This window comes from Sus scrofa, chromosome 12 (assembly GCF_000003025.6).
Source record: "Sus scrofa isolate TJ Tabasco breed Duroc chromosome 12, Sscrofa11.1, whole genome shotgun sequence".
Taxonomy (NCBI): Eukaryota; Metazoa; Chordata; class Mammalia; order Artiodactyla; family Suidae; genus Sus; species Sus scrofa.
Window position 1 is genome coordinate 51,145,268 of NC_010454.4, and position 70,588 is coordinate 51,215,855.

General features: G+C 52.8%; 1 protein-coding gene across 6 annotated transcripts; it reads right to left on the reverse strand.

Moving 5' to 3' along the window:
• On the reverse strand, positions 7,301-53,035 carry WSCD1 (WSC domain containing 1). 6 transcript variants are annotated; one of them, XR_001299984.2, is made up of 11 exons: positions 51,599-51,874; positions 51,095-51,303; positions 41,786-42,469; positions 37,440-37,554; positions 36,925-37,109; positions 32,130-32,251; positions 19,048-19,207; positions 18,035-18,199; positions 14,893-15,093; positions 12,403-13,597; positions 7,301-9,675 (listed from the first exon to the last, which is right to left on the reverse strand). XR_001299984.2 is itself a non-coding variant. In XM_005669147.3 (10 exons), exons 3-10 carry the CDS (start codon positions 42,210-42,212, stop codon positions 13,245-13,247), a joined length of 1,728 nt encoding a protein of 575 aa, XP_005669204.1. In that variant the 5' UTR covers positions 42,213-42,469; positions 51,095-51,303; positions 51,599-51,874; the 3' UTR covers positions 7,448-13,244. The 6 variants fall into 6 exon arrangements, 4 of the variants coding, with proteins under 4 accessions (XP_005669204.1, XP_005669205.1, XP_003483136.1 ...); XR_002337332.1 differs by having other exon boundaries at positions 7,301-9,678; XM_005669147.3 differs by having other exon boundaries at positions 7,448-13,597.

Consider the following 70,588-nt stretch of genomic DNA (forward strand, 5'->3'; position numbering starts at 1 on the left):
AGCTTACATTCCCACCAACAGTGCAGGAGGGTTCCCTTTTCTCCACACCCCCTCCAGCATTTGTTATTTGTGGGCTTATTAATGATGGCCATTCTGATTGGTGTGAGGTAGTACCTCATGGTAGTTTAGATTTGATTTCTCTCATAATCAGGGTATTGAGCATTTTTTCATGTGCTTGTTGGCTATCCATATATCTTCCTTGGAGAAATGTCTATTCAGGTCTTTTGCCCGTTTTTTTTTTTCAGTTGGGTTGTTGGCTTTTTTGCTGTTGAGTTGTATAAATTGCTTGTGTATTTCAGAGATTAAGTCCTTGTCAGTTGCATCATTTGACACTATTTTCTCCTATTCTGTACATTGTCTTTTTAGTTTCCTTTGCTGTGCAAGAGCTTGTGCGTTTGATTGGGTCCCACGGGTTTACTTTTGCTTTTATGTCTGTTGCTTTGGGAGACTGGCCTGAGAAAGCATTTGGAAGGTTGGGGTCAGAGAATGCTTTGCCTATGTTCTCTTCCAGGAGTTTGATGGTGTCTTGTCTAATGTTTCAGTCTTTAAGCCATTCTGAGTTTCTTTTTGCGCATGGCATGGTGTGAGGGTGTGTTCTAGTTTCATGGGTTTGCGTGCAGCTGTGCAGGTTTCCCAGCAATACTTGCTGAAAAGACTGTCTTTTCCCCATTTGATGTTCTTGCCTCCTTTGTCAAAGATTACTTGACCATTGGTGTCTGGGTTCATTTCTGGGCTCTCTATTCTGTTCCATTGGTCCGTATGTCTGTTTTGGTACCAGTAGTACCACACTGTCTTGATGAGTGTGGCTGTGAAATATTGCCCGAAGTCTGGGAGAGCTATGCCTCCTGCTTGGTTTTTGTTCCTCAGAATTGCTTTGGCAATTCTGCGTCTTTTGTGGTCGCATAAGAGTGTTTGGCTGGATTGTTCTAGTTCTGTGAAAAATGTTGTGGGTAATTTGATAGGGATTGCATTGAATCTGTAGATTGCTTTGGGTAGTATGGCCATGTTTACAATATTGATTTTTCCAACCATGAGCATGGGATGTCTTTCCATTTCTTTGTACCTTCTTTGATTTCCTTGAATAATATTTTATAGTTCTCAGCATGTAAGTCTTTTACCTCCTGGGTCAGGTGTATTCCCAGGTATTTGATTTTTCAGGGTGCAATTTTAAAGGGTATTGTATGTTTGTATTCCTTCTCTAATATTTCGTTGTTAGTATACAGAAGTGTGATTGATTTCTGAATGTTAATGTTATATCCTGCTACTTTGCCGAATTTGTTGATCAGTTCAAGTAGTTTTTGGGTTGAGTCCTCAGGGTTTTCTAAATGTAGGATCATGTTGTCTGCGTACAGTGACGGTTTTACCTCTTCTCTTCCTAGTTGGATGGCTTTTATTTCTTTTGTTTGTCTGATTGCTGTGGCTAGGACTTCCAGTACTATGTTGAATAAGAGTGGTGAGAGTGGGCATCCTTGTCTTGTTCCAGATTTTAGTGAGACGGCTTTCAGCTTGTCTCTATTGAGTATTATATTTGCTGTGGGTTTGTCATAAATGGCTTTGATTCTGTTGAGGTATGTTCCCTCTCTAGCGACTTTGGTAAGAGTTGTGATCATGAATGGATGTTGGACTTTGTCAAATGCTTTTTCTGCATCTATTGAGACGATCGTGTGTGTTTATAGACTTTTCTTTTGTGAATGTGGTGTATGAGGTTGATTGATTTGCATGTGTTGACCCATCCTTGTGCACCTGGGATGAATCCCACCTGGTCGTGGTGTATGATCTGTTTTATATGTTGTTGGATTTGGTTGGCTAAAATTTGGTTGAGAATTTTTGTGTCTATATTCATCAGAGATATTGGCCGATGGTTTTCTTTTTTGGTGGTATGTTTGGCTGGTGTTGGAATTAGGGTGATGGTGGCGACACAGAATGTCTTTGGAAGTGTTCCTTCTTCTTCAACCTTTTGAAAAAGGTTAAGGAGGATGGGTATAAGTTCCTCTTTGTAGGTGTGGTAGGATTTGTATGTGAAGCCATCTGGTCCTGGACTTTAATTTGTAGGGATTATTTTTGTGACATATTCAATTGTATTTCTAGTGATCGGTCTGTTCAGTTGACCTATTTCTTCTTGGTTCGGTTTTGGCAGGGTGTAAGTCTCTAGAAAGTTGTCCATTTCTTCTAGGTGGTCAAATTTGTTAGCACACAATTGTTCATGGTATTCTCTCATGGGTTTTTGTATTTCTGTAGTATCTGTGTGACTTTTCCTTTTTCATTTCTTACTTTGTTTATTTGGGTATTTTCTCTCCTCTTCTTGGTGAGTCTGGCTAGAGGTTTGTCAATTTTGTTTACCTTTTAAGGGAACCAGCTCTATGAATTTGGTTTTATTGATTTCTTCCCTTGTTTCTTTAATCTCTATTTTATTGATTTCCTCTTTGATCTTTATGATTTCCTTCCTTCCTTCTGCTGCCTTTAGGTTGTGTTTGTTCTTCTTTTTCTCATTCATTTAGGTGATGGGTTAAGTTGTCAATTTGAGATTTTTCTTTCTTTTTTTTTTTTTTTGTCTTTTTGCTATTTCTTGGGCCGCTCCCGCGGCATATGGAGGTTCCCAGGCTAGGGGTCAAATCGGAGCTGTAGCCACTGGCCTGCACCAGAGCCACAGCAACGCGGGATCCGAGCCGCGTCTGCAACCTACACCACAGCTCACAGCAACGCCGGATCGTTAACCCACTGAGCAAGGGCAGGGACTGAACCCGCAACCTCATGGTTCCTAGTCGGATTTGTTAACCACTGCGCCACGACGGGAACTCCAGATTTTTCTTCTTTTTTGAGGAAGGCCTGTCTGGCTATGAATTTCCCTCTGAGCCCTGCTTTTGTGGCGTCCCATAGATTTTGGAGTGGTTGTGTCTTCATTATCATTTGTGTTGAGGTATTTTTTTCAAATTCCTTCTTGATTTCCTCCTTGACCCATGGGTTTTTGAGTAGCACGTTGTTTAGTCTCCATGTAGTAAGTTTTTTTCTCATTTCTTTTCCTGTGGTTGATTTCTAGTTTCATGCCATTGTGGTCAGAGAAGATACTTGAAATGATTTCTCTACTCTGAAATTTGTTGAGGTTTGCTTTGTGCCCCGGGATGTGATCAGTTCCTGAGAATGTTCCATGTGCATTTGAGAAGAATGTATATTCTGACTTTTTGTGTGTAGTGTCCTGAAAATGTCACTTAAGTCTACCTTTTCTATTGTGTCCTTTAGGATCTCTGTTGCCGTATTGATTTTCTGTCGAGAGGATCTGTCCATCGATGTGAGTGGGGTGTTGAAGTCTCCTCCTGTGATTGTATTCCCATCCATTTCTCCTTTTATGTCTGTTAGGATTTGTTGTAGGTATCTGGGTGCTATTAATTAGGGGCATATATATTGACGACTGGAATATCCTCTTCATGAATGGATCCTTTAACCATTAAATCGTGTCCTTCTTTGTCATTCTTTATGGCCTTCATTTTAAAGTCTATTTCGTCTGATATGAGGATTGCAGCTCCTGCTTTCCTGTCTTGTCCATTGGCATGAAATATCTTTTCCCACCCCCTCACTTTCAGTCTATATGTGTCCTTTGCCCTAAGGCGAGTCTCTTGTGGACAGCAGGGGTTGAAGGTTTTTGCTTTTTTATCCAATCTTGCACTCTGTGTCTGTTGATTGGAGCATTCAGTCCATTTGACATTTAAGATGACTACTGGTAGATACGTATTTATTGCCATTTTAAACCTTGTTTTCCAGTGGATTCTGTGTTTCTCTTCCTTTCTTTTTTTGGTTGGATGGTTTCCATTTACTTTATGCTTGAGTGCTTTTCTTTTCAGTTTTTGTGAATGTGATGTCAGGTTTTGATTGGTGGTTGCCTTGTTTTTTAAGTACGTTAACCCTTTCCTATATCTGCTTGCTTTAGCCTGATGGTCACATAGGCTCAAACGTGTCATTAAAATAAAAAAAGAATCTATTATCTTTTCTTACTTTCCCTCCCCACAAAATTGTATGATTTTGATGTCTTTTTTTTCTTTCTTCTTCTTTTTTTTTTTTTTTTTTGTGTGAACATCTTCATGTTTAGACCTGTGTGCTGGCTTATTTAAGTGATCACTTTCCAGCTGTGGTTTCCTCCATCCTAATTCTTCTTTTTTTCTTTTCTCTCTCTCTCTCTTTTTTTTTTTTTTAATTTAGAGAAGCCCTTTCAGTATTTGTTTCAGAATGGGTTTAGTATTGCTGTACTCTTTAGCTTTTGTTTGTTGGAGAAATTCTTTATTTCCCCCTTCTATTTTAAATGATATTCTTTCTAGTTAGAGTAGTCTAGGTTGCAAATTTTTTCCTTTGAGCACCTTAAATATATCTCGCCACTCCCTTCTGGCCTGTAGTGTTTCTGTAGTGAAATTAGCTGACAGCCTTATGGGGGTTCCCTTATATTTAATGCTTTGCTTTTCTCTTGCTGCCTTTAGAATCCTCTCTTTAACTTTTGCCATTTTTATTATGTCTTGGTGTGGGCCTGTTTGGGTTCAACCTGTTTGGGGCCTTCTGTGCTTCCTGCATCTGGATATCAGTATCCTTCAGATTTGGAACGTTTTCAGACGTGATTTCTTCAAATATATTTTCCATCCCTTTTTCTTTTCCTTCTCCTTTTGGAATTCCTATTCTGCGTAGTTTGGCCCACTTTATATGATCCCATAGGTGTCTTATATTGCTTTCATGTTTATTCATTTGGGTTTCTGTCTGCTGTCCTGATTGGGTGATTTCGTTATTCTGTCTTCCACGTCACTAATTCGTTCCTCTGCATTATTCATTCTGGTCTTTATTGCCTTTAGCTCAGTTTGCATCTCTGCAAATGAGTTTTCTAGGTTTCCTTGACTCCTCCTTACATTTTCTAGTTCCTTTCTAAGGGAGTCTGCATTCCTGTTTGTGTCTTCTCTTAATTCCTTGATATTCAGCCTTAATTCCTTCAGGATTTTCACTGTCTCCCTTTTAAACTCAGTGTCTGTCAGACTGCAGAGGTCTCTTTCATTGTTGATGGCTTTAGGTGACTCCTTCTGTTCCTTTAGCTGGGAATGGTTTCTGAGCTTCTTCATCTTGCTTATGCTTTTCTTTTTCTGTGAGTTTGGGGAAGCCAAACTGTGGTCTTGTAAGGCTACTTCTAAGCAAGAGCATCCCTGTATATTTGGGGGGAGGGGTGTTACTCTTTATTTTTGGCATAGGAGTTTGATTATTTGCTGTCTCTTTCTTTGGAGTGGGCAGCATTTCCCAGAATACTCAGTGTGTTTTCAGGGAGAAGGAGGCAGTGGGTAGGGCCAGTGGTTTGTGCCTGGTTGCTGGGCTCTCACCAGCAGCAAGGACCTGCAGGAAGGTGGCACAGGCCACTGCTAGTTGCAGGGCCCTGGGAAGTGGCGATGAGCTCTAGGCAGATCTACAAGGTGGCCAGAGCATTCGGCAGTGGCAGCAGCAGGGTGCGTGAGTTCCCAGGGGAGCGGGAGCAACAGCAGCTTGTGTTTGATTGCAATGCCCTCCTCTGAGGTGACGGGAACCGCAGGTGGTGCCTGTTCAGGGACCCCTAGTGGGAGCGGGCCATGACCATCTCTGGAGTCAGTGATAACTGTGGTGGTTTGCCCCTGCCACCTGTAGATGGTGCATGAAGCAACCCGTCTCACTTAGCCCACATAGGAGGTGCTGTACAGGCTGCTCCTAGTTATAGGATCCTGGGAAGTGACAGAGATCAGGCGTGTGGGGACTGCCCGTGGCATTCAGCAGTGGCAGCAGGAGGGCGGGTGTGTTCCCAGGGAGTGAGAGCACCAGCAGGTGGTGCTCGGTCACATTGCCCTCCTCCGTGGTGCCCTCGAGGTGAATGGGCTGCAGGTGGTATGTGTTCATGGACCCCAGTGGTGGCGAGCCACTCCCACCTCTGGAACCAACCTGGGGTGGTTTGCCCCCGCCTCCTGTAGACCGTGCCAGAAGCACCTCGTCCTGTTTAGCTCCCAGAGGAGGTGCTGCATAAGCTGCTCCTAGTTGCAGGTTCCTGGGAAGGGACAGTGATGAAGCATCCGGGCACTGCCCAGAGTGTTTGGCAGTGGCAGCAGCAGGGCGAGTGTGCTCCCAGGGGAGTGAGAGCACCAGCGTATGGTGATTGGTTGCAGTGCCCTCTTCTTTTCTTTTGTGTCAACCCCTGAGGCGACTGGGGTCACAGGTGGGGCCCACTCACAGGCCCCCAATGGTGGCAAGCCATACCTCCCTATGGCCTCTGAGAGGACCGGTGCGGTCTGTCCCTATCATCTGTAGATTGTGCAAGAGGCACCATGTGGCACTTAGCCCCCCGATGGCCTTGGCCCAATCGAGATGTGCCTACCACCAGTAGCCTGCACCAGAAGTGCCCAGTCTCCCTAAACACGCAAGAGGCTTCTCACTGCCCATAGCCTGTGTTAGAGCTGCTCTGCCCTCTGCGAGCCCGCAGTGTAGGGCGTTTCCTCTGGCGTCCGCCCCTCCTCCTCTCCTCTTCCCAACTCTGGTGCCTCGCCCCTCCTGCAGGTCCAGACCTTCTCCCCGGTTCCCTCTGCCGTGGTGTTCCCCTCCTCAGCCCATGGCGTACCACTCCCCCCGCCCGTGGCGCCCTGCTCCTCAGCCCCTCAGGCTGTCCCCAGTCCTCTCCCCGGGACTGACCTCGGAGCCTGGGTCTCTGCGCCCAGCCCCCGCCCGAGCAGTTCAGGCTGTGGTGTCCAGGCTTGTGGTTCAGATGATCTGTGCGGCTCTCACTGTACTTTGCTGGTTTCAGTCCCGCTGCTGCCTTTTTCTCGGCGACTTTGAGGTCCCTTCAGCTCGGCTGATCTTTCCGTCAGTTAGGTGGCTTCCCAAAAGGGGGGTTCCTTTTCTCCTTCACAGCTCCCTCTCGGGAATGCTAGTCCCATCCTGATTGCATTTCTCTCTCTGTTTTTCTGTTGTTCCACCCAGTTATGTCAAGAGTTTCTTGCCCTTTTTGGAGGTTTAAGTTCTTCTGCCAGCATCCAGTTGATGTTCTGTGTGAGTCGTTTCACATGTAGATGTGTTTTTTGGATGTGTTTGTGGGAGAGGGTGAGCCCAACCTCTTATTCCTCCACTGTCTTGCTCCGCCTCCCACTGTCCATTTTAGAGGAGGCCTGACAAAGATTGGCTTCTCAAGTGACCAGGCTCTCATCACCTGTAGTGGTTGGGATGGCTGGCATGTGATTCAAAGGGGCAGCTGTCAGCAGCTGGAATCCATACCTGCGTGCGCGCACACACACACACACACAAACAAACACATACATACACTGCTGGGTGCGGGTCCAATAAAGATGCTTATCTATTAATATCTTGGAAGAGAAGAACCCTTCTTTTTCCTGGGATGCTTGTGACTTAGGATGAAAACTCTGGGCTCCTATTCTCTGACAATTATGGTCCTTCTTTCTAATCTCAGTCCTTTATAGAGTTGTATTCCCTCTGAGCAGGTCATCAAGTACTAAGGATGCTTGACAAATGGCCCTTAACCTTGAACTTGGGTGCTCACTTTTTGGTATTCTGGCAAAGAATTAGCCATGAAATGAATGAGGTCTTTTGCAAATGAGCTGAATGTGCACATTTGCCTTATTTCCAGCAACTTCTTGAAGATTTATAGGAATGCAGTACAGGGGCAATCAGGTGGTTTCAGGGAATAAGCCTGTGTTCTGGCCCCAGCTCCCCTACTCATCCTCAGAGCCTGACCTCAGAGGAAACCCGCCCCCATTCCCAGGCTTTTTTTCTCCTCTGTAAAATAAAGGATTTGAACTTGGAGAAGCTCAGTCTCAGAAACTCAGTTTTCTTTCCCCCTAAATGGAAATAAGATCCACCTCACTGAGGCACATGAGGGTGATGGCTGTGGAACTTTGTGACCTGTGAGAACACTATTTACTGTTATTGGTCATCACTGGCTATTGCATTACACCATAGACCTGCCTCTGCAGATGTCTCCATGTGAAAAGAACATCTCAAGTCCTGATGACACCTTGGAAAGTTAAATCATTCAACTCATGTGTATGCTTCCAGCATCAGCTGGAATTGTTGTATTTGTTTGGTATCAAGAGTCCTTATTTTATATAAGCAATTATGCTTGTTATTTGGGCTCACAGGTCCCATGGAAGGAACCAAGATTTCTGCAATGTTTTTGCATCGTACAAGTTCTCAGGAGTGGCCCAAATCCATCTTCAGTCACAATAAGGAGCACTGGTGACAGATAGACTCACATTGATTTCCTGAGACTCTTGGCTTTCTCTACATATTGTATAGACCTCTGGATTATAGTTAGACTTTCCAAGGAGAGTTTAAAGTTAGGGGCCACATATAACTCCCTTTGTCCCTCCAGTTTTTAGCAAGCAGTAGGGTTAAAGAGGTTAAGAAAGAGAAGAGGAATTCTCAGGGGCATCACCCCACTTCTCCGCCAATGGTAGCAATTCTGCTCTGCCCCAAGCTTGCATGTCTCTCTCAGCAAAACCAAAGTGGTAGGGTTAACCCTACTCACCCTCCTTCAAAGGCAGTTTACTGCCCATCAGCTGTCATTTGAACATGTCCCTTGAAGGAGGTCTCACTCCCAATCCAAGTACCTTATCAAGGCATCCTTCCACATGACATTATTTTCTCCAGGAAGGGAGTTACAGGAAATAGAACAGAACCATGGTAAACAGAACCCGACATAGCGTCTGTGAGGATGTGAGTTCAATTCCTGGCCTCCCTTGGTGGGTTTAGCATCTGGCATTGCCTCAAGCTGTGATGTAGGTTGCACATGTGGCTCAGATCTGGCATTGCTGTGGCTGTGGTGCAGGCCCGCAGCTGCAGCTCTGATTCAACCCCTAGCCTGAGAACTTCCATATTCTGCAGGTGCAATTGTGAAAAGAAAAAAAAAAATAACATAGTGCTGATTAAGGATTAAATGAGACAACTTATGTTCTGGGCTGGGTAATTGAAAGGAGTGATTTTCTAAGGATATTCAGTGACTTCATGTACTGACTTAAAAATGCTACTTGTCCTGGTTGACAGAACACAGCTTCCTACTAGCATTTCACACCCACCCCCATTCCTGCACAAAGAACTTCCTCATCCTATAGCTCATTCTTTTCTGAGTCTCCATCTTTACCTACTTCATAGAGACAGAGAATGTGAGAACTCAAAACCCTTTGTACACTGCTCTGGGCTGTAATTAAGAGAAGCCAAACTTAACCCAACCCAAACAACAAAGAGAATTTACTGGCTGATGTAACACAACCATCCAGAAGTAGGGCCGATCACAGGCAGAGCTTGATCCTGTCCTTGACAGTGTCACCAAGGGCCTGGTCTCCTTCCACCTCCTGACTCTCCTTTCAGTTGTCAGCTTTGTGTTGGGAGTGGTTCCCCGCCATGGTCCCCAGATGGCCACCATCAAGACCCAGAATTACCTAGTTCTTTGTTCACATCCAGTAGGGTGGGTCAAAGGTATCTTTACCCAATAGTCCCAGAAAAGTTTTGAAATTCCGCTGGCTCCATTGCCTTAGTTCACATGACTGTACCTGGAAACTCACTGTAGCCAGACAGATGGGATGTGGTGTGGGCTTCGTCCAGGCCATGGGTCCCAACGTGGAATAATGATAGAGACAATTCCAGCAGATCATACGTCCCAAGCCCCTGTCCCCAAACAGACATCAGGAGCTGCTGGGAAAGGAAATGGGGGAATGAATGTTGGGGATGGGACCAGCAACCTCCAGCTCATCTCTCATTTTATAGATGGGAAACTGAGACCAGAGAGGGAAAAGGTTTTGTCTAAGATCACAGCAGAGCAGAGCTGAGACCACGACCCACCCCTTCCATCTGCAGACCCTATACTATTTCCTCTCCACTCGACTTCGACCTTGTTGAGGCCAACTTGCCCAGTATCGAGTAGTCCTCAGAGTGGGTTCAGACCAATCGACTTCCCCTGAAACCTTAATGAGCTGCTTCAGAGGCATCACATTTCAAACACATCCGACAAATTTCCAACCAAAAGAAAACAAACCTTAGCCCCAGTACCTTGGCTGAGTTCTTGCAGCCACAATCAACCCCAGTAATTCCATCTCCCCTCTTGGGGGCCCCTAAGAACCCAGTAGCTCCTGCTACTTTTAAGGGGAAAAATGCATTCTGGTGTGCAAACGTTATCGCATATTCATGCACTCGAAATCTAATTTTAGCTGCAAGAGACTTCATTATAAGATGCTCACATAATTAAGCAGTTTTCTTCCCAGGGTTTAGAAGCCTGTCTATTCTTCTCTCTCATTTACACATCACTGGGACTATCAGAATGAGTTTTAGTTTTTTGAAATTATATATTTTGGTTTTTCCAAATTGATCCACAATGGAAGTTGAAATCCATAAAAATTACATGTTTTAACATAGGTTTGTGTAACTCCCCAGCCTTGCTATTAAAGTTGGAATCTGTAGACAAGCAGGGTTTCCCTGTTCTAGCCTGACTGTTCCTGATGTATCTGTCACACCCAGAGCCTCTTGTAGTCCTTGGCTGGTTGGGACAGTATCCTCTTTACGGGGAAACTGGGAGTTAGAGATGAGACTCAACTTGCAGAGATAAGTGGATTTTCCCAAAAGGACAAAGAAATTGTCCTCCTGTGCATCCCAGGAACAGGGTAACAGCTGCTGAGAACCATCAGCTCACAGGGCCTTAGCATCTCCTCACTCACCCAAAGCTGGTCTGGGAGCAGTGCCAAATGCTGGGTGCCTTGCCATGTGGACTGACTCATCTTGGATGATCCCATCATCCCACTCGTCTGCATGCCTGGCTAAGGTGCACCATAAACTACAAGGCCATCGGAGCAGGTGGCACTGCAGCTGGAAGGAGAGGAGGTATCTAGGCAGCGGGGAACATAGCCATCTATCTACCAGGAGGATGGGGCTAGTGTTGCTGTTCTCCTGACCCTGGGGGTGGGGCAGGGGGGAAACCCAGGGGGGCCATGCCCTGTTTGTGGTCCCTGTCAGTCCTCCAGCCTCTCCTCTTCTCTCCACAGCCTCCTTGGCATCTGAGTCTGCCCCGGAGATGGTCTGGGTAGCCAGGAGAGTGAGGACCAGAGGCTGGGAGCTCATCTCCGGAGGAGGCCAGCTTCCTTCTTCTCCATCACTCAGTGCTGCTGTCTCCTTTGAGACGCTTGTGCTCTGGGACACAGGTAACCTCTGCCCCCAATTCCAAGGCAACGTAGAAACTCCCTGTGGGTGAGGTCAGACATTCCCACCCCCGGCTTTCCTAAACCCCTCACCCTGATTTCTCCTCCTGACGTGTTTGGCTCAGGCTGAGGGAAGGTCAAACCAGTGGACCCCAGCTGAGGTCACCCTGGGCCTGGAGAAACTGCAGAGGGGCGCAGGGGCTGCCCAAGTTCAAGTCCACCCACCTTCCTCCCTTGCAGGGGTCAGTGTACAGCTTAGCTCTCCACAGCCCTCCCAAGACACGAAGCAAAGGGTGACCCAGAAGGCAGTTAGCATCAGCACCTCTGCCCCTCCAGGCTGCGCACTCAGTGGCTATAAGAGAGTCCCCTTCTGTGTTCCTCCCGTCCTCACCTGCCCACTCCCATCTTCCTGCTGCACCGACTCAGACACGTGCCCCACATCCATTCACCTACTTTGTTATCCTTCCCCTCTGCTTTGCTGCAAGAATTTCTGCAGATTCCTCTAGACCACTTCATAGCCTGTGATGCATTTTCTAAAGACCCCATGCACACAGGCTGACCCCCTGAGCCCGCACAGCACACACACTCCTCTGTTACCGGGTTTCTCTCTCATTTGTGACAACCCCTCCCCCACCCCTCTAGACCATAGCGGGAGGGGGCCTCAGGTGTCCCATCTCCTCAGGAGGCCTGTAGGCTTGGACACAGCAGGCTTCACCACCTGCAAGTGCCCCACCCCTTTTAAGTCACATCCATGGCCTGTGGAAGATCTTGGGCCAGGAATCGAACTTGAGCCTCAGCAGTGACAACAATGGATCATTAACTTCTAGACAACCAGGGAACTCCAACCTTTCCCTTTCTGGATGAACAAGGGGGAAAGAGGTCAACGCCACAGAAAGAGAGACAGGGTATGACAAAGAGGCCCAGTGACAGGGAGTAGGGGGTGGGTAAGAGAGGACTGAGAGGGCTGGGTCAGGAGGTCAGGCAGAAGGTGCCGCCACTGCCTCTCTCCCCAGGCTTGTTGATGGCCACGCCACCTCCTTCCTCACCACCCCAAGGACGGACCGCAAGTAGAGCAGGGACCTGTCAAGATGTGTGGAACAATCAGCCCATGACCCTCAGACTCACCCTTCCTGGGTCTGCCCCTGTACACCCAGCCCCCCTCCTACCAGTAGGCCCCTAGGATCCAACGACACCCCCCTATCTGCCCCCCCGAGGCCCAGCCTCTCCTCACCCTCTGCTTCTGTGGTACGGCGCAAATACCCAGCTTTACGGGGACAGTCAGAGAAAGAAGCCAGCCAATGAGCTGCTACTCCCAAGAGCGCTGATATTAGGGTGGTGAGGGGTGCACAGAGCTTGCAGCTGGTCCTGAGGTCGGAGTGTGTGTGTTGGGGGGGGGGGGCGGTTCCACTCTGCCCGTGGGGCCACCAGCTCATCCGCAGAGAAGGGAGAGGCTGGGCTGCAGAACTGGCGGTGCCTGGCGTCACACCACACACACTGGGATGCAGAGGCGCGGGCAGGAGTGCCTAGCCCGGCAGCCACCGTCTGCAAGCCCATCTCCAGGCCGGGCCCTTGCTGCTCAGAGCCCAGCATGCCACAGCCAAGTGCCCTGACCAGCAAGTCTGCACCGGGCTGGAAACAGGAAACCTGCAGCCTCCCAGAGCCTGGGCTGCATGTGTCTGTGTGTCAGACAGGCAGCCCCTAGGAACACATAACCCGGCGTCTGCGTGCCTGCATCGACATTGGCGTCTCCGAGTCTGGGAGCGCCTGGCACACCCAGGGTGGTGGTTTAGGCGCGTTGATAGGGCACTGTGAGCGGGTGAGTGGCAGGTCTAGGCGGGTCTGGCCAGGAGTGTGTGTTCTTTTGCGTCTGTCCTGTGACTTCGGGTCCTCCTGACTGGGGCTTGGGTCCAGATCTCCTTGCACGGGAGGGAGGCAGCCCCAGTGCGGGCCTCGCCACACCAGACAAAGAAGCTTCCATCCAAGGATCCCCGAGAGGCCCCGCCTAGCATCTGAGCGTGCGCAGCCCCGTGGGGGCGTGGCTCCCAGCGGGGAGGGCACAGAGGGCGGGGCCTATCATCTGGGCACATACTCCCGGGGCAGCCCCGCCCAGTTGTGGTCACGCAGAGCCTGGTCCACGGTCCGGATGTAGCCGTTGATCAAGTCCTTCATCTCCGGGGTGAAGGGCTCCGGGTCCTGCGGGCGCCGGCCGCGCCGCCGGAAGCTGCCCTCCTTGTTGTTCTCCACGCAGAGCAGGCGCTCCTCACTCACAGACACATTGAGGAAGGCCACCATCTCCCGCAGCGTGGGCACCAGGCTGCGCCGCAGCTCCTCATAGTGCACCACCAGCAGCCGCTTGCCGTACTTGAGCCAGTCCAGAACGTGCGAGGACCACCACGACGCGTAGCTGTTGACAAAGTCTGGCCACTCTGGGCGGGGAGAGAGGGGGAACGGTGTCAGAGCTGGGTCCCGGCGGCGCTGCTGGCCTCCTGCGGCCAGGATGCTCCAGAGCCCACTGCCCAGGGCCAGCCCGCCCTGGTCCCCACAGAGGAAGACCGTCTTGGTGACCTCATGGGGGGGAGGGTTATTTTATCAGCCCTAAGGCATCCTGGGAGATGTGACCTCAGGTCCAACATCCCTCAGAAGTGTCCTTGGAAACATACCAAGTTAAGAGAGAGAGGGACTCTGTGTTCCAAGAACTGGTTCTCTCAGAGGGGCTATGGATTCCCTGATCTCTGGACCATCCCCAGCTAGAGGGAGCCCAGGTCTCAGGCCTACAGGGCACAGCAGAGTTAAAGACAACCAAGGCAGGGCATCTCTGTTGAGATGACCCTCCTTCACCTTGATGCTGCCCTGGCAACTCTGCACATCCAGCCTGGGTAAGGGGGCCTAGCGCTGCATGGGGACAGCTGCTGGGCCTCCTGGTGAGACAGATGCTGTGCGGGCTGAATGTCTTGCCCTGGGTCCTGCTACACGGCCACATGACTGGGATGCCTAATTGATGCTTATCATCCGGGTGTGATGGCTGGTTTAACCTGTGACATACAGTGAGGCCACAGATGGGGGCAGCTGCAAACTGTGCAGATGAATCTACTGTGTTTCTTTTCTAGCAAATTAAGAAGTTACGTGGGTTTTTCTTTGGGGGGGGGAGGGTGAAAATTTCAAAAATCACCCCAACAAAACCAATTTCCATTACTGGGCTATTAAGACACCTCCAATGCTGTGGGAAGCATCTGCTTTCTCTAATCTTCACAATGACCCTATGAGATGGGGACCAACTTTGTTTTTAAGGTGAGAAAACAGAGGCTCACATCTAGCCTGCCTGCCTCATCAAGGAGTCTGCAGGCGGGGCAGGGATGGCTGGGGGGGGGTAGTCCAGGAGGAGGGTGATGAGAAAGGGGAGGACACCAACCAGCCTTCGCTGACCTGGGGTCACACAGCACCAGGAGCACAAGCCAGCCTGGCCTCAGGCCCCTTGTCCCATCATGTCACCCACTCTGCTGGACATAGCTGCATTCCTGTCGGCTTAATTTTATATCACTCTCTGCCCTGACTTGTGTCTCTTTAGGTCATTGCCCCAAGGCTAGAATGTGCATGCCTTGAGGGCAGAGACCATGACCCCTTGAGCCTGGGTCCTCATGCCTTTCCCAGTGCCTGACATGCAGGAGGACTTCAGTAAGTATGTGTCAGCAGCCCCACGCCCTGCTGGCCCCTTTCTGCTCACCTTTGCTTTTCCAGTTCCGGTCAGCAGCGTAGCCCAGGTGCCCGGCACACTTCCTATTGAATTCAGCCACCAGAGACCTGTATGGGTTCCGGATCAGCAGGATGGCCGAGTCGAACATCTCAATCTCTCTCCTGCCACTCTCGTGGGTCTTCACGCAGATGGTGCGCCGGCTCCGCCAGTGGTCCTTCTCGCCCTTGAACCCTGCTCAGGAGAAAGGAGGGGGCCCTTGGAGGAAGGCATCGTGGGATCCCCACTGCCATGGCAGCAGACGAGTCTGAGTCCTAACCCACACCCCTGAGGGAGAGCTGACCTTGAGGGCCCAGCAGAGGGCACTGGGACAGCCTCTGGCTGGCTGGCCCCACCCAAGAAACAGAGCAGGAGATGGTACGTGGGGAAAGATGGGGTCTGCAAGAGAAAGAAGACAAGGCACTTCCCGTAGACCCCAGAGGCCAGGAGGCAGAGGCCTGACCTTGCCCTCTCTCTAGACACGGGAGATATGTGCATCTGGGCATCTTCATGGCTCTTTCACGTGAGCATTGCCAACAACCCTATGAATTGACCACAGCTGCAGGCATAGTCAGATGAAGAGACTGAGGCTCAGAGTGGGTCGGTGACTTGCTCAAGATCACAGAGCACCACAGCAACAGAGCCAGGGCTCTCTCCACATGGCTTTGTGTGTTCCTGTGAGGCCCTTGGAGTCTACCTGCCGCCTCTCCACAGAGAGGGCAGGATCCCCATCATCAGGTTCAAGGGCTGTCAGGAGCTGAAGCCCTATCCCTGACCTTATGCCATGGTCCTCTAACAGGGCCCCGATCTCACATCTATAAAAATCTACCCACCCCTGCAGAGTCACACATTTGTCCACAAAGTTGATAGTGTGCCTGTTCTGTGTTGGACTTTATATCAGGGACAGGGAAGACTTGAACCCTGACTTAGAGCGTACAGTCCAGTAGGAGGATAGCCCAATACAGAGCATAGGGGCTTCTGGGAACAAAAAGTAAGAGGGACTTGGGGAATGTCTTGGGATGTCATAGAAAGCTTCCTGGAAAGATGTCCCCTGAACCTAGTCTCCTGGCCACATCCCAACATAGCCCATGCCATCCAGCTCTGGGAACACACTCCATAAATGTGCATGAGCTTGTCCTGGGCTCTTGGAAACACCAGCGAGTCCCACCCCACACCCTGCTTCATGAATGGTTGGGAAGCATGTGTGTCTACAGTGAGCAGCGAGGGAGTCTTTGATGCCTGGAAAATGCAAGTCTCTTTGAAGTCTCAGGTCATCTACTGACACTCAACTCATGTTTCAAATTCATCTCTGCCATGGGCCAAACACCAAAAGTCTTTGATTCATTCTGTCAAACAGCTGGGAAGTTCCAGGAAAGAATGAGTCAAACCATGGGCCGAGTAAACATGAGATCTGGTCTTTGATACTCTGAGGCCTGGGTGCCTTTTGTAAAGCCTTGGCCTATTTCAACAGCCATCACTTTTCCTTACAACTGAGACCACGCTCACGCATGACAGGTTTGGCATTTTGGCATTTGAGCTCCCCTGAGAATTTCACATGTGTGAGAGACAGAGATTGTTCTGGGTCAGTGGCTGCATCTAACCAGTCCCGCAAGGCTCAAAGCTGCATTGGTACCTCTAAAGCCATTTGGAGACAGTGTCACTCAAGCCAGCAACCTTGACACCTGGCTCCTGAGCCATTGGGCAACTTAGCCATTTGGAGACCAAGACAGCCAGCTGCTGGGATAAGATAAAGGCCTTGCAGATGAACTGAGTGGGTAGCTGCAGCCTGTATACAATAGATGGTTCCCAGGGGACCAGGCCAGAGGGGCCATACAGCGTGCTTCACCTGGTCACTTCACCTGTAGATGCCATAACACTCAAGATTTCTAAGGATGATGAAACCAGGTTATAAAGACACTCTCGGCTTTTTCCCAACCAGCCCAAGATTGCTGTGGGTGACTGCAGAACCCACTGCCAACCTCAGAAAGTTTTGTTTTCTCTAGGATGTTACTGATAGTATCCTCTTTTCCGAAACCAAACTAAGAATTCCAGGAGTTCCCTTGTGGCACGGCAGGTTAAAGATCTGGCGTTGTCACTACGGTGGCTTGGGTCACTGATGTAGTGTGGGTTTGATCCCTGGCCCGGGAAGTTTTGCAGGCCTTGGGCGCAGCCAAAAAAATAAAAAAGAATCCCAGAGAAATTGTTGTAACACTCAACAGAGGAAATATATTTCATCAAATATAGATCCCACTTGGCTTATCTGAGGTTCTTAGTCTTAAGCAGTGCACAGATTTGAGCCATTTTAAAGTTCATTTACTTGACATAATGAGGCCTCTTATTTCTACAAGAGAAAGATTAGAAATCATTAAACGCTTGAAGATTTTTCAGACCTATTTTAAAAAAATAGTATTTTGATAAGCTACCCTTGCCTCAAAAAAAAAAAAAAAGAGCAAGTGAATCTGTTTCCTATAATTATTGAGGGTTCTGAAAATTCAAGAAATGTTTACAGAGAGGGAACCTAAGCCATAGGCTTTTTCCCTTGGACTCCACAACAGATATTGTGAATTTTTTCTCAAATCGTGGTCTAGGGTTGGCTGCACCAGCCTCACCTGGGAACTTGTTAGAAATGCCAATTCTGGAGTTCCTGTTGTGGCTGAGCAGGTTAAGAACCCGACTAGTATCCATGAGGATGTGTGTTTGATCCCTGGCCTCACCCAGTGGGTTAAGGATCCCAAGTTGCCGTAAATTGCAGCGTAGGTCACAGAGGCAGCTCAGGTACACTGTGGCTGTGGTGTAGGTCGGACATGCAGCTAGGATCCCACATTGCTGTGGCTGTGGTGTAGGCCTGCAGCTACAGCTCCAATTCAGCGCCTAGCCTGGGAACTTCCATATGCTGCAGGTGTAACTGTAAAAAGAAAAAAAAAAAGCCAATTCTTAGGCTTCATCTCAGATCAACTGAATCAGACTCTCTTCGGGGGGCGAGGGGTGCAAACCAAGATGTTAACAAGCCCTGGAGGTGAGGCTTATGCACATTCGTGTTTGAGAAGTGCGGCTCTAGTGCTTGACGAGCTGGGCTGGAGAGGCGGCAGTCGGCGCTGGCAGCTGCCTCCCGCCCTCCCCTGTGGCCCCGGCTTACCTTTGTTGTAGAGAGTTCCGTCAAAGTAGTAGCTCCCTGTGTAGAAGCCGGTGGCGTGCTCGATGAGGTGCCGCGCCCACGTGTTCCCGGCTCCTGGGAAGCTCGACAGAGCCACGAACACTTTGGATTTGGTGGGCAGGAACCTCCGGTCTGTGCACCGGGTGTCTGCAAGGCCGGCAGAGGTCTCAGTACCGCCCTCCACCGTGACTCTCAGACTCACCTTCAGAGCCCCCTAGACAGGAACCGCGGATCCAAGACCCCCACTTAACAGATGGGAAAACTGGGGCCCAAAGAGGGGAAGGGATTTGCCACCTGGACCTTGGCTGCTCCAATCTGTGACTGGCTTTCTCGAGCCCAGGGATGACAAGGCCGCCCAGGGTGAGTCTGGTGGGAATAGCGTTCCATGGGCCCCCAACCCCTACTCTGTCCCCAAAGCGGTCACAGCTGAACCTTCCTGGCATTGCTCAAATATTCCAGATTCCACAGGGGAGGCAGGTGGGTGTGGCAGGCAGAACAATGCCACACGATGAACCAGGGCCGGGCTGATGTCAGGCAAGTCAGCTGTCTGCCTCCCCTTCCTCCCCCAGAGCTGCTGCAGGAGCATGTAAGATCCTCAGGGCCTGTGCTGGGTCACAGTAGGTGTTGATAAAGGTGACAGTAACCCTGGGAGACTCACTGGTCACTGGTCCCGGGTTGGCTTAGGGAGGCCCCCGTGGCCAGTGGGCTGCCCTGCCCATCATTGTCCCTCTGGAGCCTGCCTCTCCACTCCTCCTCAAACCACCTTCATCCCCAGCGAGACTCAGATAAAGGTCAAGTCTCTTTAAACTGTGTCTGGCCTCCAGGGATGGTAGAGGCCTCCCCATTGCCCTTATCCAAGGCGGGACCACCCCCCAAGCTGCCTCCCCACCCCAGGACTGCATATTCAGTGCAAACCACCAGCCCATGTGCCAGAGCCTGCGGCAGCCACGGGAGGAGGGCCCTGCACACCTGCCCACCTCTGGGGTGGAAGTTACCTTGCACGGGGGTCTGGTAGACCTCACAGTACTCTGCGAGCCTCTGTGCCTCGGACTCCTGGCCACACAGCGAGCTGTCCACAGCATCCCGCAGGTTGAACTGGGGGGTGGGGTAAGCACAGTAGCACTCCCAGCCCCTGAGCACGGCCAAGGGGAACTCCTGCCGGGGAAGGAGAGAAAGAGGAGCATCTCAGGTGAAGGCAGGGGCCCTGTCCCCCAGGGCTCAAGCACCAGGCGCATGTGGGGTGTCCTGCCAGCTGTGTGGGATCAGCACGGGTATCCATCCATCCTGCCAGCACTGGGCTCTGGGCCCAAACCCAGGGGAGACAAAGCTCAATGAGACAGGACCTCTGCCCTCCAGCAGCTCACCACTGGCTGGTGACAAATTGGCAAACATAGCACAGAGCAAGCGGTGCCATTGCAGAGGGGTGACTCCAGCAGGTGGACTGGAACAGGTCTAGGGGTCGTCAGGCACTCCAGGTGGGGGGGGGAGCCCGTGAGTGAACCTGTGTGGTCTGAGCGGGACAGAGAAGCCCACCCAGGGCAGCTTGGTGCTCAACAACTTTACCAACTGACTGTAGGATCCCAGCAGCCCTCTCTGGAAAGAGGCTGACCTGCCCCCCGGTTCTGAATCCTGCTATGGGTCAGGGGCAGGGCTGGTGAGACCCTCCAGGGCAGCCCTCCAGGACGGGAGGGTGGAGCGCTCTCCCAGGTACTCAGTCCGAGGGGCGGGGGGGGGGGGGGGCTTCCGGAAATCGGAGGGGCCCCGACCGGGTTAGTCCTTCACAGATGTTTTCCTGTTTCCCTCTGGAGAGGCTGCGCCCACCACACAGTGGCGAGAGCTGGGCCTGAATATGAATGTGGGTTCATAGGCTGGGTCACCCTGAACCTCTGAATTTCACCAAGGGTAATAAAGCCCACTTTGCAGAGTTCCCACTGTGGCTCAGCGGTAATGAGCCTGACTAGCATCTGTCAGGTGGAATCCATAAACTAGAGGGAGAACAAATGGTAGATGTAAAACAACCATGCCATCAAGATCCCACCCAGGCTCCAGACACGATGACAGCTACCAAACCAACAGGATACAGACTCCAGCGGGGATGAAGGCCCAGGACCAAGATAATTTAAGGTGCTGTTAACCCTCAGAATAAACAGAGTCAAAGGAATGTTAAAATTCACACTTAATGACCTAAATCCTCCTTCCCTGTTTCCCAAGCCCCCTTCCCCTTTCTCCTTTTGATTCTGAGACCTATCACAGGTAATCCTAACTATAAAAAAGCCACTGCCCAACAGCCGGGAGCCTGAGTTCTCTCTGCTTAGTGCCTCCGGCCACTCTGTTGGTTGATAAACCTGCTTGCGATCTCACTGCTCCAGCCTCTGTTTCTCTCCACTCTGCCGTCCTAACAGTATCCATGAGGGTGTGGGTTCCATCCCAGGCTTCCCTCAGTGGGTTAAGGATCTGGTGTTGCTGTGGCTGTGGTGTAGGCGGGCAGCTGTAGCTCCGATTCTACCCCTAGCCTGGCAACTTCCATATGCCATGGGTGCGGCCCTAAAAAAAAAAAAAACCGCAAACCAAAAAAAAAAAACCACTTTGCATATTGGTTGTGAAAACTAGATGAGAAAGGTGCAAATGCCCAGAGCTGGGCCTGGCACACAGGAGGCGCTTTCAGAGGAACAGGCCATCCATCAGCCACTGCCACCCACCTCTCCCACACATATTTCTTGAGCACCTACTATGCACAGGGCGGGAGGTAGGACGCTCAGCCCCATTTCAACTCTGCCTCTTGGTGCATCTTGCAGACAGGAGATGCAAGGCTCCCCCAATGCAGACAGGAGCGGAGCCTTTGAGTGTGTGCTCTGGGGAGGGAGGGAGGCAGTGGGCGGAGAAGGCTTCTCCCGGGCGAAGGGAAACGCTGAACAAACCTTTTTATTTTTTGCCCACAGCAAAAACCTCATAAATAAATAAATAAATAAAAGAAAATCAATAGCGTTTTCCAAGCATGGCCTGGCAGAGCGAGGATCTCGGTGCTCAGAAAAGACAATGGATGGTGTCACCCACTGGGGAGGGGGAGGTAGAGGCTGGGGGAGGGGAGGCTGCCCCCAGGGGAGGGCCTTTCTCCTAAGCACAGGCAGGAGGCTCTCCCAGATGCCCTGCAGCCCCCAGGAAAGCTCTCCCTGCCTCCCACCTCCCTCCTCAAGGCTCAGGGGCAGCTTTGCCTCCACCAGGAATTCCACCAGGGTCCCGGCCTGTCCCCTCACATGTGAGGTGCCACGTGAGGACAGGAGAGAAAATGCTTTCACTGTCCTTACATTACCCCCCCAACACACACACATACCCCCTGCTTCCAGAGCTCAGCATTCCCTGGTGCCTCAGAAAAGCCTTTAACTCTTCCATGGGACCCCAGGCAAATCACCTCCCCTTTTGGAGCTTAAGTTTCTCCATCTGTACAATGGACCTCTTCCTTGGGTCGGCCTGCCTGGAAGGGTCGGAGATCTCATTTCTCTCCTCTGGGCACTGTGAGGGCCAGTGAGACCAGGACACCTGTCCCCACCCCTTTCCCGGACGAGGCTGGAGGCGCAGATCTCTCCCAGGTTGGAGGCTGGGGCAGACGGTCACTCTGGGGGTCCACTGGGGAGAAGACACAGCACCAGGCTTATCATCCAACAGACTCAGATGCAATTTGAGTCTCCGTTTAACATGTGTGACCTTGGGCCAGCGGACTCTGTTTAACATGTGTGACCTTGGGCCAGTAACTGCTTTGACTGTCTCATCTGTCATCCAAGAGCAGTAATATTCGCGCCACAGAGCGCTGGGGAGCTGAAAGGAGGTCAATGCGCGAAAAGGGCCCAGCCTAGTGCTCGCATGTGGTAGGTATCCCCATATTCTTTTCTCTCAAGACAACTTTTGACTGCATCTGTGGCATATGGTAGTTCCCGGGCCAGGAGATCAAATTCGAGCTTTAGCTGCAGCAACACTGGATCCTTAACCCACTTTGCTGGGCTAGGGATCAAACCGGAGCCAAGAGACAATGCCGGATCCTTAACCCACTGTGTCAACACTGCAACTCCCTCTCTTCTCAGAAGACTTTAAACGGTACTAGAGGCGGGCTCCAGACCATCTGCCAGACACTCAGAGTACCTGAGAGTTTGGTTCCCAGAATTCCTCACTTTGGCTTCCCCTCCAAGGCCCCAAAAGCTCAGGATCAAGCAAAGGTGGGAAGCCCCCCCACCCCCCCCGTAGCATCTGAGGTCCTTAGTCTTGATCAAACACATAAAGAAAAAAAGCATTGTTTTGAGGACTCAGTGGCCATCACAGGGCCCTAACTTTGGAACCAGGGCCCCCTCAGGCACAGCTGCCATCACTGTCAGAACTGCAGTGATATCCAGCTCTGGCAGCTGGGGCCACTGGGCTTTGCAGGGAGCAGACAAAAGGCTGACAAGCCCCACTAGTATCTCTGGCTAGATTCCACCCACCTGGGCCCGCCACGTCATTTCTCAGCGGAAAGCCAAGTCTGTGTCCTGACCCTCGATCAGAACGCCACTGGCTTTCTCGAAGCAAGTGCTCCTGTTGATGTCAGTTAGTGAAAAGCCACCACAAGAACCTCTCCCCTCGACATCCATCCTCCCCCACAAAGCCCTCACCCCGCTTCGTCCCAGAGCAACACCTCATCACAAGGAGCATCAGAAGCAAGCAGCCCGGGTACTGCTCGGAGAGCACACAGCTCTCCAGGTCTGTGTCCCCCACACTTCTCTGTTATGGCTGAACTGTGGCCCCCAAATTCATAAGCTGATCCCCTAAACCCTAATCTCTCAGAATGGGGCTGCATTTGGAGACAGGGCCTTGAGAGAGGCAATTAAATTAAAACAGGACCATCAGGATGGGCCCCGTCCAATCTGACTGATGTCATGTCAGAAGAGATCCGGGCCCAGACACACAGGCAGAAGCCCGACACAGGGAGGAGGCGGCCATCGGCCGGCCCAAGAGACAGGGCTCCCAAGAGCCCAACCCTGCCAACACCTTGATCTTGGACTTAGAGCCTCCAGCACCGACAGAAAAGACACTTCTGTTGTTAAGCCACTCAGCAGTTGTGGGGCTTTGTTACGGCAGCCAGAGTAGACGAACACCAGTTCTCTTACTGGTCCATGGTCACTGTGGTCTCACTGCCACCTCAGGGCCTTTGCACTTGCTGTGCCCTCTGCCTGGCATGTCCTGCCCCAGCCACCCTCGTGGCTTTCTCCCTCACTCTCTGCAAGTCACCTCTTCCCTGAGGCCTCCCCGGCCACCCCATTTCAGGTGGAAACACCCCTCTGCCGTCACCGGTATACTCAGTCCCTCGCTGTGCTCTGTACTTCAGGCTTCCTGGTCTAACCTACCTTCCTGGAATGCTCGGACCCCGAATGTCCCGTCCAGCCTAGCAGGACACACAGCTTCCTCGGCCCTTCCCAGTCACACCCCGCCCCCCCACCCCAAAGTCCGAGTTTGCTCCGTCTCTTCTAGAATGGCCTATAAATAGAAACACGTGGCGCATATTTTTGTGAGTCTGGTTTCTTTCAGAAGAGTATCTGTGAAGTCCACCCCTGTTGTCTCATGTGTCAGCAGACTGCTCCTTTTTATCACCGAGTATTATTCCGTGTGTGGACATAACAGTCTGTGGATTCATTCCCTTGATGGAGCCCTGGGCTGCTTCCAGTTTTTACCTATTATGAATAATGCTGCTCGGAACATATTTTGACAAGACTTTCAGTGGATACACGTTTTCATTTCCCAGGGGTAAAGACGGAAGGTCCCTGCTTCATTTTTCTCCACGGTTCTCGCCACCATTCAACATTTTTACTCTCTATTTTACCTATTTACCTGGTTCACTATCTGCCTCTTTCCAAGAGCACAGAAGCAGGGGTTTTGTGTGTCGGGTGTGCTTTGCTGCATTCTCGAAGAACAGTGTCCAGAAGGGGGTGGATGCTTACGGAATGTTTGATGGATGAATCAATGAATGAATGAATGAATAAGTGAACGTCCTTTCCAGATCTCAGCTCCCCCTAGAGTTGTTGGCTGTGGACGTGGACGTGAGCCTTCTGTCATTCATTTGTGCCCTGGGCGTGAGGGAAGCAAGCCTGGTCCATCTAAGCAAACCCTTCTCGACAATAGGACCGCAGGGGGCTCTGCTGTCCTGGGATTCCTGTTCAGACAAGATCATTTCACCAATATCACGAAAAAGGAATTGTGCTCAGGGCCGGCTGGCTCTGTCTCCCTCCCCAACGGTAACAGCGCAGCTGATGCTGAGGCCTCACAATCTACATCCCAGGGCTGAGGCCAGGCTGCCCCCACCAGTGACCCCCCCCCAACCTTTTTGGCTTCCTTGAGTGGATTAAAGTGTCAAGTTTCCGGGTGTTTGCAGCGCAACAGGAGAGCCGCAGACAGTAATGCGGTTTTATTTACAACATAACCTCTTCGGCAACATCACTGGCTTCTGAAAACACAGAACAATTTTCAGCCTCTTGGGGATTCCTAAGACATGATTTCCATAAAAATTAAATATTGATGAATCTTATCTCTCTGCCGAGCTCCCTGCTCCCCACACCTCTACCCCAAGCTCCAGTTGAGAGAGAGAGAGAATGAACCAAGAAAGCAAGGCAGAAAAACGGGAACGCGGATGTGGGGCTATTTCAAACAGATGAGGAGCTCAAGAGAGAGCAGCTTGGCCTGTGTCGGAGGGCGGGACAGGGAGCTCATCCTAATTCCCTCTGTTCCCGGCACCTGGGTGTCCTGCACGGGGGCTCAGGCGGGGGCTGGCGCTGCCATCTGAGTAGGCACTCGGTCCGCAGCCAGGGCACCTGAGGGCACCTTTCTCAGGATCTCCAGGATTACCCAGAACGACAAAATCCTCAGGGATCAGAACTCTTCGGGTCTCAGAAGGGGAGACAGAGGCTTGGAGCAGACAGCCCGTGACCTCTGACCGTTAGGGTGACAGGAGAAATCAACCTCTAGACTCCCCGCCCCAGGCCTCGCCACACACCACACTCAGCCCCTGGAAGGCGGACACAGGAAGGCGGTGGATCTGGGAGGACATCCAGCAACCAGCACGGAGGTCAGCTTTGACCCCAGGGCAGCTCCCTTCACTCCAGACGCAGAACAGGGAATACTCCAGACACCAAAAGGAGAGGAGATGCCCCAAAAAGGGAGCTGGGGGAGGGGGAGGGGTTGACTCTCGCTTTTGGGCCAACATCAGGCTGCATGTGCATCCCTCCACTGATGCTGTAACCAGGCACGTGTTTCCCACTGGCCTGATGCCCTGGAGTCTGTCTGCAGGCGGCGGGCTGTGGTTGGGAGGGCCAGCTACGGGAGGTGGACCCAGCTCAAGGCTTGTCATCTGGAATCCCAGGCTTTGAATCCCACTTGTGTGACCGTCAACAAGCTCCTGGGCAGCTGGGAACCTTGGTTTTATCATCTGTGAAAGGGACAGAGTTTTTTTTTTAACAGCTGTACCTGCCCTGGGCTAGGGGTTGAATGAAAGCGGCTGTTGAGGCCTTAGCCACAGCAACCTGGATACGAGCCACATCTGTGACCTACGTACACCACAGCTCACGGAAACGCTGGATCCTTAACCCACTGAGCGAGGCCAGGGACCAAACTGGCATCCTCAGGGACACTATGTTGGGTTCTTAACCCACTGAACCACAGCAGGAACTCCAAGGAGCAGAGCTTACTCATTATGGAGCCAGAAGGTGTGAGTTTAAGTGTTCATGGACTGAGTCTTGATTTCTCCAGATGTAAGGGCAGATCCGAGGATGGAATATGGTTCTCTCTTGGTATCTGCTGGGGATGGTTTCCAGGACCCGCCGCAGATACCAAAATCCACGGATCCTCAGGTCTGCGGTTCTCCACCTGTGGGTTCTGCATCAGCTCCCCCAGTGGGTGATGATCTGTACCGTGGTACAGATTTATTGAAAAAAAAGTGCATGTAAGTGGACAAATGTAGTTCACACCCATGGTTGTCAAATACTACTATTACTACTGGTATTACTATTGCTATTATTCAGGTGCCTTTCAGAGAGCAGGCTCTCAGCAAACTGGTTGGTCCCAGTCTGGGGACAGCTAAATGCATGGGGTGGGGGCAGGGCCGCTGGTCCATCTCTCTGCACCCACTCTTCCCCATGGGAAGAGCTGACTCACTAGCCTTCTTCCAAGGTCTAAGACGCTGCCTCAAGACAGTCTGGGGAAAATGTCAGAGTGCCTCCGGGGCCCCTTGGGCCATGACTCTTTGCAGACTGGAGCCCCAGACAGCAAACAGAGGTACTAGTCATTTACAAAAAACAGACCCTTCCAGACCCAAATGAGACAGGCAATTCCGTGCCCTGTGCATCTATCCAGATCCAAGTGGATGTGACCAGAGCCACCGCCCAGCAGAGAACAAGCAGGCCCTCAGCTGATAGGTGCCTTTCTGTCCCCCAGGCAGCCGGGCTGGTGCCTCTAGGAAATGGACAAAGAAAAAGCCTCAGAAGAAAGGTCGATGGGAAACATCCGAGTGATTCGTATTCTGTATGAAGAACCTGTCCACCCAAAAGAGGCTAAAAAGAGGGCAGGCAGGAAGCATAACACCTCTTTTTCCCTCCGATGCCTTTCTGGGCAGAACCACTAGCAGTTGCCGGAAGAACAAACCTCAGATCACACGGCATAGTTGCTGGTGAAACTTCACACATTAGAAACCTATCCGCAGATGGTGTTAAGATTTCGCTCATCAGCCCCACCCCCGCAAACGGCCTATCTACTCGCATACCAACACGGGGCTTCAAAATTAATTACCCCAGATCCCAAGTGGTAGCAATGCAAACATCTAAGCTCATTCTCACCTCCTGTCCAAATGAGGGAGGTGACAGGATCTGGGGTACCGAGAAAGAGCAGGCTTTCCTCCATCTCCAACACGATCGCAGAAAATTAGAAATGATCGTTTTTACTGTGTCTAAAACACACTCTATTGGTCAAGTCCCTCTCGCTGGCAGAGAGTCAGACCATTAAGATGCTGATATGGCTCACGATGTTCTTTCCCTGTCAAAGCACACGCCAGGAGCTCCCCAGACCCATTTTAACTAAGTAGCACAGACAGTAGAGATTTTTATCAGGAGCCACGAGCAAACCTCAGATGATGCTCAAAACTGGGGCATGGAGCAAGGAATGCTTCCGCTCTTCTCCTGCGTCCAGGCCCCGCCTCTCGCATCTGCTGCTCCTGGGCGCCCCCTGCCCACCCAGCTCTAATAAAGCCTGGAGCTCCCCACCCCTGATTTAGCTCAGCCCCATTTAACATCCTGCTGTGAGCATTTTCCACCATAAAAGTCTTTGAAAACATTTTCAGTGGCTGTATTATAGTCCACTGTATGGCTGCAGCATAATGTAACCAATTCCCCATCCTGGGACATTTGAGCTTGTCTTGCAGCCAAATTAGCATGAGATGAAGCTGCCACTGGGATGTCCTGCCACCTTAGTGCCACCAGCCTTTCTGGAGAGGAAGTGCTTGGCACTTCAGCCAGGATCGTACAGCCAGATGCACCCCCCACCGCCTCTCCCCAAATTCACCTTGTTCACTCACCCTCATCGTCCAGGAGAGGAGAGAGAAAAGCATTCCGGCAAATAGGTCTCCCAACCCAGACTCCCTCCAGGACCAGGCCAGGCTCAGCTGAAATTCCAAGTGATTCTGGATCTCCCAGACCTCAATGCTGGTGCCGGAAGTTGCTGCTTGCTCCTCATTAAGAAGTTGGAGAAGGCAGCTGACGATCCTGATTCAGAGGCGTGGGGACTGTGAACAGGGCCTAGGCATGGCTGAGCCAAAGCAGTCCTGCTGGCCCGCGGGGACAGGACTTCTCAAAAGGTCCCCACAGGGGACCCCTGGCAATGTCTGAAGGTGATCTGGGTTGCCGCAGCCCAGTGGCAAAGTACTGCTGGCGCACAGCGGCGGGTAGAACCTGGGGCTGCTGCTCAATATGCTACAATGTACGGACAGATTCCAAACAATTATTTGACCCGACATGTCAACAGTTGCAAAGATGAGAAACCCTGCCCTAGGCTGAGGTCAGGGCCCCAGCCAAGCTCACCCTGGGAGCCTGAGAGCTGATGGGAACCATCCAGAAGGACTGAGTCTGACTCACACCAACAACCACAGGGCAGGAGGAGGGAGAAGGAACCGAAGGCTCATCTGTTGGAAGCACGACGTCTGGGCAGCAACCTCGCCCTACCTGGACCCCCAATTCCAGGACCAGGACACGGGTCGACTTGGGTTGCCATTTGGCCAAGGCATCTCCAGGGGTGCCCCGAGGACCACCCACCCTGAGGCCTCCCAAGGAATCCACAGAGAACACCCCCTCACCGCAGAGCTGTGAAGCCCCACACCAGTCCCACCCCCACCTCCCTGCCACACCATCTGGAGCTCCCTCTTATCACTGAAAAGCATCTGGACTGTGAGACAGGCACCGCAGGCCCGCTGCAACCTGTCCCGCCCTACCTCTGCCACGGCACCGTGGAGCCCTGCACTCTGGGCAGGCTGGCCACTCTCCCACCACCCCACACGCCCAGCTGCTGCCTAGTTTTATGCTGTGCTCCTCAGGCCTGTCTGCCTCTTGACACCGTCCCACATCCTCCAGCCCTCATCTCATCCTTCTCCCCAAGCCTCCTGCACCTCTACCAGGCTCTGACCTTACTCTGTGGGGCGTCAGAATCCCCTGGCTCCTGTCTTCACCCGCCCAGGGGTGAGCTCTACTGAAGGAAGGGGGGCTGGCATGCTCCGGGTCAACAGATGTGTTGGCTCCTGTCCCACTAAATGTGTCCTGGCAAGACCTGCTTTCAAGTTGAAAGCTGGAAATAGTGACCCTGTTCCTCACAGCTGCAAAACCCTGTGGATCCCTGAACAATGGGACTCAAGGAAACGGCCATGGCTCCAGCCGCATCCGACGACACGGGAGGCCAGGAGGGAAGCCGAGCTGCCAGCACAGATTCTGACGCCTGCAGGCAAAGGCTGTTTCTGAGAACCCTGGACGCCCTCTCTCCTTGTTCTGTCTGACCTGAACAGTTCTCAGCATTGCTGGCCAGAGCTGAGCAGGTCACCTGTCCTTGAAACGCGTCTCAAGGGCAGAGGTACAAAGCCCTAGGACACACGATGGCAGAAGGTCCCAAGAGCCCACAGGTATCTTTAGGTACCTGCTCCGAGGCAAGCCTGCAGCAACCTGGATTTGTGCCGGTCCCTAAGAAAGGCTGGATACAGGAGTTGAAGGGATTCGACTCCTTTTACAACTGTTCTTGTACCCTCCGGAGGCGGACCTGGGCGGAGGCTCAATTTCTCCCGCTCTAGCCCCCTACGCTGTGCGTGAGGGCAGAGTGTCGTTTTATCTCTGTACAGGGCACATTTGATCTGATTCCCTTCGGGCAGGATACTTTATTTGCACGGGGAACGGGTTACATGGAGGTGGGGAGAGGAACGGGTGACACTCCTTCTCCACCAGGCTGATCAAGGTGGGGGAAGGGGCCCTACAATGAGTCATAGCCAGAGGCTTTGGGGTTTAATCTCCTTGAAGGGGACTTGAAGCCTTTAACAAAGCTGTGTGTCTGTAACCACAAGGCGGAATTCTCGGGGGCCTCGGGGGCCGCCCCAGGGGAGGTGTCCCCAGAATGCTGAGGCATCTATGTGGCTTTGAAGCCATCCTCCCCAAAAGAATAGTCACAAGGGTGCCTTGCTCCTGTCTCACACATCACGGGTGGGGGTGTCAAATGAACACAACCTTGACCTTGACCGAGGGCACCCTGGCAAAGTTCACCCGCAAGACAAGGACACGGAGCCTTTGACCCAGCATCTCCTGGGAATTTCACCCAGGGGGTCCACCACCGACACACACCGGCCCACCAACCAGGACAGTCACTGCAGCCTCGGTCGTAAGAGCAAAAGACTGGAAACCATCTAAATGCTTAACAGCAGGGCGCTGGTTAAATAAATTATAGGACATCCGTGTAACGGACTAAAAGGAGGAAAAGCGCTTTCCGTGCCCATGTGGAGCAATCTCTAAGGCTGTCACAGGAAAGGAGTGCGGGGCAGGGTGGTGTGTGTGGCTTGATTCCATTGGTGGGGTTTGCAGAGGCCTCATGACTCTGCAAAGGAACCACCGCTTGAACATGCTCAGAATCGCTCTGAGAGTAGATGCAGAGGTCAGGCCCTGTCAGCTGCATCCGAGGAAGCACCCAGGAGTGAGAGGAAGACTTTGGTGTCTTTGTACTGAGTCACCTCCACACCCTTTGGTGTCTTTGTACTGCGTCCATCCCTGTGAGCAGGTTGGCTATTGAAAATAATTTAAAGCGCCGGAGACGCCCAGCCATGATGCTGCCACTCCCTTTCATTTCTTTTCCTGTCGTCTCCTCCTCGACCACAACCACTCACCCACCTTTCCCCTCCCCCACTGATGTCACACCCAGAGCAGTGGCATAAAACGCACGGGTGGTGGTGTCAAGAGTGGGATGGAAAGCCAGGCGCTCCGGGTGGGGCTGCTCTGCAGCATGCAGGGCTCAGACCACCCACCCTCACTAGCGACCACTGGCGCCCCGCACACAGGAGGATGTGTGTTGCCTGGGGAGGCTGGCCTTCAGCAGAGCTGGACCAGCTGGGTTCCTCTGGTTCCGGTGGGGGGAGGCCTCCAGGGAGCTGCGCTGAACTGCAGGTGGGAAGGAAGCCCAGACGGGCAGCTTGCCCCTGGCTGTTCCAGCTCCACTCCCTCCAGCCCCCAGAGGCCCGGAGAGGGGAGGAAGCCTGCAAAATGACAAATGGTCTTTGGGAGCCCTGATGCCCGACAGTGGGCCCTGACGCCTTGGCCTCGGCTCCGGAAACGCTGGAGACTTAAGAGAGCCACTTCAAAGCCTGAGCTTATGCGAGAGGAAAATGCACACGAAAAAGGCTTTGTCTCCCCCCCATGCACACGCCCCAAGAGAAGCCTCTCAAGAGGGCTGAGAGCAGGGAAGCAGAGGGAGGGCGGCTCCCAGGTGGGTGGGGGCCCCCCGTCGGGGGCTGGCTCCTCTGTGTCCAGCCCCCCCAGCAGGCTACCGAGCTCGGTGGAGGTCCAAGCCTGGCTGCCCCCTTCCTGGCTCCGTGACCTCAGGCCAGATGCCCAAGTTCTCTGTTTCCTCACCTGCAGAAATGCAGGTCACCACATCATCTACCCCACGTGCTTGTCCAGAGGACTAAACAGGTTAACACCTGTCAAGTGGGAAGAGTACCTAGCATGGAATCAATGATCAGTACCTGTGAGCTACTTCGCTAACTAACCATCATCATCACCATTGCCAAGGCCCTCCTCTCTCCTACCCCGTCTGTCACACTGCCAGCCTATCACAGTCCCATCAACCCCAGCACATCAGGGCAGCCCCCAAGCCCCAGCCTCCCCCGACCCCCATCTCTAGGGCTGCAGCATCTGGCCCAGTCTGGAGATCGCAGGACTCTAGCCCTGGGTGGCAAAGCTCTGTGGGTGGCCTGGTGGTCCCCTTCACATCCCACCCAGGTCCTGCCTCTTGCAAGTGCCATCTGGCCTTGACCCACATTTCCCACCCTAGAGCTGACAGGCAATGCAGGGACAGTGGCCCTTGGTGCCCAGCCCGGCCCCTGCACAGGCTCGCACTCCACTCCTCAGCCCAGGCTGAGCCAGGGGTACGTGAGTGACTACAGCTCTCGACATCGGAGTCATGGCCCAAGGCTGTCAGTGCAAATAACAGAAAATCCATCAGCTTTCCCCAAGTCCCAAGCCAGCATCTTCCTGCTTCCAAACCAAGTCAATTTAACATCTGACATGCGTGCCAAGCGCTCACGTTGGGAAAGGCAGGATTCTTTCAGCTTTACAACCTTCACCGACGGTTCCCCGCCCGGCCTCGGATCACGGCGCTAGCAGGATCCCTGCTGGCATCCTCTGTGACGCTGCCAAGTCGCCCGCCACCTCCCTCCTCGGCTCCCACCCAGGCTCTGAGAACAGACATCTGCAGCCCGGCCCGGGCCCCTGCCCCCTCTCCGAGACCACGCGTGCGGGACGGTTAAAGGACAGGGCTGTGAAATCAGAATTGCTCTTACTTTCTGGGAACAGAACCCCGAGCACGTCTCCACTGTCACGTTGGCCTGTACCAGGGAGTCGGCGAAGGCATGTGTGACATTCCCTGGCAGTCGGAAGCAGCCCCGGTACGTGACAGTCCTCCCTGCAGAGAAGGAAATGCAGTTCTGGTGAGAAGTGGTGGCCGCCGTTCGGAGTCACAGGGGGAAACGGTGGCTTTGGGAACAGGTGCACGTATGCTCAGAAGAGGCAGATTTCGATTCAGAGGTGCAAACTGCCCGGACAGGCTACAGTCAAGTCAAGCTCCTGAGAGAAACCTTGGGCCCCAGACCCTTGGTCTCCCAGGGACGCCAATGAGGGACCTCTGGCCTGAAACTGCTGAACTCACATCTTGCTTCTCCCGCCAGCTCTCGGGGGACAGGCCTGTCCTTTCTCCCTCCCTCCCTCCCTTCCCTCCTTCTTTCCACAAATCTGGAGTGTGCATCCATTATCTGCTAGAGGTTGCACTAGGTGACCCATTCTGGAACATTCTGTCCTATCCACACACACACACAAAGCAAAGCAGATGTGGAAATCTGAACTTCTGCCACAGTCTCTTGCTGTGCCATCAAGTCACACCACCCTTTGCTTTCTCTCTGATCTTGAACTCCCACCAAATTCCAGGAAACTCCTCAAGCCCGTGGTGCACACGAAACCCCCTGCCAAGTTGTTCTCCAGACCTTCTGGTGGAAAAGTCCAGCTTCCTAGTTGGCTTCCTTGGTGCGGAACAAACCTTCTGGAATGTTCCAGTACCAACTGCTCTATTTCTTCCAGACTCATCAGAGTTTCTCCAGGAGGCGCCCTGCCTCTCAGCCCATGCTCCTTTGAACACAGCATCTCCTGGGCTCTCAGCATCTCTCCCGGTCCTCTCCGCCTGCCACACCTTGTCAGCCAGCACCATGGTGGGAGGGCTCTCTCTGGGCAAAACTGCAAAGCAGGACCAACATCCAGTTGGCCGTGGCCAACTGTGGATATCAGGGCACAGGTGGAGGACAGCAGACTGCTGCTGGGAAAACAGTCGAGGCCAAGCATCCTCAGGCCTGGGATCAAGTCCTGGCACTGCCAGGGGCTCGGGCAGCAGCCTGGGCATGTCTCGGACTCAGAGACTCCGCTCCCTCACCTCCATAATGCCCGGCAGCCAGAGCTGTTCTGAGGTGCAACGTACCCCCATCTGCCAGCCCCCGGCGCAGCTATGCTGCCCACAGCCTCCTGCCCTAACTTCTGTAAGGGGTGGTGATGGCTCGTGCTGGGCTCCCAGAACTCCGTCCTATCCTGTGGCATGACCAGGCTCCAGAAGAACAAAATACTGACATGGACAGGGCTGTGGTCCTTGGTCAGCTGCGCTGGGGGTGGGACCAGGGAGACAGACTGCGGGGCACGTGGCAAGAGAGGGTGAGCAGGACAGGTGGGCTGGCTGGGGTGCTGGGGTGCTGGGGAGTGTTTCAGTGAGCACCTCCTGTAGCCAGGGCAGGGGGAAGCTGCATCTGGTTCACCTCTGGGATGCCCACACCCAGCCCTGACCCTGACACACAGCAGGTGCCCAATAAGTGCTGACTGAATGAAGGAGCTGGATGCAGTGGGGCAGATGGAGGGTGGGCAGCATGAGCTGTAACAGGTCAGTGCTACCAGACACTGCTGGAGATGGACCATCAGCTGCCTCTAGACTTCAGAGCTGTGACAGTCGGGGAAGAGGCTGTCATCTAGCACAGTCCGTTCCACACCCCCTGCTCCCAGACGAGAGCCCCAGGGCCACTCAGGGCAGAAGGATGCCTCCAGGGTGGAGCTACTGATGACCTGCTCGGCACCTCCCCCAGTCCCAACCCCGGGAGCACATTCATGGGTCTCACTCCTTCTGAGAGCTCCCTGCTAGTGAGAAGCTGATATTTCAGCTACAGGGTCACCTGGTCACCTCTTGACAAAGAGAGGTGAGCGGGCAGGCAAAGGCCAGCCGCATGGGCTCCATGGTCTGCCGGAAGGGGTGGCTTTTAAACTATTTCAACACGAACCATGATATCCGGTCTAGAGGACTCGGGATCTGAGGCTGGCGGGAATGATTGGGCCATCTGACCCTAAACCAGCAGGCACTCTGAAGCCAGATACGGATCACTAAGAGTCAGTGGCTGAGCGGGCAGGAGGAGCTGGCAGAGCAGCCTGGAACCCACACACAGACCTGATCCTCCTGGCGGGCAAGGGTGAGGGTCAAGGCAGGGGGGAAGGAGGTAATATTTTTACAATTCAGGAAAATGAAAGGTCCAAAAAGCCACCTTGAAGCAGTTGGGTCCTCAGAAAGCCCACGTGGATGCCCAGGTGACAGAGTGGGACTTGAGACGTCCATGTACCATGGCAAGACCCTAGCACAGAGCAGGTGTCCATGAGCAAATGGCCTCATTAGTGAATCTGTAAAGAGTGTGTTGTCAGCATCTCCCCCCCGTCCCCATCCCCCCATCTGAGGAGCCCTTATTCCCAGACACATCCTGTCTGAATACAGGAAGCACCTCAGCAGCCTAGCTGGGCGGGTCTGAGCACTGAGCCACTGCCCCCATCACTCTGACCCCACAGACAGTGGCTGGGGTTGGCTCTGAGGTTCACCCATGCTTCTCAGAGCTGGGCTTCTGTACCACCTGGCAAACTCACTCGCCACTAAGAAAGCTCTCCCAGAAACCAGGGCTCTTCTGGAGCCCCAGTCCACGGCCAGAGGTTGGTTGAGTTCATGAGTTGAGGATCCCAGATGCTGGGCTGTGCCTCCACCATCTGAGGTCCCACTCTTGCCAGTAGCGGGGGGCAGGGGTGGGGTTGGGGGGTGGTCTCCCAGCTCTGACTCCTCCCCAGCCTGGCTCCTCCCACTCAGGAAGAGGACGGCCCCTCAAAGGTGCAAATACACACAGCCACATAATTTTACAAAAAAGCATTTTGTAATTATGTTAAGTGGATTCAGGGCTTGTTGTCTTGTAATGAAGACAAACTGAGTTTCGCATGCATCCAGCTGGGCCCCCTTCAGTTGTCACCTCTACTTAAAAAAATTTTTTATGGAAATATAGTTAATTTACAGTGTTTCAGGTATACAGGAAAGTGATTCAGTTATCAGATAGTTTTCCATTGCAGGTTATTACAAGATACTGAATATTGTACCCTATGTGTCATCTCTGTTTTTTGTTTTGTTTGGGGGGGTTGTTTTGTTTTTTTCTGGCTGCGCCTGCAGCATGTCGAAGTGCCCGGGCTAGGGGTCAATTCAGAGCTGCAGCTGCAGGCCTACACCAGAGCCACAGCAATGCTGGTTCTGAGCCACGTCTGCAACCTATGCCACAGCTTGCCGAAATGCTGGATCCTTAACCCACTGAGTGAGGCCAGGGATCAAAGCCATGTCCTCACAGAGACAACATTAGGTTCCCAATCCGGTGAGCCACAATGGGAACGCCTCATCTCTGATAGCACTTTCAGGTGAAATTCTGGGAGACTCAGTCTTGCTGTTTGATCCATTAGCTTACTCTCCCTCGTGGTTGAGTAATTCCTCCTGAGTTCTGTAAGTCTGAATTGTAAACTCATCTTCAGTGAGAATTTACCCACGGGAACTCTTTACACCTGGGTTGGTGGCCCAGCTCCCAAGAGAGATTTTTGCATTTGCCTCTGTGGGTACCCCTGAGGTGGCGCAGAGCCAGTTTTCACGTTAGAGCTTTCAGTACCAAGCAAATAGCATAAATCTGAACCACACCACTCATACAAACACCAACCTGCAATTATAAATGCTTAGGTTATAAATTTTTAGAAAGGAGTTCCCACTGTGGCTCAGCAGTAATGAACCCGATTAGCATCCATGAGGATGTGGGTTTGATCCCTGGCCTCGCTCAGTGGGTTAAGGATCCAGTGTTGCTGTGAGCTGTGGTGCAGGTCGCAGAAGTGGCTTGGATCCCACATTGCTGTGGCTGTGGTGTAGGCCGGCAGCTACAGCTCCAATTCAACCCCTAGCCTGGGAACTTCCATAGGCTGTGGGCAAGGCCCTTAACCCCCAAAAAAAAAAAAAAAAAAAAAAAAAATTCTTAGGAAATCTTTTCAATTGAACCTCAGGTCAAAACAGACAAGTTTTTCTCTCTGAACTGGCAGGTGGTTCTTTTTTTAATCTAAAACTTCAAATCGAATCAAATTCAAAAATCTGACTTTATGCAGCGATTTCAATTCAATTCCCTCCCCTGACAGGCTCAGAGCCTCCTTTTCTGTCCTCCATAGATGCTAACGCCGTGTGGCTGCCAAGACCAGCGGCTTCCCCCTGCAGATTCCCAGGGCTTCACAGCATCCTCTCTGACCCTCACCTCGCCACCGAGATTCCTAGTTCCTGCTTCATTCCTGGAGCCAGGGATTTCCTTATTTTCTTGTTAGTTCAGCCATGCATTTAAAACAACATTTGTTCAATTTCACCCAGCATTTCTAGATGTTTTCTAGCTAGGAAACTTTTAGACCATCTGGTCTGCCCTGTTGCTAGAAATTGAAGTCTGCCTCTGCACTCTACAAAACAGACTGGAACTCAGAGAGGGGAAGCAAGCTGCCTGAGGCCACACAGCACGGGAGACACACGCAGGCCCAGGACCTCCCTCAGGGGACAAGGAAATATGTGCCTGTCATGAACTCAAGCAGCCTTCGGCAGACCCTAACCCCACTCCTCGCCAGGAGCCTTTCAGGAAGGGGAAGCGCGGGTTCTGGGCCATGTAGTTTGGATGAGGGGCTGCGGATGCGGGAGCGGAGGCAGAGCAGGGGACAGACAGAGCTCAGGGAGGTGGGCACACTCACGCTTCCGCGAGCTGGGCTGCAGCTCCTCCACGCGGTACACGGAGAGCCGGCCCACACCCCCGCACACAGAGCTCTTCTCCCCTTTGCACTCGTGGTTACACTCCTCTGGCCCGACGCTCACCACTGGGAGCCGGTTCCCACAGTAGCACTCAGCCCCCGCCTCCAAGCCGGCATAAAGGTAGGACCTGCGGGGAGAGCGGGGCGGGGTGAGTCCCGACCTTGACCCAGAGCTCTGGATCAAAGCTCGGCAGCTGGGTGTGGGGCCAGGATAAGGCGGGGTCCCTGGCACAGCAGGACAAGAACATGGGTCTCCTGACACCCAGCCCAGAGCTCCTTCCATAACCCCTGCCACCTCTTTGCTCCTGACAACTGGGATCTGATGATTTGAGCTCTAAGTACACTATGACAGCCAACTGGCAGCTGAACTATCACCTCAGGGGACACCACTCCCACTTTCTGGCACTCACCCTTAACCCCATTTCCAGCGGACTTGTCGGTCAGGGGCCCACACTTACCGCTCAGCGCACGCATCCTGGCAGTGGGGGACGGTCATCTTTCTCAAGTCGAAAAACACGGCCCCCTTCAGAGTCCTCTCCTGGCCATTGTCACTGAAGCACCCCACGTATGTGCCTGCGGGCGGGGAGGCACAGCAGAGACTGAAGTCCCTGAAAGAGGCAGGGTCCTAGCCCTGGGCCCACCCTGGCTAAGGCGCTTCCCGGAGAAGCCCAGGGATGAGGCTGTGGTCCAATCTGAAGTGCTTCTGGACACTTCCACCTGTTTTCTTCCTGCCCCTTTTCTCAGTTCATGGCCACTGTCCCCCCAAGACACCCTGTCAGGAGCCTGGCATCGGCCAGAATACAACTTTTTTCTGCTGGTCCAGGCACATCCCTGGAAAGGGACACTGGGGGACAAGACTCCACAAAGCCGCGGCAATGTTGACTCAACTGTGCACATGCCAGTGGGAACCTATAACAGCCCTGCCCTGCCACACCAAGAGAGATGCCCAGAGAAGCCTGGAGATGAGTTCCCTGATGGCTCAGTGGGTTAAGGATCTGGAGTTGTCACTGCTCCAGGTTTGATCCCTGGCCCAGGAACTTCCTCATGCCGTAGGCATGGCCCAAAACACGAAACTAATTAAACAAACAAAAACCCTGGAGACCTTGCGTACTAAACAAGTGCATTAGTGTGTAAATGTCACATGCACTTCGGCGTGCTGAAGGAACTGTGCAAACACACTGCCACACGGTCCCAGCTGGAAACATACACCCACGACAGCTGTGCCAAGATCCAGATTGGGCACCTGTGATAAAGATGCCCATCCCCCGGGGAATGGCTGTGCTCAGCTCACCCAAAGCCCCCCCACAGCCTGTCGGCTCCCAGAGGGCTTCTTGGGGAGTGACCATCCCACTTGCCAGAGAGGGGCTCCCTGATCAGCCGAGACTGCCTTTGACTCTTGCCAAGAACCTGGCCCAAAACAGAGGCTCAGGGCCACCTGCTGAGGGACCTGGAGGAGGGGGTCTGTGGCCTCATTTTCTGCAGCCCAGATCCACAGCGGTTTTCCCGGGTGTGAACACCACACTTCAATCTGGACTGAATCATTTCAACATTCTGTGCCTCGGTTTCCTCCGCGCCCAATGGTCAATGACCCCTCTCCACCCAAGCTCATTTCTCCCACCCTCTGTTCCCTCTTGGCTCCTTCCGTGTCACTATGGCCTCTCCTTTCTGTGGACTGTCACACTGAGTGTCTGAAACACTTGCCGTCTCCCAGATCCTCGTCATTAACTGTTGTAGTTAAAAATCAGGTATACCTGTGTGTCCTGTCTCTGTACCACAACTTCAGGTTCGTTGAGGGCAAGGAACACACCCTCTCCTTAGCTGGGGACTCACCAGGGTCAGGCACGATGCCAGTGGTGGGTTAGAGCTGCTAAACCCCACGTGGACATCCGGTGAGGGCGCGAGAGTGGGAGCAGAGAGCCCTAAAGACAAGGAGGGGCAAGGCTGTTGGCTACACAACCTGCCATTCCCAGGCCGAGGTCAAGAAAGGCAAGGCCATGGAAGACGACCGAGATGGCAGGAGTCAGGGCTCCCTGCTGGGCCAGGAATGGTTGAAGACCCGGAGGCCTCAGATTAGAGAACACCGGGGTTGCAGAGAGAGCCATGGGTACCTGCTTCCATGTCTGCCACAGGGTCTTGACCCTTGGTGGCCATGGACCTCTCCAGGCCACCGTCACCAGGGATGCCCATAAGCACACACGTGGCCACACCCAGGATCCGTACGTGGACACAGGCTCCGCCCCTCTACTCGGGATCCCAGATACCCAGGCCCTACAAGCATCTCCCTCTCTCTTTACGAAGGCTCAGGACGACCAAGGCCAGAGAGCTTTCACCCAGATAAGTGAGCATCAATCATTCTCCTCGGCCCACCAACTAAGTAGAAAAAAACTAGTATCTGAGAAATTTCTGATGTGTGTTGCTCAGCAAAGAAGAAATTCTATTACAGCTTTCAAGCAGACATCCAGAACACAGGCTCAGGGGTTGTGAAACATTTATCAGTGTTGATGGGAAATTAACCAGAAAGTTCTAAAAGTGCCTGGGCTCAAGACCCCTGAAGGCTGAGACCGGCACGCAGATGTTTGGGGGGGAAGCTGGCGGCAGGGGCAGGAGGGCACACCTTTGGGAACAGGCTGACTTAGATTCAAATCCAGGCTCCACTACTATCTGGCTGTGTGACCTGGAACGCGTCACCACCTTTTTCTGAGCCTCCACTTTCCCATCTGCTCAATGGGCATGGGGTCCCGTGGAACTCATGGAGTGCTTGTGAGAATTCCACGAGATAGCATGGAAAGCATCTGATGCACAGAGTACAGGTTCAGTGGCGACTGGTTTCATTGGCAATATATCAGTATTAATGGTAAACATTTTTAGACAGCGCTACTTCCCTGAAATGCAGATCCTTCCTCATTAAAACGGTGATGGCACCGCTGACATCATAGGGCTGTTTGGAGATTAAATTAAATGAGATAACAGATGTACATCCAGGCAGAACAATGCTTGGCACATAACAGATGCTCAGATAAGTAATAGCTATTATTATTCTGATCCTACACTCTAACCTGGGGCCAAGGGTGATGATAGCTCCGTAAATATTAGTTGAACACGTTAATAAGAGAGAAAGAAATAGTTTCAAGCAGTCGGGCTGGGGTTCTTCAAAGACAAGAGGTGGCTATCCAGCTACTGGCTGGCCCTTGGGTGGAAATGACCAGCTGGAGGGGACACCCATGGCAGGCTTGCCCTGTCTCAGTTTGGAGCGAGGTCCTGAGATGCAGACACTTCCCCCTCTGTTTGGAGGAGATGAGCCCCTTTTCCTAGAAAAATAATGAATGGTTTTTCTAACTCCCTGACACAGGCGAAAATGTGCAAAAAAAAAAAAAAAAAAAAAAAGAAAGAAAGAAAGGACTTCCCAGGACGCATGGGGACATATTCTGAGGAGGATTTATTACTTTCGGCTGAAATGGAGGCGATGCATTATTGTCTGTGACTCCGCATCTGTTCATTTGCACATCAAAATGGACAGGCCGTGAGGCTATTAACGATGGCTTTGGAGATATTGGAATGTCTTTGGAAATTACTATCAATAAAAAACAAACTGGCTATGGAGAAGTTACTATTTTTCCCCCAGTAAACTTACTGACATTTTATTCCATTATGGATGTTGTCCAAGGTATAATGAAATGCCCAGTGATGGATGGGGCCTCCTGCAGCTTCCGCGGCTGCCGGATCCCCTCGCAGGAGGATGGCGGGCTGCCCGGCCTCAAAGAGACGCCCTCTTTGTCTGCAGCCCCAGCAGCTGTCCCAAGGGCTGGCCAGTGGGCCACTTTCCACCAGCGAGGCCTGCCTGGCTGTACAGGGCCCAAGGAGCCCCCAGAGGGCGAGGGGGCTCCCAGACGGTTCTCGGGCCAGTGCCTGTCTCTCCCCATTTTCTCTGAAGATCTCCAGCCAGGGGACACCACAGCCCCTCAGGGTGCAAATTCTTCCTGCAATCCTGGCAGCTATCCAAATACTGAAAAACCTGTGGAGGGCACCAACCCGTCAGAACTGTCACCATTCAACACCAGAACCTGACCGGTCCTGCTCCACCAGGCACTAACCCTTCACGCCAGGCTTGGTGGTCACTGGGGAGGGTCAGCCAGAGTATAGAGGCCACTTGGGGGCTCAGGGCAGAAACCGCTGGTGTATCTACAATGGGTGACAACCTGTCCTGTTTAATCTCATCACAATCTCTTCAGCTTTCACTGCAGCCCCTTCCATTGCTTCTTTAAGTGAGGACTTAAGTAAGCAGTGCCTGCTGGAGTTTAGGACGTGGTAAGTCCGAGAGAGCCTGAGAATATACCCTTGTGACAAGCTCCCAGGGGGTGCTGAGGCTGCTGGGCTGAGACCCCACTTTGCAAAACGCTGCTCTGTGTTATCACATTCACTCCTTGCTGCAGCCCTGGGGCAGGAAACTCGACCTTGATTTCCGAGGGACCTGGAGAAGTTAGGTGACGTGGTCATGCCACAAGTTTGGGGCTGAGCCAGGATTCAAGCTGAGGTCTGTCTCGGCTCTAAGATGCTCACACATCTCAACCTCCAGCCAAGTGTGAGCCGAGCTGGGGGGTGAGCAAAACTCAAAGGGCTTCCCCTCCCAGGCCCTTCTCCTCTGCAGAGCCGACGGAAGGGACGGTGTGTGAAGGCCAAGGGCCTGCAGTGCCTACTTCTCAGGCTGCTACAAGGGCCAGGGAGAGGGGACACTGATCCTATGACCTGACATGGGGCTCCTGGGAGTAGCTTGCATATGTAAGGGGCCTCAGGGCTGAGCACCTACCTCGGCTGCTGGTGGCTGGCCTGGGGGCTTCTGGGCCCAGGGCAGGCGGCCCCTGCGAGTCTCCCATGAAGCGGTGGAACCAGCGGCGCCGCAGCTGGCGCAGCTCCGAGTTGCGGCTGCGGAGCCAGCGGGGGCCAGGCCGGGGCCTGGCCAGGGGGCCCCGCAGCACGTCCACGCCAAGCAGCAGCTCTGGGCTGACCCGGGGATCGTGCAGGGCTCGGCTGTCCAACAGGCCCACACCCAGCGCCACGGCGGCCACAGGCAAGGCCTGCAGGGGACCGGGCGCCCGGGGGCCAGGCGGGAGGCCCACGCGGGCCCGCTGCAGCAGCAGCAGGCTGCCGGTCATCAGGTAGGCGGCCGTGAGGAAGAAGAGCAGGAACTGCGTCCGACGGAGAAACTTCTGGAGTCGAAAGAAAGGTTTGGCCATGCCCCTGAGCAGCAGGGCTCCAGGCTGGAGCCCGGGGAAGGCTCCTACCACCCAGGCGGGAGGGAGGCTGGGGCCTCCAGAGGCGTCATCCCCGCGTCCCTGCAAGGCCTACGCTCTCCTGGGGTTACTGTCCCTCCTGCCCAGTTTCCAGCGGGTGCTCAAAGGACATCATCATTTATCTCTCGCCTCTGGGCCCCGCAGCTGCAGAACCTTGTCATCCCTGAGCTCTAGTTACTCTCATCTCCTGGCTCAGAAACCTGGAAGAGAAGAGAAAGACAGCTCAGATACAGTAGGAGGGTCCACCTTTCCCACTGCCCCACGGTCAGGAGCCCCACACTCCTGTTCTCTGTTCAGCAAAGGAGCTGGCTGTGCTGCAGGAGTGCTGGACGGACAGCTGGGTTCCCATCCCAGCTCTGCCACTGGATGGCTGTGTGCCATCAGGTGGGTTACTTAACCTCTCTGGGCCTCAGCTTCCTCATCTGTAAAATGGGACTAATACTCAACCCTGGAGCAGGAGGAAGATCCAGTAATGAGAGCAGTAAGGAAGAGGAATGGCAGCAGCGGTGCTGTACTGAATCCTTCCTACACACCAGGCACTGAGCTAAACACTTGATGGATCATCTCACCCACCGAGGGAGATGCTGTATTATCCCCACTTATAGATGAGCAAACAGGGGCCAAAGGGGCAAAGTAACTTCCCCAGAGTCTCTCAGCTGATAGCAGAGGAGCCAAGGTTTGGAACAGTCTGCATTCAGAGGCTATACTTTGAATCCCCATGTAACCCAGCCTGTAATAAGGCTCCACCACCTACCTGTGCACCCAACCCAGGACATGAGTATACAGCTGGCGCTCAATACGGGCGTGCAATCTGCTGACTCCCAGAGTGCACTGGGCTGCACGCTATCTTTGGGAAATGCTTCTGCAGAGGTGGGTTGGTTTTAACATAGGAGAGGGCTTGGGGAGAGAATGGGCTTTCATAGTCTTCCCAGGTAGCCTGAAGCCAGCAGGTCAGAACCAACAGAACAGAAGAGCATCCAGGGCCAGGCACCTGCCGTGGCAAAGGCAGGAGGGCTCTCAGAGCAGCCTTTCTGGGGTGCTCCTCCACTCCCCAGGACTCAGCTCTCAACGCTGGCCTTTGGTTTCCATTGGTGGCGCCTCTGAAGGGCACTGTCAGGGGCTGGCAGAGGGTCCCACAGCTGCCACAAGTCAGGCTGCTGGGTGAGGGCTGCCCCTAACACAAGGACGGGCTTGTCCCCGGTAGAAAGGCTCCTAGGAGCGTGACTAAGCCAGTGCCTGTAACTAACGAGGCCTGGGACCTCCGCCAGGCCCGAGCAACCCCTCAATGGCTGCTCTGTGCCCTGGGGACAGTGGCTGGGTGTGAGAGGAAAGACAACATTTGGGTCCCTGTGGCCTGGCATTCCAGGGTCTGGGGGGGGGTCCGGACCAGCACCACCCTTCCTAATTAAATGCTGAGTGCTGCTGGGCTCTGAGGCTTCCAAGAATAGGGGGATCCAGCGGCGGGGGCAGGGTGGGGGTCCTTTGGGTTGGGGGAGGGGCAGCAGGCCTGGGAATCCTCCAGTGAGGGTGGAATTAAACTCTGAGTCCGGGGCCATTTCAGACGGGTCTCCAGAGCTTTTCTTTTCTCTTGAAGCCAGTGCGCGCCAGGCCCACCCCGGCCAGCCTCGTCAGATTTGTAAAAACCGCAGAGAAAATCCCAAGAAATCCTGACTGATCTCCCTGCCTCCAGCTTTGGCCCCTCCAATCCCTCCTCCACCAGGCTGCCAGGGTGATCCTCCTAAGACGCAAATCTGATCATGGCGCTCCCCTGCTTAAAACCCCTTTCAATAGCTCCCTGTGGCTTTGGGGATAAACTCCAAGCTCCTTAGCATGACATACAAGGCCCCTTCCTGATCCAGCCCAGCCAGCTCCTCTCTTGCCAGGGCCTCTCCTTCTGCTTTCCCATGACACATGCATGTACACACACACACACACACACACACACGGCGCGGTCCAGCAGAGCGACCACAGCATACCTCCCCTGGTACCTTTGAGTACACTGCACTGTCTTTTTCTCCCTCCTTGCCTTGCACATACCTCCCTGTGTATCCTCCAAGGTTCACTTCCTCTGAGAAGTTCTCCCTGACTGCCACCACTGGTGTAGATTTCTCTGCCTTCCCACAGCCTGGGCCAACCCCCATCCCAGCATTCACCAGCCTGGGATAATCATTGTTCTTGTTTGGCTTTTTAGGGCCACAGCCACAGAATACAGAAGTTCCCAGGCTAGGGTTCAAACTGGAACTGCAGCTGCCGGCCTCCGCCACAGCCACAGCCACGCCAGATCCAAGCCACGTCTGCGACCTTCACCACAGCCCATGCTGCCACCGGCTGCTTAACACACTGAGCAGGGACAGGGATCAAACCCAAGTCCTCATGGATACTAGTTGGGTTTTAACTGACTAAGCCACAAGGGGAACTCCATCCTAGGATCATTTTAATTGTTCCTGTATTTGTCAGTCATCCTTGCAAGACTGTGACTGAATCCAGGCTAGAAGCCACATCCTTTGCATCTTGGTAATTCCAGCCCCCAGCAGCATAAATGCTCAGCCATCTATTTCTGATACTTTTTTTTTAAATGAATGAAAAGATACATTGATAGGCAGATCCTGATATCAGAAACATATTCCTGTGAGGAGTCTTAGGACAATGAAGTTTCCAACTCCACTTATCCAGAGCTGTGGGAGCCTCGCCAGAAATGTAGCAGATGCGGAGCAATGCGTGACACAAAGGACACAGCTTCCCCAGTTTGGGTCTTATGGATGCACAGAGGTTAACAAGGGTGCCTGAGCTTTACATGTTATCCTGCTCGTATTGCAATTCTGTGAAGAGGGGTTTGCAGATCTGTTGGCAAAAAGCTTCTGGTTACAAGGCTGGGATTCTCTCAGCGAAAAAAAAAAAAAATCCTATAAAACTGAAATAAAAGGGGAGAGAGGCCTCCTGCTGTGGGAAGAAAGGTTCTGATGAGATGGAGCCAAAAGGTGGGCAATGGATCAACAGTTCAGAATTTTGAAGCCGAGAATGTGGCCTGAATTCCATACACATTGTGTAGACAGGACTTGGGAAATGCTATGAAGAAGGGTAGACTGCAGTGGGATGCAGTGTTGTCAGGGCTGAACACCTGGGATTTGACCATACCCGGGTTCCCCAAGCACCCCCCCCTTCACTAAGTCCTCTCTGGAGCCACCCCCTTCCTAGAGGGGCCACCCCTGGTCTGGGGAGGTGGGGACAGCTCCTTTTAGACCAGAGTTCAATGAAGCCAGCCTCCTCTAAGGCAGGCTGCCACTCCGATTCCCAGCCCAGAACACCTGCCTTGAGCAGGACAGGGGACCCACACACCCAAAGAATTAGCAACCTGTCCCCATCCCACTCCCTGTCCCTGCCCAGACTTCTTCCCCACTTCCCACTGATATTACATTCGCCAGCCATCTGTCCCACACTCTCTGCCATGCTCTCCTCTCCCCCAGGGCACAGATCACCCCCAATTTATCTCCGCATCCACACATCCCAGCACCCAGCCAGCAGGGCAGTGCCCATAAATGTTTGTTGAGTGACTGAAGGTGAAAAGGGCCTGGGGTGGGCTGGGCCATGAGCAGCATCTGTATAAAGGTTCACAGCCAAGCCATGAGGCAGCTGGATACCAGAAGCAGCCAACACCTGGGGGGTATCTAACCATGGCCCCAGAGCTGCACTGGCTGCACCCCAAAGCCAGGAGGCCCTCCATTATAACAAATCCACTTTGAACAGGTCACTGCATAGGACGGAGCCTCAAGCTCCTCATCTGCTAAATGGGAGTGAATCAGGGAGTTGTGGGATCGAATCAAAGAGTAAGCTGTTAGTTACCCATAGCCCGTGACTTACGGGTGCAAACAATGAAACTTGGACAAGAGGCCTAGAGCAGCTGAGCCCTGGGTGAAATGAGCTGCCCTCAATCCTCTTAGCCCCCAGCTCCCTGGGGTGGGCCCAGAACCCCATCCATATTTGAAGCTGCCCCCAGGCTAAGACAGCTGTGAGCAACCGCTAGCTTTTTCAATGCCACCATTTATGAAGCACCTGTAGCTGGGTCGTGTATTTCACCTGCACCATCTCACTGACCCCCCTCCCCAAGTCTCCCATTGAGGCAGATGCCCTGATCACCCCCATTTGAGACCCCAGGTCTCAAAAGCTCAGCTTGGCCAAAGCTAGATGATCCAGAACCAGGATTCAGACCTGGGTCTCCTCCTCCCAGAGCCCACCCCCTGCTCACTAAGCTGCCTGCCTCTCTCCCCACACTGGCTTTGGCTTTACACCAGGCGAGGTTGATTCTTAAAAGCAGTTCAGTGTGCCTCCACCAGCACCTTTTAGAAAACATGCCAGGACAGAGCTCCCGGAGATGGCGCTTCATAGGGCATCCCTGGAGCCAGACCTCCCAGGGGCTTCCCTGTGTGTGAGTAGCCTGCCTCCCAGGCCCCACCCCTCCTCTGCCGGTCTGGACCATTTTCCCCAAGATGTGAAACCTCCCATCTGGGAACCACATGGAGGGCTTCAGGGCAATAGAGGGGGGTGGGGCTCCATCCTGGCCTGAGGTTCTGGCCTTGGGGTGGGGGCACCAGGGCTGGGCAGGGAGCCTTAGGCTGGACAAAGGAGGACCCCCAGCACCCTGCCCAGTAGTCTGCTGGAGGCCACTAGAGCATCACTCCCAGAGGAAAGGTGGGGGCAGGGGCACGGGAGACTCTGAATTCCCTCTGGGGGCCTCGGGAGGGAGCAAGAGCCTGGTGCAGGGGAGGGAGCAGACAACTGGAGCCCTTAGCTGTTACTTTGTGGTTATCTGGGTCCAGGCAGCAGCAGTGGCTGAGCCTGAAGCGTGGGGGGTTGGATAGATGACACCACACCGGGGTTTCCAAGGCACTGAGCAGGAGAGGGGTGGTGGCAACAGGGAGGGGACAGGAGGTGGCCCCCGGGGAACTGAGGGCTGGAGAAAGAGCTCAGGGATGGCCCAGGCCTGACCAGTGGCCACTGGGGTTCAGTTATGCGACTCTACCACCCCATGACTCTCCCCCCACTAGAGAGGACTGGCAGGGGAGGGGAGGGGAGACGAACTCTTGCCGCCCCACCAGAGGCACCTCAGCTGCTGGGGCCGTTGCAAAGAGGGCTTGGACCCGGGGTGGGGGAATCCAGGGTGGTTCACTCATAGGCTGAGAACCCTAAAGACAAAGGACAAGGACCAACATGTTGCTCCCTAGAAAGGAGATGGGCATTCATGGTCCCAGCAGCTCTGAGCCCAGGCTTCCAACTGGCAGCCCGGATAGGGGGTTGTCTCAGCCTCGGGACCCCAGCAAAGCCACACGGGGGAGCCTCCAGCAGGGCTCGGCGCCCTTGAATTAGCTGTCCCCGGTGTCTCTGCCCAACTCAGGCTCATCTGGACCCCACCTCCTCTCCAAGAGGCTGGCCCTTCCCAGCACTATAACAAAGGGAGCTTTCTAACACCAAGACTGGCAATACCACAGCCAGCAATGGCTCCCCAGGACTCAGATGACCAAGTTCAAGTGCCTCAGCCTGGCATTCAGTGGCCCTTCCGGGTTCAGTCCCCCATCAACTTCCTTCCCAAACTCTATGCCCCACTGGCCAGCATGTGATGCTTCACGTCCCCCTCAGGTCAGCAAGGGATGCCTGCGCCCCACCTTGAGGCTCTGAAATGCTTTGTGGCCACCAAGGCTCAGCTCCAATGCCACCTCCTCCATGAAGCCTTCCTGATCCCTGGAGCAGAGTGGCTCCCTGGCGCTGGATGGCGAGGCTGGATGCTCTGGGTATCGTGTCCTGACTTGAGTCAGAGCTCCTAGCGATGCTGCCCACTTCTCCACCCAGCCTATGAGCTCCCAGCCATGCTGCCCACTTCTCCACCCAGCCTGTGAGCCCTTGGTAGACACAGTCAGTGCCACAGTCAGTGCCCTGGCGAGGCACAGGGCACACCCCAGAAATCTGTGCCCACTGGCCATCCACCCATTCTATAGGTCACGCTGCCCTCATCCCAGGGTCCCAGGCCTCTGGGTCTTGGAGGCTCAGAAAGGGCACAAAGGACCCACTAAATATAGATGTGCTGGGCCCTGGGGTGGGACAAGGTCCAGGAAATGGGACGGGGTAGGGTCCCTCCCTTTGAAGAGGCAAATCTTTTGACCTTCTGGACTTCAGAACTTAAGAAAAAAGGTGGAAAATAAGAAATGTAGCTAAAAAGGTATAAAACATAATAGTAAGGTCAAAATTCCACTGAACGCAAAGAGCAGTAGCCAGGGACAGGTGGAATTCTCCAGCAAACCAGTGCTGGGGTTCATATAAATAAAATTAAATCTTCTTGCAAAGACATTGCAAGGGACTTTCACACTCTCCCAAGTGTGCTGAAAGAATCGAGAGGTCACCGAATGAATGAACCAGTGATCTTCCCATAAACCTAAGAAGTCAGAATCATCCTCCTCTCCATCACAGACACAGAATTTGAGACAGACGGGGGGCAAATTAACTTGACCAAAGACAAACAGCTACTGCTAGACTGAACTCAGGTTTTTGGGTTCTGTCATGTTTAACTCCAGGAATGGTGATCCCCCCAGGCACCCTGCTAGAGGCCAGGCTGCAAAGAAAGACAAAGCACAGGGCAGGGGGGTGGGGGTGGGGGTGGGGCCTGCCAGTTCCCCCTTTTTAGCTGGCTGATCTGGAGCCCAACATACTCTTGCAAGAGCCCATCACAGACCCTTCTAGGCTCTCTCTGAGCCACCTCTTTAGCAGAACCCCTATTTTGTTCATATGTTTATGTTTCTCTCACCAAGTGGCAAACTCTGGAGGGTTGTCCAAACCCCACTGTGGGATAAATAAACCCCACTTGGGATAAATCTGGGGGAACAGGTGCGGTCTCCAGCCAAAGTCAGCCCCACCCTTTTCTGGCTCTGCCCCAGTGCCTGCAGTCACCGGGATGGAGGCTTAGGCAGTGGGAAGGGGTCGAGGACGCCTTGCGCCTTCCTGTCCTCGGAACCCTTCGGGCACTGCATGACTTTCCGGCAGCAAGGAAAAAGAATCAAAGTGGAGGAGAGAGGCCTAAACAGCTACCAAGAGGCACAGAGTATTTTAAGGTTTTCAAAATTAATCTAGCCCATTCTTCCAACCAGTCTCATGTCCACATGGGAGAACCAAGTTCCCCTCCAATCACGTTCTCTAAAAGCGCCACCCTTCCGACAACTTTCCAGACGATATGTCAACATGCTGACTGTGAAAGCTTCCTCCAACAGATATTAGTGTGACAACAAGACTGTGAGGCCCAGGGAGAAGGCAGTCCAGGGTCACATTCAAGCTCACTCCCCAGAGGAACAGGGTCTGCCTCCCGCCCAGCTCTGCCCCTGCTAGTGGGTCTGATCATCACCCACAACCTATGGATAAGGACCCTGAAGGTCTGAGGACTGAGTCCTTTGCCCTGGCCTCTGTAGGTTCCAGAGGGAGGGTCCGGGAACAGGGCTCACCAAGGCTGACCAGAGTCTGAGCCAGATGGAACACAAGACCGAGTGTCTACAAAGAGAATCACAGCTTCCTGAGAAGTGCTGCTTGAACACGGTTTGATCCTGGCCTGGAGGCTCGGGGCTGACTGTTCAGGCAGCCACTCTGGGGAAGGAGCTCTGTGACTCACTCCCCACCCCAGTACTCAGAGGCTCAGGCTTCAGCAGCCAATCAACTGGTGGTCCCCAATATCCACTTCTGCCTGCCTAGGCCGACAGGAAGAAGGGGGCAGGGGTCTGGCCTTCTGCCCAATGCTGGCATCTCCTCATTTCCAGCCAGACATGCCACAGGCCACAGGACAGCACCACATCATGGGGCTCCAAGGCCCACTGAAAGCGGGAATCTCATTACCCCAAAATAAGGCATTCTTCCAGAGGAACTGTGGAAATGGTCCCCGCTGAAGACAGGAGGACACAGCCACAGGTGAGGGCCAGGGGCTTCTCCTGGGGAAGATGAGGCTGACAGGCTCAAGCCACCTGCCAGCTGCCTGCCAAGATTCCCTGAGTGAGTGTGCATGGAGACCAACACAGCTGCTGGTCCCCATAGAACCGCTGGGCTCTGGAGGCCCACTTGGGGCACCTTCCACAAGGGACTGTAGGCCAGAGCTAAGTATATGGAGTGGAAGCTGGGGCGGTGAGGGAACGCTGGTGGGACACCTCCCCCTTGGCCTCTCTCCAGCACTTGCGACCACCGGGTAGAGGCAGGCAGACAGAGCAGAGCGAGCCAGCTTTCTGCCTCCTGCGTTGCCCTCACCACCAGCCCTCACTTCCTGTGCCCCAGAATCTAAGCAATTCAGAAGGGAAAACAAAAAGGCCCTCATCTCCTGATCCCAACCATGGTGTTCCAATACAGGATAAACCCAGGTGCTCCATAAACTGGAGCATGCGTTCCTGGGACCACAGGGATGGCAGCATCTAAGCCTGTTAGAAAAGTACAGTGCAGTTCAGAGTCTGTCCATCTTGGGCGCAGCTGGGGACCAGGCGAGTGTGGGCAGCAGCTGGATCCCAGGGCAGGGCTGCGGGGGCTAGAACTCTTACCTCCAGCCTTCCCCACTGCTCAGAGAAGGGTCAGAGGGCTCCCTCTCCAACCCTGCCTCCCCATGGGCGAGCCAGCATGGAGCAGGCAGCAATCCTGGGCACAGATGCTCAGGAAAACAGACACCCTGGAGGTTACCCTGGGGCACGGGATCCCCAGGAGGCTTCTCAGGAGAAACGGAAATAAAAGCAATTAGCAGCCTCTAGTCTTGAGTCTCCATCTACACTTAGAAAGATACAAAGCTCTTCTTGGGGTAATCTTCTGGACAAAATACGTACGTTTCGCCGTTGCCGAGCCTCCGTTCAAGTTCACCAAGAGACGGAGAAAACCCTCCTCTGACCGGAAGCCTGGCGTGGTAGCGAAACGAGACCGAGCTGCCGCTGGGTAAACGTCTCCTCCAAGGAGAGTCAGTGCGCACCCCAAATCCTGTCCTCGCCCACTTCCCGGGGCCTGAATTCGCGACTCCCTCCGGGGAAACGGACGGTCTCTGAGGATTCCAGGAGGGGTACGGGGCTTGGGAAACTGCCTCGCGCACCCCGGCCCCATCCCGCTCCTTCCGAAGCGCTTCCTCCCCCCACCACCTTCCACGCGCACACACTCCCCAGCAAAGCCGCCCCGGCCCAGCGAAAGGCGCCCCCAGCCCGCGCGCCCCGCAGCCAGAGCAGGTGCAGCCCCGCCGCGCTCCCAGCCGCGTCTACACAAACTTGTTGGCCCGCGGCTGGGGGAACCCTGCCCGCAGCCCGCGCTGGGGTCCCGGCTGGGGCACCGGGGACCGCACTCACCCCGCGATCGCAGCTGGCTGGGGCACTCGCTCTGGCGGCCACGCGCCCGCCTCCCCGGGGCGCCGAGCCCGCAGCCCCGCAGTGCTCAGAGCCCAAGCGCCCTCGGCGCCCACACGTCCCCGGGCGGCCCGCGGCGAGGAGCGGCCGGACGCGCCCTGGGCACAGGGCGCCGCCGCCTGGCTCCCTGGGCTGCGGACGTCCGGGCTGAGGTGCGGCGACGGAGCTAGCGGGCGCCAAGCGGGCGGCGGGCGGCAAGCGGCGGGTGGCGGGCGGCAGGCTAGCGGGCGCCCGGCTCTGCACATGCTCACTCGCGCGGCCCGGGGACAGCGGCCGGCCGCCGCCGGGTCCTAGAGGCGCCGGCCAGCCCGCCGCCCGCCACCCGTGGGAGGGGTCGTGGCCCACCCCCAGCCCAAATCCGCGGAACCAGCCGACCCGGGCGCGGCGACACGCATTGCTGCCGTGCAAAGACGCTGACACCTACACACACACAAACAGTCTCACACACCAGGCGAATCCATTGGCGCGCACACCAACACTCGTCTACGCAAACACACTGGGCACTACCACACACAGGAGCTCGCTGCCACACTTGCCCAAACACACAGGAACAGGCGCACATGGATACAAACACACTGAACCAGTGCTTCAGAGACACTCTGACACCCACATGCACACACACAACACACACACTGGGTTCTGTCCCAATCGTTCAGAAACAAACTGGGACACTGTGTCGGGCACACATGTACACACCACCCAGTTTGTAGCATCCTGATACCAACTCACAGAGGCAGACATACACTGGATCACTGTCCCATGCAGAGCTAGACACTGTCACCCACGTCCTTATGCATGCACACGCACACACGCATTGTCCGAGACAGTCACCCACAGAATCACTATCCCACAGGACAAATACACTGACAACATCTCCCATGCCTACACACTCAGGGCTCTGCCACCAGCTACACTGCCCCACAAGAACTATGGTGACAGACCCACACCCCGGAGTCCACTGATAGACACACTTTTGTATAGACAGTGCCCCACAGGTACACACACAGACACACACATAACACTAAGGTGGATGGGTGCTGACACAGACACACAGACATACAACCACGCTACTGGACACAATCCCCTTTTAAAATAAGCGCTGGATCCAGCCTTGAGGATTTCCCCTCCACACCCGACTCTTGCTGCCCAGAAGTCCCCAAGCCATAGTGCCACCCCTGCCCTGTCTGGTGCATTGGTGGACCCTGTCCTCACCCAGGGCTAGCTCCTGAGATGCTCACGCGGGCGGCTGAGGACCAGCAGAGGCTGCGGGAGCAGGTGGGGAAGGCATGGCTGTAACCAAGTCTTCCTGAAAGGGAGTTCCGTGCCTCCGACTCCCGCTAGGGGCAGCGCTGCTTGGCAAGGCTCAGAGGAGCCCATTTTCAACAGGTGGAGGGCGGGCGGGCAGGGAAAGGATTAGCCTGGGGACCAGTCAGAGCTCCGCTTTACGGAGGTCACCCAGAGGGGAAAGGGACTTCCTTGGGTTTGCCCAGCTAGTCGGGTCAAGTGCCCAAATCAGCAGAGTCAGCTCCTGAGGATAAGGGTTAGCAGCGCTGGAACCCTTGGCAGAACTGGGAGAGGGCACAGGCAGTGAGGGGCAATACTGGCTTCCAGAAAAGGCCCTGTACATGTCCCTTTGGGAGTGTGAATGTGTGTGTGGCTATTATTACTAACACCAATAACCCACTATACATTTTTTGCAGTGTGTTTCAATTTTCAAAGCCCTCTCCAGAACCAGCTACCTAATTTGTGGAGCCCCATGCAAAATGGGCCCTTTGTTCAAAAAGGATTAAGAATTTCAAGAGATGAGAACAGAAGACTAAATTCAGGGCAGAGTCCTTCTAAGCATGGGCCCAGTGCCCCGCACACATCTCGTGCCAGCGAAGCTAGTCCTAACTCTTTCACACCCGTGGTCTCACTTAAAACTCGTGATAGGTGGTGCGGGCCTTCACCTGCCCACTTGGCAGCTGAAGTTCCTGAGGCCGGAAGGTGGTGTGCATATTACAACAGGTAGAGCCCCCGGGAACTCAAGCTGCCTCCTCTGGGAGGAGGCCAGGCACTGTCCTGCAGCAGCCACTTGGGAGAGGAGACTCATGTTGAGGAGTGGCTGCCACCAGGGAAGGAGAGCTACCGCAAGGAAAGGTACAAAAAGGCTTTGGGGCATCTGTGCCATTTCTGTGCCCCATGTCACACTATACCTGCTTTACAAAGCCCTGCGGGGGCACACCCCAAGGCCTCTGTGTGGGAAACAGGAGCACCTGCTGAATCTGCGAGAGATGCTGACAAAGCAGATGCATTAAACAATCTAGGAAGCAGTGGAGAAGGGCTTGGGTCCTGCAGCTTGGACCACCTAGAAGGTGTCTGAATGGCCAGAAGTGTTTCAGGGTTGGGAGCAGGTCCTCCTCTGTGGCAATGGTGACAGAGAAGAGAGTGTGAGAAGTCACCTGGTCCAGGCCTGATGAAGAAGCCCACCAACCCCAGTCCCACCCTCTGCCGCTCAACACCCGTGGCCTCTTTGATAGGCATTTGCATACCATCTCTGTCCATGTCCCAGAAGCAATTAGGGGAAGATATTTTAATATCACAGGGGTTTCTATGGTGCTCCCACGAGGGAGCTGACACACGTCCAGTTATTGCTGAGTAACGTCCCTCTCCCTCCCTCTCTAGTCTGGGTCTATACTCTTGGACCAATCCCACCTCCTGTGCTCAGCTCCTGGCTCCATCGTCTTTTTTTTTTTTTTTTTTTTTTTGTCTTTTGTCTTTTGTCCTTTTAGGGCCACACCCGCAGCATATGGAGGTTCCCAGGCTAGGAGTCTAGTGGGAGCTGTTGCTTCCGGCCTATGCCACAGCCACACCAATGCAGGATCCGAGTCGCATCTATGACCAACACCACAGCTCATGGCAACACCGGATCCCCAACCCACTGAGCAAGGCCAGGGATCAAACCCGAAACCTCATGGTTCCCAGTAGGATTCATTAACCACTGAGCCATGACGGGAACTCCTCCATCTTCTCCTCTTTTTGGAGCTCAGTGATTGCATCCCAAGTATTTACGTTCCCTCCAAGCTTCACGTCACCTGCTGGCTTACACATCCATCCATCCATCCATCCATCCATCCATCCATCCATCCATCTATATATCTTTTCATTTGTTCACTGAGAAAGGCACCCATTTTGTGTTAGATTTTGCACTGAACACTGGAGACTCTGAAAAGAAGAGCCAGTCCCCTCGAGGAGTTTGCTGCATGGAGAACTTGGCAAGGAAACAGACCCAGAGGGATAACGTAGCACAGAAGAGGAGATCTGCTAGCTCAGTGAGGAGGCTACACCTTCAGGCACATCACCACTTAGTCAGAATTGCTCCTCTGTTCGCAAAGAACTAGCTGGGTAATGGCTGTCAGGAAGGCAGCTAGCTGTGTGTACCATATATGCGCATGGTGCATAGGAAACCAAAAGATTCACGACATCGGTTTGGAGGAATTCGGGGACGGCTTCAAGGAGGAGGTGACATTTCAGCTCACTCCTGAAGGAGAAGTGGAGCATCATCTGGGTCAGAGGGAGCAGGAACCATTCCAGACCAAGGAGGCATCCTGTGTGAAGGCGAGGAAGCATGAAACACAGTGTCGGGGGAATTACCAGTAACGACATAACCGGTGCAAGGTCAGGGGCGGCTGGGGCAGAGGAGAGACCATGACTGGCTGCCTGAGCCCTCGCTGACACCAATGGACACCTGTGGAGCAAGCCTGAGCCACCACCATGGTGATCTCCACCGTCACCCCAGCCCCCACAGGGGGCTCACTTAGTCATCAACCTTCAAAAATAGTCATTTAACGAGTCATTTATCATCTACCCCACATGTACGCGTTGTGTTGACAAAGACAGCATTGAATAGTCACAGGCAGCAGGACGAAAGCCCAGGCAGGGGCGGACCCCAGCCCCAGATGGCTCTTTCACCTTGAGCGAGTCATCATTGCTCAGAGCCTCAGCATCTTCATCTGCAAATTAGAGAAAACGTGCCCATTCCCAGGTCTTTGCAAGGATCCAATAAAATGCCCAGTGAATGTGTAAACACATTGTCTGCCACAGAGTACACACACAGTGCCTTTGAGTAAACATGAGAGGAAGAGCTAGCATTTCTTGATTGGGGCAAATCAATCCAGATATGCCACCTGTGCAGTGCTCTCTTGATCTACAGGCTGTGGAGCCTTCTTGTCCTCCAAATGCCACCTCCCCAGAGGCCTGCCCAGATGCCTCAGCTGAAGCACCTGCCTCGCTGTCCAGTTCCCAGGCTGCATAAAATGTATTCCCTACCATTCCCTTGTGTATTTATTTATTGTTTGTCTTCTACTAGATGCTCCCAGCCCCACAGCTAGAATTTCAGCCCTCACAAAGCTACGGAAATATCTCATTCAGAACTGTATCCTTAGTGTCTAGCTTAATTCCTGGCACATAGGTATGCCCACTAAATATTGATTAAATAAATAATTAATTGGTTTTTTTTTTTTTTTTGGAAAAATGCGATGTGACAAGCATGACATATGTTTCGTGAACCCAGGCAGTTTCCTAGTGGTTGCCACGTTTCTTCCCAAGAAATTGGAGACTGCTTCCCCCTGCTCAGGTCAGACAGATCCGTGTTTGTCTCCAGCTGTCTGACAACTGTCCATCAGATTCCACCGGCCAGCAGGGAGACCAAGAGGGTGACTGTGGATGGCTGATGGCAACATGTCCACCTGCCAGGGGCTTGTGGTGATGTGGGGAGCAGGTGCCTTTCCAGTACCTGCAGCATTCTTTTCCTGTGACCACGTAGCTCTCAGCTGTCCACTCCATCAGTGCCCTGGCAGGGAGATAGGGGCTTGACTGTCCCAGGGTAGCCTGTGAAGGTTGCCTTTCCCTTCTGGGGGAGCCCTGCATCATTGGACAAAGCATCCTTCAGAGACAGAGGGAATGTTTGTCAACATCTCAAAAGACGGGGATGTAGTTTCTTCTTACCTCCATCGCTTTCCCCTGTAGTGCTAGGACTTACTGCAGCCCCTCTGCGCACTCAGACCTGAAACTGGCTTCGATGCTTTGCTGGGCTGCCTCCTTACTTCCTCTCTCTGGTAAGAGTACTGCAGAGACTTAAATCTGCCTCTGATGCCAGTGACACAGATGGTAATCGTACCCCCTGTGGAGCTGTGCCTGTGGATACCAGGATACTGGATACCGAGGTGGGGCAGGGGAGTTCCTTTTCAGGCTCGATCTAATGGGCTGTGTGGCCTCATACAAAACTTTCTGTGTCCTGATTTGCTTTTCTGTAAAGTGGGCAGGTTATCTCATGGTTATTGAAGGGCCTTTCTTGAAGACAGGAAGGGGAAAGAAAAGAGAGTGCTTTGGGGTCAGTTCTGCTTCTCTACCTGGGCAAATTAACTCATCCCTCTCAGATGTCATTTTTTAATCTGCAAAATGGAGAAAGTGTCTATTTTCTAGTGCAGGGTTCCTGGCACAGGGTATATATTCACTAAATGACAGCAAGGATGATCTTTCAATGGGTGGTAGTTACAATGTTAACTCAAACTGGCCCTGGGGTGGGGTCTAATGTGGCAGGCACCTGCAAAGGGTTTGTTGGATTCAGTTTAGAACAGCCTGATCCCACCCGCTCCCATCTGCAGAGGGCAGCAACTGCCTGGGGCTGAGGAACAGACAGCTATGAAGGACCGCCAGCCCAGGGCATAGTGTGTTGGATTAGACACAAGACTTATAGGCTCAGCGTCAGCTGGAAAGTGTAAGGGTGCAGGGGCAGCAAGAGGGCTCTGGTGGAGACAGTGGGAGAGTGGACCCCGCTTGGCTCCTCCTGCCTGCCTGGTGTGCGCATGTGTGCTCAGCAGAGGAAGCACCTCATCTTTGTTCCACTTTATGAACTTCCTTGTAAGTCATTCATCCAAGGCCATGAACTTGCAAGTTGTCATCTCAGTGAAGTTGCTGGAGCACCTGAGCAGATGGCAGTGATTCAAGAGATGGGTTCACTTTACTAAACTTCTTATTTTGGAATAATTTTAGATTTCCAGAAAAGTGGCCAAGACGGCAGAGCATTCCCGGGGACCTCTCACTCAGTTCTCCCCGTTGTTAACTCCTTATATGACCAGGGTACCTTTATCAACACTGAGAAGATCACATTGGCACCTGGCTCTTGACTTGACTCAGACTATTTGTCTTTCACCAGTTTTTCCATTAATGTCCTCTTTCTGTTCCAGGATCCACTCCAAGGTACCACCTTGTGTGTTGTTATCCCACCTCCCAGATTCTTCTGCTCTGTGACAATTTCCTTGTGTTTCATGACCTTGCGAGTCTTGAGAAGTTTGGGCCAGGTATCCTATAGACTGTCCAGGGGGCTCATTTCAAACAACTGGACGTCTCAGACTAGAGGAGCTCCCGAAGATACTGGCATCCTTGACTGTTGATGCAGTCTCTGTGTGCGAAGGCCAAGAGACTGAGGAGAGACGCAAGGAAAGGAGGAGAGAGGGAGAGGCCACCGTGGGAGAAATTCCAGCATCCGAGGGGCTGGCAGATGGCTAGTGGTGGAAAGGAAATTCTGGAGGAACACACGGTCACATTCCTAATGTAAAGCTGGCTGATTCCCAGAGGCACACCTTAAATGCAGGGCTTGCTCATTACCTGCGCCCCCCTCATCCCAGGTGTCCCAGCCACACAGGAAGGGCCAATGGGGAAGGAAAGCTGCTCCCCAGAGTCCCCACCTCCGGCCCTGTGCCCTCCTTCCGTGCACTCTGCCTGGAGCCTCAGATTCTTTCACTTACACAGGTGGCCACCTCCCCTTCCCTCTGCCAGCGTGCCAATGACAGTGGGCACAGTAAAGGCTCCATAAATGTTTTTGTCGAAGGAAATTAACCCTTTGTTTTCATTTTTTTTTTTTTCTGTCTTTTTAGGGCCACACCTACAGCATATGGAAGGTCCTAGGCTAGGGGTCAAATTGAAGCTGTGACTGCCAGCCTACACCACAGCCACAGCAACTTGGACTCCAGCACATCTGCGACCTACACCACAGCTCACTGCAACACCTTAACCCACTGAGCAAGGCCAGGGATCGAGCCTGCGTCTTCATGGATAACTAGTTGGGTTCGTTACCACTGAGCAACAACGGCAATTCCTGGAAATATTTTGAAGAGAAACAGGTTTAGTTCTTTCCCATCCTTTTCCTCTCCCTCCCCTTTGTAGGAATACCTATGACAGGACCTGAAACACTGCTGTGCCTGAAGGTAAAGTGGCCACTCTGAGACCATGAGATGACAGGCCAAGCCTCTACATGGGACAGAGCACAAAGACAGAAGCAGCCTGGGTCTGAACCCACGGAGGACACTTTTCTGTCTGGACACCTGTCAGAAAAATATTGTACAGAAAAACGCAATCCTGCTCACTGACGTGATTTTATGTGGTTTCTTTCTTCCCCGTGGTGAGCCCCCAGGATCCAGCAGAGGATCCACAAAGTCCTAATAACCAAGTCCGCGAACCACGTGAGTGGAACTCTAAAAATCCCGTGTTTTGGAGTCTCTGCCTTCTGGAAGGTTGGGGTGCAAGCAAGCAGGTGCGTGGAAAGCAGGTAGAAGGGTTCAGGGCGTGCAGATAGACCTAAGGCGTTGTGGGCACACAGGTGGTGGAGGGTGAGCAGAAAGAATCCATTCTTTGCTGGGAGCTATTAGGCATTTTACACATGACGCTTTATGTAATGCTCCTCACGACCCTGTGAAATATGTGCTCTTTTAGTTCCATTTTACAGACGAGAAAACTGAGCCTCAGAGGAGTTAAATGACTGAGCCAAACTGACATACCCAGAAAGTGGAAAAGCTGGGTTGGAGCTCACGTCTGATTGGCCTCAAAGGGCCCTATCCCCATGGACTTGAACTTGGTGACCCAGGTCTACCCACCTGTCCATCCCCCCCAACCCTGTCCATGGCTGCTTTCCCTTGCACAGTCATCCCAAGGCCAACAAACACCTGTTTGTCCTGCCTCTCAGATTAGGATGGAATTCCATGAGAAGGACGCCTGCTGAGTTCCTATTAGCAGAGGACATGGCCAGTGTCATTGCCAGAGCCCAGGGGATCATGGAAGGGAGGGAGAGGGAGCTGTTACTGTCTTAGTGGTCCTTGAGCTGGATCGAGGGATCCTCTGGGGAGAAGGAGAGAAAAGAGCTGCAGAGGAAAAGAATTCCCAGCTCTGCCCCACATGTACCCCAGTGCCAGACGCCCCAGGCATCCAGAGAAAACTCTTCTGTAACAGGACATACTTGGGAATGGAGAGCAAAGCACTTGGATAAATAAAACATTCCCTCATGTTTCCTCCAGTTCCTTCTGCTTCCTTTTATGTGCCTTCCCTGAGGGGAGCTGAGGGATAGGGGTGCTAAGAAGGAAGGGCAATGCCGTGAATAAAGCAGCTCACCAGTCTCTGGCAGCACATCACAGCAGATAGACTGTGCCATTTGCTAATCACGTGACTGCGTGTCCTTGAGCAATGCCCCTTACCTCTCAGCCTCAGTTTTCTCATCTGAAAAATGGGGCTAGAGAGAAGAGAGAATGACAGGCAATAAGGCATGTGGGAGCCTTCACCCTGTGCCTCCCACCTTATGTTACTTCCTTCTTTTCCTTTGGAGGTGTTCTCACTATTTGAAGTTTTCTTTTTTCTTTTTTTTTCCATTTTTTCCATATGCTGCACCCTCGGCATATGGAAGTTTCCAGGCTAGGGTTCAAATCAGAGCTACAGCTGCCAGCCTACACCACAGCCACAGCAACACGGGATCCAAGCCGAGTCTGTGACCTACACCACAGCACATGGCAAGGCCAGATCCTTAACACACTGAGTGAGGCCAGAGATCAAACCCACAACCTCATGGATACTAGTTGGGTTTGTTACCACTGAGCCACAATGGGAACTCCCTGTAATTATGTTTTCGATTGGTCCTATTGAGTTAATGTCTTCTTCTGAGACTAGACTTTGAAATCTGAAGGTCCTGCTTAAGTTCATGAAGTTTGCTTCCCTAAAACCTAGGACAGTGCTGCCCATGGGGCAGGGCTAGGGAAAGATAAGAGCAATCAATGAATGCTGCTGGGAGATTCCTCTGCTTGTGGCTTCGCCCATACCTGAGGCTGGGGTGCTCACTTCTGCCTGCAAGGGGGCAGCACTGTAGGACTGTGGGCACAGGCGGGATGCTGGTGGGGACCTGGGAATGCAGAGAGTGTCTGTGGAATTCAGACGGGCCCGGCTGATTCTGCTTTCACTGGTTTCGGCAGCTCAGAAGAGCAAGGAATGTGTTTTGGAGGAACAGGAGCAGAGATGGTGGAGAACGCTTCAAAGAAGAATTGTTGGTGGATGGAAGGCAAAGATACCTTAGGATGAAGGCAGGGCAAGTCGTCTAAGACTGGGGCAGCAAACATACCTGGAGTGCTCAGGAGCAAGTGAGAAATTCTCTGTGGCTGGTGAGCAGGCACGGGCAGGAGGCTGGAACGTGTTAGGAAAACCTGGGGGATTTAGCCTTTATCCTGGAGCCAGGGTGAGAGCCACGGAGAGTATCCCCCTGATGGACAGAAACGGTGATATGGGGAAGGGAGAGGGATGGTGGGTCCTGACCATCCTGACCATCATATCCAGGCCTGCCCGTTACCGTGGCAACGAACAGAGGGGAGTGTGGAGAGGGATCTGTCTGTTTCTGTGTGTATGAGTTTGACCCTCAGCATCTCGGGCTGAGTCTATGACAAATAGCTGTGGCCACCTACTCCCCTTAGAGCCGCCAGGTCAGGAAGTCCTTTCAGCGCTATTCCAGCAAGCAAGGCCTGGCTTGTGGCCCCAGTGCCACCTCCTGGTCCCCCTGCCCCATTCACCTGAGGGACAACAGGGCTCAGGTGTGCGTCAGGCTCTCTGACCAGCCTCCACCCAGTTCTGACCAAGCTCTGAGGAGCAGGGAAATGGGAAGTGACAGCAAGTGCCAGGAGTCACTAAGTCTCTGTCACCTCGATTTGTAGGCAGACGGAGCTAGTGCTGAATGAATGCGGCACTTCAGAGACAACCCTGTCCCTGCAGGAGCCACCTGAGCAGAGCTGAGGCCTGGCCGGTCCTGTGCCTCCCTGCCGGCCCCTCCCTCAGCCCCACCTCCCTCCCCCAAACCTTGGACCCTTGCCTTCAGCTATAGCCCCCCACCCCACCCCCAGAACCATCTTTTACAAAGACAGATCTGGCTCCTCCACATCTGGCCGCAAGCTGGTATGCTTATCTTTACCCATCATTAGAATCATCTCCTCCAAAGAAACAAGCTTGCTCAGTGCCTTTTAAAGAAAATCTCTGAAAGGTTTGCTTGCGATAACATCCAGCAATTCTGGGGCCAGGCTCTCAGGAATCATTAATTACTCCACATGCGTTCAATGTCTTTGTCTTTTTTCATTTTTACCAACAGATTGAGGGGTTTGGGGCTACCACATCTTTCCCCAAACAGTCCTGCTTTTTGAAACAAACTAGACGAGTATCCTGTTTGTTACACAACAGATTTTGGAAGGAATCGTCTCTGAGGGAAAAACTGCAGAAAAATAATGGCACCTTATACACAGACATTGACAATCACTAAAATGCAAATCTGGGCCCAGTCACTGTCCTCCTTGGGCTCCTTCAAAGCTTTGCAAGTTCAGGTAAGAACTCTCTCACCAATCCAGTCCTGATCCAGCGAAACACGCCATCCACATTTTGCCAGCCTTCACCCCAAATTTGACCCTCAGCCCTGGCATTAAATTACCTGACTCCCCCAGGTGGGGTTAGGAGTCCTCAGTCCCAACACAGACATACACGTGCACAAACAGGCAGCACACATGTACCTGAATGCATGTGCAGACACATGCCAACAATGCACACGTGAGCCCGAGCATGCACTGCAACACCTTATGCACACTCTAGTGCATGCATACACACAAATGGTGTGTTTTAATCCTAACACTCCGCTCTTTCTACCGTGTCTCTGTCTCTCCTCACTGTCAGCTCCTGGCCCTCTGGCTGCAGACAATGCAGTCCCTGTGAGAGACGAATGAACACATGAGGCCGTTGGGAGGCCCAGCCCTAGGACTGGCTCTGCCATTGCCCTTCGGTGGGACCACGGCCGGGTCCCCGCCCCTCCCTGAGGCTCAGAACTCCAGAATGACGATGGGTGTGCACTGGTTGTGGGGCGGGGGAAGGCCCACATGGAGCAGGTGGGCTGGGGGAGGGGGAGAAGCTGGGAGACCGGTCCAGAATTCCCACTGCAGCCGGCACAGCCACCCAACATGGCTTATTTACGATGCTTTTAGCTCCAAGTGGACCCATTTCCAAAGTCCTCTCTAAGATATAAATTATCTTAAAGGGCTGATTTGTATCACTGTGGTTGGACAATGCGTAACCAGAAAGCACTCCGGCCTTTCAGCAATTTCAATCCAGGGAGAGCTATGGATTTTTTTTTTCACCCTAATTGAGCACTTCAGAAAGGTGGGGGGCCCGGGGGGGATGTTGAAAAACCTTCAATAGGTTTCATTTTTAGGGAAAGCAATTTTGACTTATTAGGCGCTGCTGGCTTCCGAAATATGCTCACTAATGACTTCTATTTAAATATTTTCCTCCAGCTGAGACATTTTTTTTTTAATACAGCATTAATGGATGTGACAGCCCCTAAATGAGTATTTTCCCACCTCAGCCTCTGAACTTCCCTGGCCAGATCCTCTCAAGAAGTCGAGAGGTCCCAGGCAGGCTGTGTGAAGAAAACACCAAACACCTGTTGGAATTACTGAGAGAATGATGATCTCCTCTTTTCTCTTGTGAGCACTGACAGTGGGACCTGAGCTGTGTCAGCAAAAACGTAGATGGAATCACTGGAATCCTTTACTGGCGCGTCAACCCTTTACAGGATCAAATCCAAACCCTCTAGTCTTGCACAAAAGGCCCATACTGCCTTTGTCTGACACCATAATACTCATCTTGCTCCCTTTTGGGGGGGCTATGGCATATGAAAGATACTGGGCCCAGGGATAGAACCCACGCCACAGCAGTGACCATACCAGATCCTTAACCGCTAGGCCACCAGGGAATTCCCACCCTGCTCCCTTTTGAACCCCAAGAAGGAACTCCTAGGCCGCCCTGGTGAGAGTGTGACCTGGAGACTTTCAGGTCCAGACGGCCCAGCATCCAGAAGGGCTGCATCTGTTTTAAGGCTCTGCTGTTGCCGTCTTGAAATCCTTAATCACTTCTGAACAAGAAGCCCCCATGCTCTCATTTTGCCCTGGACCCTGCAAATCATGTGGGAGATCATGCCCAGATTCACCACGCTTTCCCACTCCTCTCTACCTTTTTTTTTTTTTTTTTTAAATAGATAAAAAAGCCTTCACCCAGCCCTGCTTGTTCCTTGTCCAGGGAATAAACCTTGGGGAGGGGTGCCTTGGGCAGAGGAGGCAACACTAGCCCAATGGCTGAGCGAAGCCAGAGGCCAGGGGGCAAATCTCAGCTCCAGCACCATTTCCGGGCTACAGGACCTCCAGACAATCGACTTAACCTCCCCAAGCCCTAGTTTTCCCTTCTGAAAAAGGAGCTCACCATTGTTCCTAATTCCTAGGTTGCTGCAAGAACTAACTCAGAGATGATACTCATGAAGCACTTAGAAGAGTGTCTGGCCCAGGGTGTGTCACTGTTATTTGTCCCTTTGTGGGTGTGAATGAATATTGATCCCCTCACGTAGCCCTCCTTGGCTGGCCTGACTCCTTTGCCTAGAGTGAGGCGTCCTGCATCTGAGCTCCTGCAGCCTCTGCCCTTCTGTGCAGTTAGAATGCCCACAGATCGTGCTCTGTCACAATTGTTTACAAACACTTCTGTTTGCAAGCATCAGGACCGCGCTCAAGCGGGCTTAGGCAAAAAGACTGGCTGTAAGTATAGGGGGGAGTCTCACAGAACCTCAAGGGCAAGAATGTAGCTCAGCTTCAGGAAGGCCTAGCCTATAAACTGGAGAAGGCAGCATATATCCACTTCCCCATTTTACCTCTGCTTTTTGTTGTTTGTTTGTTTTTTTTTTCCCCCAGCCACACCCACAGCATTTGGAAGTTTCTGGTCCAGGCACCTATGCCACCCCTGTAGCAACACTGGATCCTTAACCCACTGTACCACAGCAGGAACTCCTACTTTTGCTTCAATCTCGGTGTTGGCCTCATCTTCACTCTCGCTCTGCAGACCAGCATCAGAAATTTGAAAAGTATTATCCAACAGCCTCTAACTTGTCCATATGGTTCTAGACACTGGAAGGCTGGACAGTTCCCAATTCAGGTTCAAACTTTTGTGCACAGAGCCCCAGTGGGCTTCTCCAGGGTCCATGGAGCCCAAACTATTGGATAATTTCACACTCCAAAGAGGCTTAATCCCTCCACCCCATCTACCACACTTGTCTACTTTTCCCTAAAGAGCCGTAAAGGATCCTTAAAGGCTACACCCAAACTCAGTCTGGTGCCCGGAGCATCCGTCAATTGCTGTGGAACAAAGACAGGGGAAGAGGCTTGCATTTCCAACCCCCAACACGGTATTCTGTCCCCTGTAGGGATTTAGATATGGAGCCTGTCCTAGAACCAAAAGCTTCTCAGGGAGAGCTGCCCCCACTCCAGCCCCGCACCTTCAGGCAAGGCTTTGCCTGGCTCCCAGGTTTGCCTCCAGAGTGAGTCCTACAGGGCCCCTCCTGCGCACGCCTGAAACAAAGCAGGGCTCAGTCTCCCTGAATATGCAGTGCACAGCTTTAGGATTTAAGTTGATTTCTGCAGGAGGGAACCTGCTCACTCGACAGAATCTCTACTCCCAGAAATTATTAGAGGAGCAGAATTAAATTCACGGGGGTCAGAGGTCAGGAAACACTGGAAACAAAGCAATCCCAACAGAACCTTAGCTAATTGCCGCAGTCGAATATGCTGGAAGAGCAGAAACGCTGCTGAATTATTTACTCGCATCCTAATATCAAAGCAAATAATAGAGAATCTGTTCCACGGCCGGTGAGCCCTTGAATTCAGGGCCTGGTGGGCACTGATTCTCAGCACCTAAGATGTCTCCTGACCAGGCACCCCCTGACTCTTACTGACCTCTGCCTGGTGAGGATGCGAAGGAAAGAAAAGAAGGTACCTGGACGGGAGTCCCCAGACTGAGCAAACCCAGCCTACTGACTGTGGCATTCGCAGCTTTCACAGAGTGAAATGTATGCTCCTTCTGTGACTCCAGCTTCATGCTCCCCATCCTGGGTCCCCAACTGGAAGAACAGTGTCAGATGGGAATGCCTTCTCCCCTAGCCTGGTTTCCACATGGAAGACTCTTCCAGAACTTTCTTCTGGTCCCTCTCTGTCTCTTGGAAGTGAGCTGGAGGGGCCAGCTCAGTGTTGGGGTGGGGCTGTGCTGCTCTCCCCCTGCAGGGGGCCAGCCTGCCTGATTCGGAAGCAAGAGAAGATGTGTGGGCCTCCATCTTTATTCTTTGTTGGCTCATCTTGTTCAGAACCCAGAAGAAAAATGAATGAATGCATGAATGCGTGAACAAAGGAATGAATGAAGAGGTCTCTGTGGTGCAGAAGGAAGGAGGTGAGGGTCTCGCCTGCCCGGGGTGCTCAGCGCTAACTGGATAGGGCCAGCCGCTAAGAGCAAGTCCAGAAGAGGTGAACCTTAGATAAAAGGTTTCTGAAGAAACTGAAGGTGTGACAATCTGTCTTCAAATGTCTTTAAACATCTGCCAGGCTGTCATGGGAGGAGGAGGCAGACTTACTCTGGGATCCCCAAGGAACCAGGAGAGGAAGCTTTAATAAGGCAGATGTTGGCACAATTTAGAAATGAAAAGCACCTACGTGTTTTGTGCACCAATCACGTACGAGGTTTTCTGCAGGTTGTTGTTTAGCAGTTACAGTTCACACCTTCCGAAAGCAGGCATGGTTTCCCCACACTTACATAATGTGTCTTGCTCAAGGTCACACAGTTGTAACAGGACAAACGAGGACACCAACTCAGCACCAGCTTATTCTACAAATGACACTGCTTAGAGCTGACTCCTTCCCCCACAAAAAACGTAGGCTGCCTTGTAAGGTAGTGAGCTCCCCATCCCTGGAGATAGTCAGGTAGAGGCTTGGTTGCTCAGTTGGTTAAGCCAAGAGAAACTACCCAAGAGAGCTGGAAGGCCAGACTGAACTGGAGTCTTCCTGGTCCTCTGGCGGTGGGTTCCACTGCTCTTATATTGGACACACTGTAACATCGAAATGGGATTTGAGACAATGGTTTCGGTCTTGCAAGCTTACTTTAAGGGCGAACTACCTGTCCTCTAAGCCGCGCCTAAGAGGCTGATAGAACACACCTGACAGTAAGTGTAAGGATGGCAGATTTTATTTTATATTTCAATCCGATTCACTTGGTAGTGGCTGCCTGGAGTGCCACTCAATTGTAAAGCTTTGTTTAGCCTCCATGGGAATGATGTTTTGATTGATTAGTGATGGCTGTCCTGGGTACAGGATAGTAGCTGGTAGATATATGCTACCTATATGACAGCCTTGCTCCAGGATGTGCATTTTAACGCTGGAGAGCCCAAACGGATAATGGTGGTAAAGACACATTCATCTAAGAAAATACCGAAGTACAACATCTTGGAGCCAGAAAAGGGATAAATTTCCAACATGAAGATTTGAAGTGGTCCAGATTCCAATTCCTTAATATCACTCGACTTGCTTTCTTGTGGGTCTGTCCTTTAATTAGGAAGTTCTGCAAACACTTCAAAGCCAAGCGGTTCCCTGGCCAGCCCAGCCCAGTGGCTGTCCCTGCCAGCTCCCCACTTTTCTGCCAGCCACAGTTTCCCCTGAGCACCAGACTGGGTTTTGATCATGCAAATAGAAATGGGTATTTCCCACTGTGCAGTAAATAGCCTGTCTCTGTGCTCAACCACATCTTTATCTCCAAAGCCAATTAGAGGCATGGCCACCCCCAGATGCAAAACTGGGAGGGCACCTGTGTTCATTCCCTTCTTGAATGTTGTGAGAATGCTGTGCTCCCCTATCCCCATTCCTTCAGAACATCGGAGTCTTCCTTGAACAAGTGACTGAAGGAGGTCTGTGCCACTCCTGCCTGTCTGGTGTGCATACACCTTCCTAAAGGCGCCTCAGTGGTTTAGAAAGTGGGGGTGGAGGCTGATGGTTTGGAGTTTGGGTCCAAATCTTTTTTTTTTTTTTTTTTTTGCTTTTTTTAGGGCTGCACCTGCAGCATATGCATATTCCTAGACTAGGGATCCAATTGGAGCTACAGCTGCCAGCCTACACCAAAGCCACAGCAACACAGGTTCTGAGCTGTATCTGTGACCTATACCACAGCTCACGGCAATGCCAGATCCCTGACCCACTGAGAGAGGCCAGGAATCAAACCTGCATCCTCATGGATACTAATCGGATTCGTTTCTGCTACGCCACAACGGGAACTCCTGGGTCCTAATCTTGATTCTGTCATGTATCTACTGTGTGTTTTTGGGCAAGTCATTTAACCTCTCTGGGCTTCACCTTGCTCCTTTCTAAAATGGGAATAACGCTTTGGTCAGGAGGTTTTCCCTGCTTATTCATTCCGTGGTCACTCATGCACACCCATCACATACATCTGCGCCTTGCCACCACCCTGGTTTACAAGCAGATGTCACCAGTTCACACTCCCTGACTTGTTAGGCAGAAATTATTATTCTTAATCTTTAATTTTTTTTGTCTTTTTAGGGCCACACCTGTGGCATATGGAGGTTCCCAGGCTAGGGGTCGAATTAGAGCTGCAGTTGCCGGCCTACTCCACAGCCATAGCAACGCGGGGTCCAAGCCACGTCTATGACCTACACCACAGCTCATGGCAACACTGGATCTTTAACCCACTGAGCAAGGCCAAGGATCAAACCTGAATCCTCATGAACACTATGTCTGGTTTGTAACCCACTGAGCCGCAAGAGGAACTCTCTCAAAGCCCCTCTTTCTAAGCCACTCTTCCCAAGCCACTCTTCCCAGGGGCTGTGCTCTGGGGAAATTGTGGAGCTGGAGAGTGTAAACTAAGGAGATTATCCTCGAGAATCAAGAAAGAATCACGGCAGCCTGCTGAATGTAGACCTGCCCCGTTCAATACAGTGGCCATCACTTACAGGTGCCATTTGAAGATTAAAACTGAATTGATTAAATGGAGATAAAATTGAATCTCCTTCCTCAGTCACAATTGGCCACCTTTCAAGGGCTTGGTTGCCACATGTGGTTCGTGGTTACGCTGGCTAGTGCAGAATGACAGACTGCTTCCCTCGCTGCAAAAACTTCCCTTGGCTGGTGCTTATCCACAGAAGCGGTTCTCGACGTCTTGGGCTGATGACTCTTGGTTGTAGAGAGCTGTAGGATGCTTAGAAGCATCTCTGGCCTCTACCCACTAGATGCCAGTAGTAACCCACCCCCAGTGTGACAAGCAACTATCTCCAGACATTGCCAAATGTCCCTTGCGGGGGGAGGGGGGAGGGGGATAGTGATGGGAAAATTGCCCCAGTTGAGAGCTACTGGGCTAGATCATATAGACCATCAGAGACATCCCTGGAGGTGGGGGCATAAAGATACAGGTAGGCTGGACCAGTTTCCTTCAGGCTAGGATAGAAGCAACAGAACATGCAGCCTGCTCCATCAGGATGGCTCAGACAGGCATCCAGAGTTCTTGGACAAGAGTGAAAGATGGAAAGACAGAGGGAAGGCTGGCAAGGAGGCGGTACGTCTCACCTGGGTTGAGCACTGCAGCTGCCTCCTCTATAACCTCCCAGCCTCCTGTTCTTCCCCCCCCCACTCCCCCCCGCAGTCAGCCCTACATGCTGGCTACTAGAGTGATGGGTGAGCAGAAACAGCCTGGACTGTCATTTCCTTCCTTAAGTACGCCTAGTAGTTTCCCATTGTTCTTAAAATCAAGATACTTTGGGAGTTCCCCAGTGGCCTAGTGGTGAAGGATCCAACATTGTCACTGCTACACAGTCACTCGGGTCACTGCTGCTGTGGGGGTTCAATCCCTGGCCTGGGGACCCCTGCATGCTGTGGGTGCAGCAAAGGAAAAATCAAGACGATTTTGGCCTGATACCCAGATCTCTCATACATTGGTTGTTTCCTCAGCTTTTGCAGGTTCCTTCCACGGTCCTCTAATTTCCTGTGGACCACACTGGTCTCTTCCCGAGCCACACCCTTTCACGCTTTGCATCAGTGGTTCCCTGTGCCCGGAATGCCCTTTCTCTCTCTCTCTCTCTCTGGCTTTCCTGTGTCACGGGCCCCCAAGACTACCCACTGATCACCGGAAGAACTCTTGGAACTCAGCGTGTAGTTGTCTTTGCATCTACAGTTCCTTACAGTGAAAAGATGCATGAGAGTGAAAGCAAGAAGGACATCAGGTGGTCTGGCTTCCTCGGCTCTTCCTCCCACGAGGGACCACACCGAGCCTGCTCCCTACCCCAGCCGTGAAAATGTAGCCACAAGTATGCAGTGCTTCCGCCCAGGGAAGCCTGTTAGAGTCTCAGAGTACAGTTTTTATGAGGGGCTGATCACAGGGGCATTCTTAGTCTCGCAGCTCCCAAAATAGCAGAGTCCCAGAAGGAAAGCAAGAATTCCACTGCAAACACATTTTTTTTGGGGGGAGTAGAATTTAGTCCCAACCAAGCAGCTTTATCTTAGGAAATATTTCAATAGCCAAGCTCCTCAACACCAGACAAGGACCAACCTTGTAAGCAAGCCCTTCTAAAGACAGCAGTTTCAAGCTTACTGTGTTCATTCTTTTCTGTAGCTTTTCTCCCCCAGATCAAAGGTCACTCTCTTTGTAAATCTTTGCTTGCTTCCCAGGTAAAGCTAGTTCATGGTCTCTGGGACTCTATGGCTTTCTCTGGTTCCTTGTATTGTAAAAGAAACCATGAGGATTTGTAAT

Bases quoted from the DNA above. Each gene is read 5' to 3' on its own strand.
- WSCD1 (XM_005669148.3), bottom strand. From the start codon at position 42,212: ATGGCCAAACCTTTCTTTCGACTCCAGAAGTTTCTCCGTCGGACGCAG. The intron at 19,208-32,129 runs GTAAGAGCAATT...CTTCCCCGGCAG, and splicing joins CGGGGTTCTGTTCCCAGAAA to GAGTTCCCCTTGGCCGTGCT. The intron at 18,200-19,047 runs GTAACTTCCACC...CCGGCCTTGCAG, and splicing joins CTACCAGACCCCCGTGCAAG to ACACCCGGTGCACAGACCGG.